The sequence below is a fragment of the Cinclus cinclus genome, chromosome 1, assembly GCF_963662255.1.
Source record: "Cinclus cinclus chromosome 1, bCinCin1.1, whole genome shotgun sequence".
In the NCBI taxonomy this organism is placed as follows: Eukaryota; Metazoa; Chordata; class Aves; order Passeriformes; family Cinclidae; genus Cinclus; species Cinclus cinclus.
In genome coordinates, this window is record NC_085046.1 from 128744958 (window position 1) to 128815756 (window position 70799).

General features: G+C 40.5%; 3 protein-coding genes across 5 annotated transcripts in view; 2 read left to right on the forward strand and 1 right to left on the reverse strand.

The window, feature by feature from the left end:
• Positions 1-4862: 4862 nt before the first annotated feature.
• On the forward strand, positions 4863-43685 carry LOC134050171 (neural-cadherin-like). The gene is made up of 32 exons (XM_062503063.1): positions 4863-5180; positions 5641-5866; positions 7177-7381; positions 7747-7858; positions 10941-11190; positions 12121-12263; positions 12610-12782; positions 13131-13299; positions 15000-15170; positions 18497-18669; positions 18773-18940; positions 19811-20060; positions 21309-21436; positions 22544-22730; positions 22844-22987; positions 24653-24936; positions 25854-27471; positions 29035-29128; positions 29887-30071; positions 30644-30876; positions 31861-32138; positions 33811-34025; positions 34322-34449; positions 35311-35435; positions 35625-35757; positions 35840-36020; positions 37784-37950; positions 38611-38875; positions 39755-39935; positions 41353-41606; positions 42510-42664; positions 43080-43685. Exons 1-32 carry the CDS (start codon positions 5051-5053, stop codon positions 43479-43481), a joined length of 7527 nt encoding a protein of 2508 aa, XP_062359047.1. The 5' UTR covers positions 4863-5050; the 3' UTR covers positions 43482-43685.
• Positions 43686-48119: 4434 nt separating this feature from the next.
• Positions 48120-69549, forward strand: INTS8 (integrator complex subunit 8). 2 transcript variants are annotated; one of them, XM_062490246.1, is made up of 27 exons: positions 48120-48287; positions 49556-49730; positions 51585-51725; positions 52150-52221; positions 53393-53444; positions 53665-53847; positions 54435-54542; positions 55198-55353; positions 55860-55960; positions 56297-56438; positions 58219-58289; positions 58432-58607; positions 59469-59602; positions 60210-60320; positions 60983-61184; positions 61734-61855; positions 62866-63050; positions 64490-64523; positions 65185-65241; positions 65325-65386; positions 66029-66147; positions 67282-67385; positions 68053-68103; positions 68722-68795; positions 68872-68936; positions 69026-69069; positions 69340-69549. In XM_062490246.1, exons 1-27 carry the CDS (start codon positions 48158-48160, stop codon positions 69454-69456), a joined length of 2988 nt encoding a protein of 995 aa, XP_062346230.1. In that variant the 5' UTR covers positions 48120-48157; the 3' UTR covers positions 69457-69549. The 2 variants fall into 2 exon arrangements, 1 of the variants encoding a protein (XP_062346230.1); XR_009933070.1 differs by lacking the exon at positions 68722-68795 and having other exon boundaries at positions 69340-69355.
• Positions 69550-69681: 132 nt separating this feature from the next.
• The window catches only part of CCNE2 (cyclin E2), a 13380-nt gene continuing 12262 nt past the window's right edge, over positions 69682-70799 (reverse strand). For both annotated transcript variants that reach the window (XM_062490263.1, XM_062490271.1), the window contains one exon: positions 69682-70799. This exon is cut by the window's right edge and continues 69 nt beyond it. In XM_062490263.1, coding sequence (XP_062346247.1) covers positions 70767-70799 — 33 coding nt within the window. In that variant the 3' untranslated portion in view covers positions 69682-70766.

The window sequence follows — 70799 nt, forward strand, 5'->3', positions numbered from 1 at the left end:
TAAGTTTAAATATCCCTAAGTAGATTATGCCTATGGTCCTGAAGATGACAAGAGGGTTTTAGCATGGTAGTAACCATTTCTCAGGTGTAGATTTCCTGGCTGTGGTTCAATAATGAGCTAAAGCTCCAGATGTATTGCTCTACCACTGAGTGGTGCTGGTACTGCTGTGGCCTGACAGCACAGTGAGGGGCTTCCTAGGCATCCCACCTTGGTCTCCTCTTTCAGGCTGGGTACTTCAGAAACTTCTTCACATACCACACTCTCTTTTTTCAATTCAAATGATTCTTTTTTGCTTTAGGGGATAGAAACAAAACATAAACTATCATTTTCAATGCACATTTTTTAGTTCTTAATTTTCCAGTATTAGTCCCACAAACCCACATTAGTCAGTGCAGCTCGAATCGGAATCTTAGGGAAAGAGATTCTCTTCTTTCATGTTTCTTCTTCTGGTAAGGGAGGAAAATAAATGATCAAAGGAGTGAAATTGATACAGGCTTGCAAGAATAGCCACTTGCAATTTCAAAACCCTTTCCAAGTCTTTCTTTGTTTTCATATTCTTGTGCAAGGAAGGTGTGGGTGTATCTGCTCTGATCTGTTGAAGAGTTTTTAGCCCTCCAAGACACAAACTTAGCATCTTTTCATTCCCCTCCCCCCTCCCCCCCCATTCTTGCATTCGCTACATCCTAACATTTTTACTTAGGATGCTCTTTACTGGTAATTGACTGACATCCCTTTTGTTTCTATGTCTTTTCTAGATGTAGGTAAAGCTGAAGCATTGGGGGATACACCAGCATCTCCAGGAAAACCAGCACTCCTTAATAATCTCTTCCAGACTGATCCTACCAAGTCTCTTTCCAATGTGTGGTGCAGAGGGCAGACTATCCTGTTGATGGACTGGTTTCACAGGGTATAGAGCCTGGTTTCCTGATTATTTCCATCCTTGCAGTGGATGATTCATATTGACAAAATGGGTGAACTGCAACATCACTGGGTGATATTGCATTTTGATTTAATAGGATGCTGTGGCTGTGTCAGGAACAAAATAAAGCACTATTGATTTCAGAGGCTTGATCTGTTAATGCCTTTGCAGCTATGACAGTTGAAAACTCAATGTGTTCCTGGGGAAAAACCCCTACTTTGTCAAGGCTGGTTTTGTTTCATTGACTTGTTTCAAGACAGTGTGATAATTTTACACAGCATCTGGTGTCCATGTGTCTGTAACACCTTAAAATCCTTGAGTTTCTCACACCTGGGGTGTATGCAGAAGGGAGTGACCAGAACAAAAATGTCTGCTGTCATAGTGCTGCTTCTGAAGAGCTCTTTTATGGATGATAGGGAAAATCAGTACTGTTTCACTGATCTCCTGTTAGTCTCCAGAACATGTTCAACACTGCTTTTTTAGGGTTTTGGACTTAAATTGATAAAATGTGTTCTTTGTAACTATCTTTTCTTCCATTTATGCCTTGCTAGAGTTAGAGCTCTCATCTATATAGATATAACCTGGACTGTTTTGTCAGCATGCTTACAGGTACATTCAATTTTAATTTTTTTTTTTTTACTTTCATGGAGAAAACAACTTTGAGTGTGAAAATCTGAAATAAATGCTGGGAGCCTGAAGGAGTGAGCCAGGTCTCAGCTGCAGAAAGATATTCCACCCTGTAGCTGAAGTTTATTACCCCTGCTGCTGTACTACAGCCCTGTAGGTTTGGCTTCATGACAGGTTTTTCCTTTCATGTGTGGTGCTGGATTCTAGACTGCCATTCACTACTTTTCTCACTTCTTACCCTTAAGCAAACAGCAAAGATAAAACACAAAGTCCAAAGAATGTTTATGTTAGAAGTTCCTTGAAGCTGCAGGGGTATGAGTGACAAGTGGACATCTATGCCTCAAAAATCAGTGAGATGCAAAAGCTGAAGGGCAGGGAGGTTAATGTGTGATGGAAAGGATTTAATAGTCTTGCTGGTTCCCTGGCCCTGCCTAGAGGCAGGTTTTGTCACAACAAAGCAAGTGCCAGCAGATATTTCTCTACTCAGGTCTTAAAGATCTCGGTGATGGATGCTGTCTCACCTCTCTGGCCACTGTCAAGGGCTCATTGTCTTATAATTAAAAACATACTGAGGGATCCCACACCCAACATCTAATGCCAGTCTCTTCCTTCAGAATGAGAGTTGGTTATTTTTTGCTTTGCAGGTTACAGAACAGCTGGCTGACTTCATAGCTCAGTCCTTCAACCTCTTATATCATTATTTGCACTCCTCTTGCAGTCTCCTGAAAACCTCCAGGTCCCTTCAGCTCTCTTGAAGGGCATTAATTCTGGTTATGCTCTTGGCTTTTCTATGGACACTTGCTGGCTGGTCCATGTCTTTCTTGAAATCCAGCCCCTAGAACTTTAGTTCACTGGATTACCCAAGGGAGGTTTTGGAGTCTCCCTCCTTCGAGATAATCAAAAGCATTTTGGACATTTTTCTGAGCAGCCAGCTCTAGATAGCCTGGCTGGAGCAGAGCAGTTGGACCAGATGATCTCCAGAGGTCCTGCCACGCTCACCCATCCCATGAGTCTGTGATCTGAGGCTTTGCTAAGTGTCACAATTTTGCCAAGGTTCAGTGAGGGCTGAACATGATCCAGTGTGTGGCCAGGTGGCCAAGAAGGCCAGTGGCATCCTGGCCTGTATCAGCAATAGTGTGGGCAGCAGGAGCAGGGCAGGGATTGTCCCCCTGTGCTGGGCACTGGTGAGGTCACCCCTTGAGTGCTGTGTGCAGTTCTGGGCCCCTCAGTCCAAGAAGGACATTGAGGAGCTGGAGCGTGTCCAGAGAAGGGCAGTGGAGCTGGGGAAGGGTCTGGAGCACAAGTCCTGTAGGAGTGGCTGAGGAATCTGGGGGTGTTTAGCCTGGAGAAAAGGAGGCTCAGGGGTCACCTTATTGCTCTCTGCAGTTGCCTGAAAGGAGGTTGTAGCCAGAAGTGGCTCAGTCTCCTCTTCCAAGTAACAAGTGATAGCACAAGAGGAAATGGCCCCAAGTTGTGCCAAGGGAGAGTTAGATTCATTATTAAGGAAAAAAAATTCTTCACAGAAAGGGTTGCCAAGCATTAGAACAGGCTGTCCAGGGAAGTGGTTGTGTCACCATTGAGGTGACTCGAGGTCACTCAGCAGTGGTTGAGTCCCTGGAGGTATATAAAGGACATGTGGACGTGACATTTAGGGACATGGTTTCATGGAATTGTAGAATTCTTAAGGTTTGAAAAGACCTTTAAAATTATCAAGTCCAACTGTTAACCTAACACCAGCACCGTGTTCACCATTAAATCATGTCCTCAAGTTACATGTCCACATGCTTTTTCAACAGTTCCAGGGATGGTGAATCCCAGGTTTAGTTGTGAAGTTTGCAGTACTGGGTTAATGGTTGGACTTTATGATCTTAGAGCCTTTTCCAACTTGAATTCTTCTATGTTTCCATTTAAATACACCTTTCATAGAGAGAGAAGGTGAAGTGTTTGTCAAAGTCCAGAAAATTATGGTTAATTTGAACACAGCACAAACATTCTCCCTGACATGCTGTCCTGAACTCAGTGAAATTTGTTCCCTTGTCTGTCTTTATTAAAATGTAAATCTCTGTTTTACTGCTGACTTTTGGTGGGTTTTGCAATATGTGCAGCAGGATTAGGACCTCATTATTGATTGGTACTTAACAATTGGATCACTTACATGGAGCAATATTAAGAATAATCTGTATAATTATAATTTTTAAAATAATTCTCCAGGTTTCACTGAATGGGAAAAATACTTGACTAGATACTCAATCTCTGCAGGAATTAGAATTGCCTGAATCAGACCAATGAATGAACACAAATATCTTTAAATGCTCATGCCAACAAGTTTTCATCCCTTTACTAGCAAAATAACACTGTCTGTAAATGGCTGAATTAGGACATGTATTTCCCAACCCTCTTTCTTGGCTATAGATAAAATAGTGACTGCTCCAGCTGCTCTTATGAGCTACTACCTCATGCTGTGTGTGGGTTTTGCCTTGTCCTAAACAGCAATACAGAGGGAAAAAAAATAAGTGAACCAATGTTTTCCTGTATGCAGTGCTGGTACATGAGAAGAGAAAACCAGAAACCATGCAATCTAAGGAAAAATAAGGAAACCATGTCTTAAATTTGATTTTGAATACTATAAAATCTCACAAAACTTCAGTTAAGTTTTTTCCTTCCTGGGAATGATTATCTCTGGGAAATTTGTCTAGCACGTATTTTTACTGCAGGGTAAGGCTGCTTGTAAGTGCAGGGCTGGTGTGTCAGGGAATGTCTGTCTGTGGGCAGCCTTTTATTTAGTATCACATGCCTGAGACATACACTTAAAATGGCTTGGGATTTCTGGCTTACTTCTTGCCTTTGGTGATGGCTTTTCCCTACATGCTCCTGTCTTCTTCCACCCTGTGTGAAATGGCCTTTTTGAAGGCAGAGATGAAGATTTTCCTTCATGAGACACACATACAGTTGAGTGGGTGTTTAATTTTGTAATGGTATAGCCCTTAACAGACCTGCAGCCTCAGTACAGTTTGTTGAAATATGTGATCATATTTCAATAGGCAGAAAACATGCATTTCTTCTATGTACATTTCTACATACTCCCCTTTCTACATTTAGTTTTTTGTTTTATTCAACTTGATTCTCTACGTTCAATAATACATTCATTTTAATTTGAAGTCAAATCTTAAGGCCACTTTTAGAACACAAATGTGCTTAGGAAAATTTCTTCAATAAGACAATATATATACTTTTAGCATCTGTTAGTGACTTGCTGTGAATTAAAAAGGCTTAAATATAGGTCTCCCTAGAGGTAAAAATACTGTGATGAAGTCTCTACACATCCTTTACAGTGCAAGCTTCCTTCTCAGTTTGTTTACTGATACTAATGGATAAGATGTTAACATTCCTGACTAAGGTCTGTGACCAAGCTGTCTAGAAATCCGTGTGCCTTTTGCAGATGATGACTGGTACCTCTGCCACGTGACACTCCTTGCCCCAGAAGAGGAACTTCTTTCCTGGGGCATGTACCCATACCCGTACCTGGCACGCGTCGATCCCGATGCGCGCAAGGGCACTCTCATCTACCAGCTCGTCACACGCTCCAGCAGCCATGGAAACACCACCGCTGGCATAACCTACACACTCATTGCAGGTAGGGCTAATCTGAAAAAAAAAAAAAAAAAAGGAGAATTCTGTTTAGCTGCAGCTGTTTCTTAGCAAGTTCCCATTTTATCATTTCATTGGTAGGTTTTTCCCTTGGGGAATCCTTAAAGATACAGCGAGTACAGCAAGTAGAAGCTGGAAGTGCTGTAAGTAAAAGTTATGTGGATGGGAATCTTTTTGTTGCCATTTTCTTTGCTTATTTTGAAATTGATGGCAGCTTTACTGTTACCTTAAGGCTCCATTTCTTACTCATTCTTGTCTCTTTCACACTGCACTGGTCAACAAAACAGTGTGAGTGAAAGATAAGGTGAACTACTGGAAAGGTAAAAAGAAGTGCATAACGAGGATGTAGGTGGATGCGTTGAGGATAGCTTACCTTGAAATGGTGAAGGTGCAAATGTTTCTGCTGTGGGGCTTGTCTCTGACCAGCTTTGTGCATGTATTGGTAGGTGGTGAGGAGCGATTCCGAGTGGATAAGGACACTGGCATTATCATGACGACTGGCTTGCCTTTGACGTGGAACAAGGAGTATGTGGTTACTGTGGAAGCCTCTGATGAGTACGGCAACAAAAGCCCCTACGCCTCTGTTTCCATCCTGGCAGGCTCCCGACCTCCACAGTTCACTAACATGTCCTACAGTGTGTTTGTCCCTGAAAATACTCCAGCAGGAGAAAAGTGAGTTGTGTTTGGTTAGGTGACTCCCTCCCTGCAGTCTGAGAGGAGCTTCACAGAGCACAACAGAATGAAACTTTTGTGGTTTTGCTTCTCAGGGCTATGCACATGCATTTGCCTGTTACATTTAAAAAATAATGTTGTGTTTTCTAAAAGAAATTTACACCTCTACTGATATTTCAGAGCCTCCAGTGTGACATGAGTCTCCATGTATTAGATGTAGTCCGGGCGCTGGAATTATTTTAATGCTTTTGGGGTCTTAGTGCATTGAATCATGAATTAGCACAGCCAAACTACTGGCTATACATCTCCTGGTGATTTAAACAAATGCTTGAAAAATGGTCTTTTAATTAACCAGATCTGGAGTTGTTTGTGTCCCATTTGACTTGTATTTAAATTTCTAGAAAGAAAAGTCATTGCCAGACTCTTGAGATAACAGCACCAGTGTGAAGGATAAATAGATAAAGCTTAATCTCCAAGGGGCTCTGCTGTTGCATGAAGAGTAGCTAAGCCAAGCCACAGTGGGGAGATACTCTCAAGCTGGCTCTGGGTTTATTGACACTGTTCAGCTACTCAAGAGCAGAATGGGCTTTAAGGAGCAGATGGAACAATGCCATAAAGCCTCTAAGGAGCAGGAAACCTCAAAATAAACTGATGACCTAGGAAAAATTGCTGGAGATGTGCCACTAATCCTTAAGAGATACTGAACGAGAAGGAGGGAAATTTCTCTACTTCCCAGGAGCTTTTAGTGAGATGAGCTAAAAGTGTATTATGCTGGTGAAAGACTGGTGTGAGAGGTGGAGCTTCAAAACATAAGTCACAGTAGGGAGTCGAATATTCCTTTGATGTCCTGCCAAGGTGGACAGCAGGATCTGGAAAGCCCTGTGCTCCATGGGTTTCCCATCCATGTCTGATGGAAAAACCCATTTCTTTTCTGAATATATAACTACAAAGAAACTCAGAAGTACAGTAGGTCACTTACTTCTGAAAAACTGAGAAACTAGGGGTAAACCAGTAACTGCTGTCGTGTATTTAAAAGGCTAAAAGGGAAGAAAAAGATGGTTTAGTGTTAGTAGGGGTTGAAATGGGTTGTTATTTAAGCACGGCTATGTCAGTGAGTTAGTTTGGTGAGAGAAGGTAGATGGGCTCCCTTTAGCAAAAGGGGTTTCTAGTCTGAATATAAAGCTGAGCCAAGCATTGACAGAGAATGAGCAAGACACCTTTCCTCATCCTATCCTCTTCCTCTAGCTGCTGAGGATACAGCTTTTGTTGTTATTGTTTTGAAGCAAAGGTTGTTCTCTCGTTCTTTGCAGAGTAGCAGTTGTTGAGGCTGTTTCTTTCCAGAGCCAGCCTCTTTCCTACACTCTCCTGACAAACCCCTCCGGGCTCTTTCGGCTGAGGCAAGAGAGTGGAGAGCTCAGCCTGACCCACCCCGTGGACTACGAGAGCGAGCACCACCTCTACCACCTCTTACTGAAAGCCATGGAAGTTGAGAGCACTCTCAGCAGTGTGACTGAGGTACTTGAATCTCCTCACATCCTACCCATGGGCTGCAATCCTTGGTAGGATTGCTCTGGGTTACACAGATGGATAGCCCAGGACACTGGTGAGGAGGCCTTGTAGTACAGGCAGAAATCTGGGCTCTGATCTGGGTTCATATCTAGGCTCTGAAAATACCTCTTGTTATTACTTTTTGGCTTTGCCTCCCATCTTGGGAGTGGAGGAGAAAATACTTCTCTGTGTTATGGGAGTAGTGTGAGAAGAATAGCATCAGAGGTGGGACAGCAGCAAAAGCACTGACTGCCACTGCAGTGTCCCAAGAAAGGTGCTCTTTTAGCAGTGTAGAAACTAAAATCCATTCTCAATGTGTCCTTTTTCTTCAGGTCATGGTCCATATCACTGATGAAAATGACTGTTCTCCTGAATTTCAGCGCTCCATTTACAGCAGAGACAATGTTCCTGAAACCATTCCTGTTGGCACCTCTCTTCTGCAAGGTGGGGACCATGCTTTCATTTCAGTCCTGCCACAGACCTGATAGTTTGTTACCTTTCCATGTTCTGCCCATGAGGAAGTGCTCTCTTCCACAGGCGCTCCTTTTGTAAGATGTGGATGGCAGTTTTCCTGGCGGTCTGTGGATGACTTTTAGGTTTCCTGGAAGTAGAGTTGTGAATGTCTTCAGGTGAGGATCACTGTATTGTGCCCAAGGAGAGATCCTGTGGTATCCAAGGACAGTTAAAGCAGCTGATAGGAAGTGGCTTTGAATGTTGTAGCTGTCTTTTAACTCATCTTGGTAATCTTTTTGTGTCCCAGAAGCAGCTGAAATTAGTTTTTCTCTTCTTAAGAAAAAGCAAGGGCTTTTCTAAATGGCCAGCTAGTTTTGTCAATTAGGCATTAATGCTGTATAACTGACTTGCAAAGTGTTAAAGGAAAAATGCTTTGAAAGCCTGTGAATTTATATTTATGGTTGTGGCTTGCCACTTATCATCCAAAGTTTGTTGTTTTTAACATGACCCTGTGGCACTTGCATATAAGCCCTGACTGCACAGATGACATTTTTAGAGGCTAAAATAGTATCCTGTTAAAAGACTTCAGGGGGTATGAACCCTGAGAAGTGAGTATGTGCCAAGGCAAGACTTAGCAAAAAGACAAAAATGTAAATTTCCCAAAGCTAGAGCTGAACTCTGCAGGTTGCAGAGGTGATAAGAGGCTTAGCTTCCCTTGTGTAAGGGGGCTGCAGGACCTGCTTTCTCTATACATTTGCTAACAGAGTTCAGAGCTTGTCATACTTAATTTTTAGATTTAATTGCTTTTGGGAAGAAAGAAATTGGTCAGAATAGCCAAATCCTAAAATTCCTAAGCATGTGATTTTCCTTAAAGAGATGAATGTTCTTCTGTCCAGAGGATTTGTGAAGCTCATCAAAATTCCACTTGTGGGGGAAAAAATCTAATGGCCAAAGCAAGCAGAATGTTGAAGCTGTGCAATTGCATCCCATGTCATTGTCTTGCCACATAGGGTACATTTCAAGAGAAAAAGCCAGCTTAGAAAAGAAAGTGTGAGATGGAAGTACAGTGGAAGTCTGTGGAAATGTGTGTGTGAAGACTAACCTGCTGTAGAAGGGCTGAGCAGGGTTGTTTGTGGCTGCAAGGAAGCTGTACCTTGTGCAGGATGAGACCTATGCCTCTAACTCTGACTGCCAAAGCAAGTATCTCTGGGAAATAAAAAAAGCCAAATAGCTCTTACCCTCATTGTAGTTCCTTGAGGGGTGGGATGTTGCAGCCTCAGAATGAGCCACAAAAATAAATGCAAATATAAGACAGCTTTTGCCATTCTGGGTACACCTGTAGCTGTTGGTGGCAGTGAAAAAGGTAGTGTGATATATGCTTTTGTTGAAACTCTGGATGATGTGAATGTAGGTTTCAGTTATCATCTGCTTTAATTTTCGCACACTCGAAATGTGAAGCACGGAGGGTGCTCTCAGAAGGGTCCTCAGCCTTCAGCTGTGCCAGCAGAGCGAGGCTTGGAGCTGTGGCTGGCAACTCAGTCAGCTTTTGAACCAGAGTTAGCTTGAGCTAAGCTACTTCAGAACACGTGCAAAGCCAGCACAGAGCTGCTTGTGGCTGGCATATGATCCTTAAAATATCTTTTACAATGCACACCGGTTCCCAGAATGAAGTGAAATGGAGGGGAATAGAATTCCCTGTTGCTATTGGGAAGTAAGGCATGTTTCTGTCATGTACAAGTAAGTGCCACATTCTTTATTTGCTAGAAAACATCTGGGGGAAAAGAAGCATATCATTAAGCACACAGAATGTGTTTTTGTGAGTGATTACAATGGCTCACTGATTGTAGATTAAATCAGAATTTTTCAAATCAAATAAGTTTTTGACGTTCTGCATGCCTTTCTAAAAACAATACTTAACTACCATATTTGATAGATTTAAATCACTGTCATTTTAGTCTTTCTTGAGTTTTTAATATATTTTGTCTGTTAGTGCAGCAAGAGAGTGATTAACTCTAAAGCCTTTGATTTTGTGGTCTGTAATACACACAAACATTTATTCACAGCAGGATTTGGAGAGATTTTAAGCAAAATGTTTAACCAGTCTAAATATCCTTGTAAACAAAGATGAGTAACTTTCCACAGGCAGATGTAGTTGAAATTTTTTGCAACTAAGTCGAACATTTCTTCAGTGTGCTTTTGAAATAATTCTCTGCTCCTTTCCTGTTTTGTGTTAATATTCTGATAGAGATGGGTTGTTTCTTCCACCCCTCTGTGGATGATACTGCAGCAGTTTGCTGGGGTGTCCACACACTGCAATCATTGTTCTGCTTCCAGAAAGCTGTGTGCTACCACGGTGGCTGCATCTGGATCCCATTGGTAGAATAAGGAGTTTGTTTATTACCAGTGTGGGTATGATGTGGAGCCTCATTGTTAGACTAGAAAAATTGCAAGGTAATTGGAGAGGTGAGCTTCTGCTCTTAAAAATCACTTTTGATGCTATGCTGTGAGCTCCAGGTCTTTGTTGTGTCAGTTTGCTGCTTCTGAGCAGATGGGACACTCAGCATACTGAATGAACACTTGCTGGGGAGGAATGTTTAATCACTCTTCATACCTTGAAACACCAGGTATTTAGAGAGTATATAACTAGCTGAGAGCTAATAAAATTTGAACGTGGCATTCCTGGAAAGAGTGAGGAACCAGTTTATGACTGATAAAGTTCAACTAACGTGCATACTGATTGTGTGCTATTTACCAGTGTTGACTGCTATTTGTACAAAGCATTTTGTGCAGTGCTGGGATCACAGCTCTCTTGCAAATTCACCTGGCTGTGATCACTCTGGCTGGGTAGGACCAGAGGGAAGAGTTGTTTTGGTTTTTCATTCCCAGCCTCATGCTAAGTCCCAAACTTTAACCACAAAAAAAAAACAAAACCACAAAACTTTTATGGATTAAACAGATTTAGGTGATGCCTGTTCTCAAAAACTAACAGAAAAACAGAGTTGTCTCAGTGGAAAACAGCATAACCAAGCCTCCTTTGCTATATGACTGTTCTGTTAAATGTGTTCTCTAATAGTGCTTGCAACAGACTGTGACTCTGGCTCCAACTCTGAGATCTCTTACTTCATCCAGAGCACTGATTTTTCCATCACACATCACGGGGTCATCAATTCTAACCAGAGGCTGAACTTTGAGCGAGCAAACCACATGTACGAGTTTGTGGTGATAGCTGTCGATAAAGGACATCCGCCTCGGACGGGGACGGCGTCGGTGCGCATTCGAATGGCCAATGTCAACGACGAGGCTCCTGTCTTCTCCCAGTCCATGTAAGGCACCTTCAACACCTGCCTCGGCTTTAAAAGATGCTGCTCATACATGTAACCTTAGTAGCACTTGGCTAAATGGTCACTTGTTGTTCTCTGCATCTGTAAGTACCAGTGAAATTGAAAGGTATTTTCTGTATACAAAGGCTGTAGGAGTTGGACTTTCATTTCTAGGTTGTATATTAAAAAATACATCACTTGTGATACCAGTATATTGACTTTATAGAGAGAGAACAGAATGAATCAAAGACTGACCTATACAGGGAATGATTTTGACTTGTTGACTCCTGGGTCTCACAGTGATTTTCTGTGTATAAATAGGTGACAAATGAATATGGTAGTTAGCAAACACTAAGACTTACTTTTAGCATCAACAGATTGTATTGTAAGCTAATTTCATGAGCCCCTGCTTGTTTAGGACTCCTTTTTCTTTCCTGTCCCTAATTAATGCAATTTCTATTCTTTGCACAATTTTGAAGTAGGAATATGTTTTAAATACAAAACATACATATATTTATTTACAAAATTAAGTAATGTTTTGCTTTTTTTTGAGTACTTTTTTTCATCTCTGCAGTACCTGATGCTCTCCATTAATATGTATAAGAAACACTCCATGACAGATACTAGTCCTTTTTCTCAGCATCAGGAGATTTGTGATCCTGTTTTACAGTACAATGTAGTATGGTGCATATTGTTATCCTCCAAAGGATCCTTCAAAATTATATATACCAGAAGTACAGGATTACAATCCTAAAATAGGTACCCTATGTTGAGGAAAGAAAACCTAAGTCATCTCTTAAACCAATATAAGATCCTATGGTTGGATGCCCAAAGCTTTAAAAAGCCATTCATAATGAATTCATAATCTTGCTGATGGTTAACATAGTTATTCTGATACTTTGTGTGCTGCCATTGCTCCCTTATGTCCATCAGTTACAGGACTTTCCTTTCGGAAGATGCTGGTCCTGGCACCTTGGTGGCTACTGTTCGGGCAGAGGACCCTGATGGAGATGGGCTGCTTTATCTGATTACAGGAGGCAATGAGGAGGGCAACTTTGAGCTGGATAGCCAGAAAGGTAAGGAAAGAGGCTGAAGAACACATTCATTTACTGTCTAATCTCTATTGACTCTGCTCCACCTGTATGTCAAAAACCATAAGAAAGCACCATATTTATATAATCCGCAAATGGGGATGTTTGTATCAGTGAGGATTAGTTCTTTGATGTGATGGTTGTTCTTTAACTGTCAGCTAAAACTTGGGATTCTGGTCCAAGGCTGTGCAGACTAAGATGACAGGTTCCTGTGCTTTGCAACCAAAATACAAACTGAGCCAACAATACAGTGACAGAGAAAGGTGATACTCACTTGATTTTGTGTATTTACACAGTAAATTAACATGACACTTTATGCTTCCAATTTCAGGTATCATTAAACTCCGCAGAAACCCTCCACCCAGTCTGAAAGGGCCACAGTACACCCTGAATGTCACTGCCATAGATGACAATGCCTCAGGAGGACCCACTCCTCTCAGCAGTTTTGCTGAGGTTATTGTAGGAGTTAACGACATTAATAACAACAAGCCTGTCTTTAGAGAGGTAAGATGTCTTTCTGCAGAGATTCTTTTCCCATCTAAGGTATAACTGGGGTAATAGAGTCTCCATAGCCACTGGTGATTGCTGGTGGGCTGAAGGGTCTGTGTGTGCAGAGCAGAATGAACTTGTAAGTGAACAGCAGTCAGCTTTCTTCATAGAGAAAGTGTAAAGTCTTCATTCTCCTTTTTCCTTCCTCTCCCTTAGAGGTTGATTTCTTTGTGTGCATAAGTAATAACAGTGACTTTCTTCCAAGTTTTTCTCAGACCTGATGGAAAAAATATTGACAATTGTGCAGCAAATTCACGTGTCTCTGTGCAATATTTAGGGTCGGATGTTTGGGTGTATTTTTAGTGCGCTTACTACAGTGACAGCACCTGGGTTCTGGAGAATCAGCCTCCAGGCACGCATGTGCTACAGGTAGAAGCCTATGATGCAGACCTCGGCATCAATGGAGAAGTGAAGTATGGGCTCATGCACCGAGATGGAGCTTCCCTAGGCTTCAGCATTGACCCAGACACAGGTCAGTAGCTTCAGGTTACTGAGAAAAAGTGAAAATGACATTGTGCTGTAATGAAAATGCTGCTCTATCAGTGTGTCCATGTGGTCTCATGCTTAACAATGTAACTGCAGGGTTCGCTGTTACAGTTTATAGGATAAACACTGGAAAATGCTCAGAGTATGTAAATAGCCATGCATTTAGATTAGATTAGATTAGATTAGATTAGATTAGATTAGATTAGATTAGATTAGATTAAGGTTGTAGTGATTCAAATCATAGTAGCATAGAATGGTTTGGGTTGGAAGAGACCTGAAAGATCATTTATTTCCAACACCTACATTTGCTGTGAGCAGGGACACCTTCCACTAGACCAGGCTGCCCAGTGCCCCATCCAACCTGGCCTTAAACACTTCCAGGGATGAGGCTTCCACAGCTTCTCTGGGCAACCTGTGTTGGGCAGTGTCTCACCACCCTCACAGTAAAGAATTTCTTCCTGATCTAAACCTGTTCTCCCTCTGTTTAAAGCCATTACCCCTTGTCCTATCACTACATGCAAACAGACCCTCTCCAGTTCTTGTGCAGCCCACTTTTAGTTACTAGAAGGTGATATAAGGTGTCCCTGAAACCTTCTCTTCTCCAGGCTGAAAAAAATTCCAACTCAGTCTCTTTTACAGGAGAGGTGTTCCGACCCTCTGATTAGTTTCATGTCCTTCCTCTGAATTCACTTCAACAGATCCACTTCCTTCTTATATTGGGAGCCCCAGACACAAATTAAATAGGGAAACAAACCCCAGTTCGATAAAAATGTGTTCTGTATCATTTACCTTCCTATTTGGATCATGGGTAGCTATAAAAATGCAGAGCAGAAAGTGTGCTTTTTACATGTTAAGTTTATTCTTCCCTATAATGTGGCCACAATTTATTTCTCATCTCATGCACAAATAGAAGATCCAGTGCACTGCAGGCAAAACTCTCATACCAGAACAGGGCAGCAATGTCTTAATATATGATTTATTTCACATGAAGATGTTATGTAGTTGCTGATGTTTCTATAGTCAAAATAGGAAAATGGGATATTGTTATGTCCAGGACTGTGCAGGAGACTGGAAGGAGAGCTGAAGAACTCTAAGTATAGTAGAGAAATAGGTCTAGAAGTGGCCTCAAGAATGCCAGTTAGAAATCTGCTAACCAGAAGAAAATAGCTGAGGTAGGGAGAGACTTGATTAGTAGGGAGGAAAACCTGAAGATTTTGAGAAAATTGTTTAATTTATCCACTATATGATTTTACTCAATTTTAATCTGTTCAATGAGGCAGCCTCCAATTCCTGTAGCAGAGGTTACTTTGGTCACATCACTTGTGTCTTCTGTGGTGTGACTCTTCCCCAAAGTAATAATGAGCTGATTCAGTTACTTGGACTACCACTGGAGAAGGAGAAAGTCCTGTGCTCCATGAGGCATGAGACAACAAGATACTCAGACTGAGCTACTTACTGGGGCAGCAGTATAAAGGTGACATGTGAGGAGAGGAGTGATGAGAGAACTGGAGTTGGTCTAGTCCAAGACATGTGTTGCAGGGTCAGTGAGGATCAAGCTTCACGGTTGTGTTGCATGCGGTCAGATCTTCCTTTTGCACGGGAGATGTGCAGATTCCTCTCTGCAAATTCATTCCTGAGGCTGTGACAGGAGGTGACACGCAGCACAGGAGGTGTCTGTGTTTGCAGGAGCCATCACCACCACGCAGAGTTTTGACCGGGAGAAGCAGAGGGAGTACACTCTGTCTGTCACTGCCACTGACCAGGCGCAGGAGCCGCTGATCGGCGTGTGCCAGGTCACCGTCCTCATCGCTGATGTCAACGACAACGACCCCAAGTTTGAGAACAGTCGCTATCAGTGTGAGTGTCACTTCACTGCTTGTCCCACTACTGCCACACGAATCTTGTTAGAAGGTTATTCCTCATAACAGCGGTCAGCTTGTTAGGTGACTGATCTTCCTTTGTTGCCCACTAAGCCAGTTACTGTTTAACCCATCATCAGTGGAAATGTGCAGAATTAACCAGTCCTTTTTAGTCATTGCAGTTCTCTTAAAAACATTGACATACTTCACTCCTGCAGATGAGGCAGATCTGATCCCTTCTCTTTGCAGCTTTTCTCTGCCCAGCTCTTTTCCACATGAATTTTTTATTTGATGTCCCAAAACAAAAAATGACATCCTATCTGGGAAATTATCAACCCTGAGTAGAAGTACAATTGGTCATCTGTGTCTCTGTAGCATAGCACCTCTGTTTGAATAGACTGAAGTGGCATTAATGTTATGTCAAACAGCACAAAATTCTTGGTTTCTAGGCTGCCTTTGGCTGGGAGCCAATGCCTGCTGTATCTGTCCTGCTGAGCCAGCTTTTCCCATTTGCCCTGGTGCATTCCCTTTTTCATCCCCACATGATATGCTTTACATCAGTCTTTTGTTTAACTTGACTTGATGCTTCTCCAGTAAAATCCTGCATTTCATTACACTTGGACTCTACATTTAGTGTCATCCACAAGTCATGAGCATAATCTCTAGTTGTTGAACTGGAACAGGTCCTTCCTTGCATAATTGCTTGAAAATTAAAAAAAAAAATGCTGCCGATGCATCTCCCAACAGCTTCATTTTGGAGTTTTTTTGCCACTTATGTGGAAATGTCATGAAGGGCAAAGCAGTGACCAATGCCTTATTAAACTGAGGACGGCTTATAAGAAAATTGTCCTTAGCATCACAGATGCCAGAATTTCAGAACAATAAATTTGATGTTTATATTTTAGGACTTTAGAAGTGACATGCTGGGAAATGAGCTAAATATACATCCACATTTCAGAGTTATGTACAAGGACAAAAGGAAAATTGTGTTGCACCTTTTAAAGTATCTTGTAATGCCTAAATCTATGTGCCAAACTCATTAAAATGTGTAGATCTGGAATAGCCATTTCCACATTCTTGCCAGTGTCTTCTGCAAAGCTGGCCAAAGCAGCAGTGAGGAGTAGCAATGATCTTTCTGGAGAGAAATATTTCTGAGCACAGCAGACAGTTCCCTGAGGTAAAGGTAATGTTTGTGCAAAGATGTACCTTTCTATTCTACCATCACATATGTCCTTCAGGTGAAACTGCCCATGATTTTTCTTTTTCAAAAGATGTGAAGCTGAGAGGTTGCATTTGTAATTATGGTGGCTTCTGCACTTCTGAGGAACAGGCAGATTTTTTTTTCTCTGTTTTTATGAACAGAGGGTACCAGCAAAGGTTCTGAAGCAAAGGCAGCTTTTTGAGATGGCAAACCTGCAGATAACAAGGGCACGTTATGCCTAGCACTTTCCCAGCATCTCTACATAAGTAATCAATGCTTGGACATCACAGAATTAAAAATAGCTTCTTCCCTAGCAAGATCAAATGCCATTAGTCGTAGGTTTGTATTTATCCTGGAAACTGCTGTTTCTTTACTCTCAGCACTAGGATATTGGTCAAATTCCTGATTTAGCCATGCATCTTATCATCTGTCTTCAAAACAGACATTAAAGAAATGCTTAACTGTAGTAGGGATGGTACAGTAAACATTAAAGTTGTGTCAGCAGCAAGCAAAGCACATGAAATGGGAGAGTACCACCCTTCCAAGTAACTTTGTCTATTTTTTTACAATACAATTTAACAGAATTTGACTGTTAAAGACAGCATAAACACACACACACAAAGGCATAAACACAAAAAAAATGAGTATTTTACAGTGATTTATGTCAGTTAATTCAATTTTCATTGATCTATCTTAGTGCTGGCGAATCTCTTGTGAGATTAATTTTATCTATTACTGACATACCGAAGACAAGAATTCCAGGACAATCAAATGACACAGGAACAAGTGAAGCCAATTAAATGACGCAGGGATGAGTGAAACCAAATAAATCTCAAATTTTTGTTCATGGAGCAAGTGGTTGCTGTTGTTTAAAGTTGCACTGCTCCACTACTACAGACTGTAGATATCTAAAGAGAAGACCAAAACAGAAAACAAGACCACTCCATAAGTAGTGTGCAGTTCTGATTATCCCACCTCAAAAATACTAAAAGAGACACATACAAGGGAGAACAAAGGTGTGAAAGTTTCTGAACAAGACACAAATTAACAGACTGACTGGGCTGTCTAAATCCAACTGCAACAGCCTTCCCATTGCCAATTTTAATACGCTGAGCTGATGGAGTCTTAGTACAAGGAAACAGCTCAAAAACACAATCAGGCAAGCACACATAGCTACCTGAAGGAGAAATTTGGACTGGATGGCTGAGGATAAAGGGAAGAGCTGGACCGAAAATCAGTGTAATGCAAAGATGACTGTGGAAGAAAGACAACTGGTAGGGATGTGATTGTTTCATATAAAACTGTGCCTCGCAGAGTGGAGGGGAGCAGGAAATGACTGCTCATGATTTCCCATCATTTTGTTGGTGTCTCTTCCAGAAATCAGGCTTTAGGAAGACAAAATTAATTACTCTTCTGTGCAGTGGACTCTTCAAATGTGTGACTTTGCCACCAGATTTTTAGACAACAATTGTCCGAGCAGGTTCAGAGAAGGATTGGTCTCTAGAACTATGGCAGAAAGACACGACCTCTAACAGGTGGATTTCTGGGAACAGGGAGTGAAACCTAAGGAAAGGGATGTACATAAAATGATCACTGCCCTTGCCCTGGGTAGGTTCTCCAAAACACTGGGGGGTTGGAGGCATCTTCACTGTGACCTGAGTCTTTATGCTTTGTAATTACCTCGTGCCTCCCACTGGCAGTGCTGCCAGCATCACTCATATTCAAGATTAATACAATTCACACAGAATTCCCTTTGTTGCCAACCTGTTTTTATCATCAGCTGAGCCCAGCATGCTGGGCTGTGATCTGAAGCAGTGGGCATGCAAGCCTCTGTGGGGCTTGCCAGAGCTGCTGTGGACAGGCACAAGTGCTGGCAGTAGCAGTGTCAGTAAATCTGCATCACCTGCAGCTCACTTTACACCCCAGTGTGGCAGGGGAAAGGGAAGGGGAAGCTAAGAGGGGACTATAGACACTGTTGGTGACAGTACTTTATAACCTGCCTCAGTACACAAATGTTTAAACTCCCATGAAGGCAACAGTGATGTTTTATAGGGGTGTTTCTTTACAAATACAGCCTGATAAACCAGAGCAGACCTGCTGACAATGCCTTTGTCTTTTCAAAGACTTCCTTAGCGAAGACACTCCAGTGGGGATGAGTTTCCTCCGAGTTGTAGCTCATGACAGTGACCAGGGTGTGAATGCTGCTGTCACATACTCAATGTTAGAGCATCAGCTGGAATACTTCCAGATCAACCCCACCACAGGCTGGGTGTATGTGAATTGCCCGCTACCCCAGGTAATGTGAGACTCCAACCCCTCAAATCCATTGCAGAGGGTTAATTGCAATTTCTTGGTTTGTATGAAATGGTTTTCAAGTATCCTCTGTCTTTGTTTCGCAGACAATGCGCATTAGCCGCTATATCGTAGCGACAGATGGTGGGAACAGGAGCAGCACTGTGGAGCTGACAGTGACTGTCACTAGTGCACTGAGCCAGCCACCCCGGTGGGAGCAGAGCACATACTGGGTAACCATCCCCGAAAACACCCTTCGGGACGCCAGGATTGTGGTATGTTAAAAGCATGATTGCTTCCCTTCCTTTTCATTTCCACTTCTTCCTCTGTTGTGCTCTAAGCGGATGCCCACTCTGCACTGTTCCCTTACGAGCCTTCACTACTGTGTACCCATTAAAGTTTGTCAGGTGTGCCTGCCACAGAATAGGCTGGCATTTCAGCTGGCAGCAGTTTTCACAGTGAATTCTTGCACAAATGGCCCCTAAGGTGTGCTTCGACAGGAGCAAGACTTGTGTGATGCCAGAGAAGGAAATCCTTGAGTGTTCAGCTCCTCGCTCCTCCATCCTCAGTGGGCTGTGCTATCTGCTTGTGTCTTTCCTAAAGCTTTTCTCAGTTTAGCATGAGAGCATGGAGTGACACAGTTTGCTTCAGACTCTTCTAACTCAAACCAATTCATTTTTAACCCATAGAGACTTAGTCTTTAAGGACAGTGCCTTCTATATATTGCAGCATAATTCTTGCTTTCCTCCTCCTGTGTGTAATATCCAAGCACTTGCAAAAAATTTAGGGTTCGGCTTTTTTTTTTTTCTGTAGCTTGCTGGGTAAAATGTACAACTCATTGGAGAAATGGTCTCCTTGCTTTGGAAGGAGGAAAGAGGAGGGATTTCCTTTAGCTGTGCTGGAGTTCTGGCTTAGCACATTTACAGGCAGATAAATTTCCTGTTGATTAAACACCTATAAAACCTAGATATTATAAAATAAGATTCAGCTTTGTAAATGTTTCTATTCTGTCTGTTACCCAAGTCATACAGCATGTGTGTTCTTGGAGAACATGCACATATGTATGCTTCTGCCATCAAACTCAACAACTAACACTGGCAACCCCGTGCTTCATGAATGTATGTGGTGGCTCTTTTCTTCCTCAGACCATCAAAGCCACATCCCCTCTTGGTGATCCCAGGGTTACGTATAATCTGGAGGAGGGTCAAGTTCCAGAGACTAACATGCCAGTTCGTTTCTATCTGAAGCCAAACAGAGCTGATGGATCTGCTTCTCTTCTAGTCGCTGAACAACTTGACTTTGAGACAACTAAGTTTTTCACCCTGACAGTCCGGGCACAAAATGTAGCAATGACTCCTTTAGCTTCCTTTGCCACTGTTTGTGTGAATATAACAGGTAAGCTTTGCTGCTGTTCAGAGCAATATTCTTATTATTTTTAGTATAATACCACTAATTAAGGTAACAGCCAAGCCACCTCAGAATGCTTTGTACATTTCTATACTTGTAAAAAGTTCTGCAGTCATTAAAAAGGTCTGTCTGAGACAATTCCTAGGTACAACTATCAAATGTGGAAATGTGATAGTGCAAAAATGGGCTGTCTGAATGTTTAGGCAGCACTAGTGCCTGGTTCTGTAAAGGTAATTAGAAAGATTTTCTTTCAAAAGGAGGAGAAATCTAGTACTTGTTCCCAAACTATTGAAAGAAGATGAGTATTATTGGAAATAGTCTGTGCTACAGAAAGAGAAACAGCCCACATGGGCTGGGTTTGTGTTGGATATCTGTTCAGGGGGTTTTGTTACATCCAGAATTTTCCATTGCATACTGAGATGACAACTACAGAAACGAAATTGCGAGGATCCTTATGATAAGTGCAATTTTCAAAAATTTGATCCAAACCTCCTTATAGTAGGATCTTTTCATAAGGCTCTGTTCCAGTAGATCCACATAAAGCTATAAATCTGATATTAATCTCTGCTTTTTGCAGGATTAGTGGAGTTTTGTTAGGCAGACATTCAGGTGAAAATACGAATAAATGAAGTCTCCAGCAAAAACATTTGTCCTGCCCACCACCATGGAAATGAGAATGGGGTAGTAATTTGAAAGGGAATCCAACTTTCCTGCTTCACTTTATGTCATTGTCCTGTCTTTCACAATCCACCAATGCAAAACCCCTTCAGTCTATAGAGCATAGTCTGAGCCTCATTGTAGATTATGGACTCGGTCCTAAAAGGTTTTTCCTGTAGTGCAGTTATTGGTACCAGAATTTTGCAAAAACTTCATTCTGCTCACAAGCAAAAAAAATCCCTTTTCAGTAACTTAGCTGTGGATGAAAGCCCTCCTGGTCCTGACATTCATGGACTTAGTATATCTCTGGTCAAATAATTAGCCAGTGTCTCAGATGAGATTAGGCCACTGTCTCCCAGAAACTGCCCAGTATTTATAAAATGTCTCCTGACTGCTACTATGAGAATCAGAAAACACAGAGCAGGATTACTTATTACTATAAACAAGGATTACTTATTACTATAAACAATGTAAATTCTTCCTCCAAGCAAAATACAACTGAGGGGGAAAACAAAAAACAAAAAACAGTAAACAAAAATGTCTTCAAATATTTTCTTACCTCATCACCTCCCTTTTCAGATGTCAATGATAATGTTCCATTCTTCATGTCCTCTAACTACGAGGTGTCTGTGCCAGAAGGAGCTGATGTTGGCACATCCGTGGTTCAGGTGTTAGCTATGGACTTGGATTCTGGCCTACATGGAGAGGTTTGACCTTAGTCCAGTTCTTTTTCTCACAATACTCAAGTGGTAGTATTGTAATTAATGAGAATATGCAGTCAGCAGATGGCAGGGAAATGAGCCACCAGAACTTCTTACAGCACTTGTCAAGCATTTGTCTATCTTACAGCTGATGTTTATCACACGGGACGCAGGCAGAGAAGATGCTGTTCATGATCTCAGGGTCCTGCAGTGTGGCAGCTCATCCTGATCCAGCAATCATGACAAAGCACTGCTGCATGATTCTCCCATGACAAGTGGATGTGGCTGCAAGACATGTTTCCAAACTCTTGCCTCTTTAGCTCATTTTTTAATTGACCATCAGTGATTATTGTCAGTTATTCACAGCCATTTAAATATAGTTGATTAAATGCCATCATTGGTCAAACTGACATTTGACCATCACAGTAATAATGACCCGACCCTAGGAAAAAGCAGAATTCTGAAGGGAATTGCTCATTTTCTTCGCATTTTCCTGAGCGATTTCTAAAAATCCTACTAGCTTCTCTGTGAAGAAACTCTAGCCAGTGGACATCTGCTGTTCTAGAATTGTCATTTTGCAGCTTCTGAAGAGTAACCTGTGTGGTAGAACAGTCTGGTGCTGCTTTGGGCATGACTTGTGGGTGGGGATGGAAATGGTATATTTTCAGAGAACAACCATTATTAAAGGAAAAAATGTGAATATCTTTCATTGGTGGAGGTTTTAATTTATGCAGTCTTGTTGAACAGAAGCACAGTGAATTACTAGAAGCTGAGGAGACACAGGGAAAAATGCCAGTCCATACATTCTCTGTCCTTTTGTCATTCATAATCTTTCTTAACTGCTGCTACTGGCAAGTGTTGGAGATTAGATATTGGGCTTGATGGGCCTTGATATCACTGATAGTGATGTTCTTCTGTTTGAGAATTCTGCACTTTTTATATCCAAATGAACAGAAGACTTAGAAATGTTATGTTCAGATGATCTGTCTTTGCTCAGAGTGTTGCTACTTTGCAGATAGAACCAGGAGGCTACTGAGGAAGGGGGAGGTCACAGCACTTGGATATCCAAATGAAAATTGAAAATGCAACCTCTTTTAACTATTTCCTTTTTAGGTTCACTACTTCATATTAAAAGATGCTAATGAGGATTATCAGTTCTTCACCATTGAACCTGAGACAGGAATTATTTCCACCCAGGCATCTTTTGACAGAGAGAAAAGAGCCTCCTACTTGATTGAAGTTCAATCTCAGGACTTATCAGAATCTGCTAGACCTGGTGTTCATGGGCAGCCCAACACAGGTAAAACTAAGAAGGAATTCTGTATTGGGCTTTTTAACTTTCATAGGCTTGGCAGGTATGTCCACCTCTGCCATTTCTACTCTGTGTGTGTTCCTATTGCATCTCCTTCTTAGACACAGCCTATGTGAGGATTTTTGTCAGCGATGTGAATGACAACGCTCCGTCATTTCCTCGGTCTGTGTACGAGGTCAGCATAGATGAGGACAGGGATGTTGGAACTCCTGTTGTGACAGCAACAGCAAATGATGAAGATGAGGGTGAGTAGACCCTGCATGTCTTTTTAAGTCCTTTTAGTGTTATCATGTGTTTGTGTGTAGGGCTGCTTTCTTAATGGACAAACAGTTATCTGCATTCAGGAGACAATTCCATATTTCAAACATTTGTAAAAGTGGGGAGAGAAGTTCTGGGCACATGTGAGCATTTTCTTTAATTAGGTACTCAGGTTTGTAGTGCAAAGGTTAAGTGAGCTGGCAAGGTCTTTGGGGCAGAGTGAAATCACCTGGAATCACAACACTGCTGTAACTTTATGCTCACTCTTTCCAGAGTACATGCTTGCTTTTTTGCTGACTCCTGTGCTTTCAAGATTTCCCTAGGAGTCAGTTAGTTTTACCACTATTGTAAGAATATCAAATGTGTGCTTTGTGGTGACTTAGTGGGTTAAATATGCTTGTGGAAGAATCTGACAAACAGTGGAAAATGTGGGATGATGTGGCCAGAAATGAAGTCAGGAAGAAAGGGAAAGTCAGACTTCCATTTGGGCTCATCCTGACGCCAGCTCTGATGGTGTGAAGCTGCCCCTACAGTGTGGTGAGACCAGATGGGCAGTGCCAGTCCAACAGCATGTACCACTAGTCAGTCCCTGTCTTTGCGTTTTGGTTACTTGTGAGAGCTGGTCACCTTGCCCAAGAGAACAAATCTATTGATTAAAAGAAGGCCAGCTGGTGACAGAACCCAAATGAGAACCAGAGGGATGTGTTGCTGGGAGCAGGTGAGAGCTGGCAGTTCCTTTCTGTGGCAGTGCTGCAATGCCTCTGCCTCTTCATGCCCATGAGGGAGGTGTAAAGAGGCCATTTGAAACCAGCTGCTGCACTTGGGAGAATTTGACTAAAGCTGATAGCAAGTGATGCTCAAACTCTTACTGCAAAGGTAACCAAGTCCTTCCAAGCACTAATGTTAAGCACAGCCTTTTCACTTGCTAGCCATCCATACTCCTCCAGTCTTCTCATTCACAGCTGACTCACAACTTAAAAAGCCGAATATTATTTTTGCTCCAAGCAGTTCACCTATTTAATTTAGGAAATTACTTTGTATACTGGAATGCAATGTACTTTTTACCTTTCCAAATAAGTGAACAGGAAGCACTAAACTATTTGTTGTTGTTCCTAAAAGTTTTTTGTTGTTCTAAAAGTTTTGCAGCAATCAAACAGCTGCTGTTGCACAGGTGGAATGTTCTAAGATTAATTATTCCTCAAAAAGGAGGACTTCTGTTCTATTTTAGCACCACCCAGTGGTTAAAAAAAAGTTAAGGGATACTGGCATCTGAAATGAGAGGTTTAGGAAATATTGAGGGAAAATGTTTCTTTTCCCTTTTTGTATTTTCATAGTATGTTACTTTATTATTGGCAAATTAATGCACAGTAATTTAGAGGCACACAATTTCTCCATTAGCAATCCACAAGTGCTTGTCTGTGTCTGTAAATTATACTTGTAAACATAAATGCAAACCTAGCCTCCCATCTACCACACACAAAACCTTCAAATTACATACAGAGTTCATTCTGTGTATTTTTTTATGTTTTATCACACACACACACCACAGCAGTCTGGGCAAATAAGGTTTCTCTTGGATACATGTCCATTGTGCATAGGTGGATTGAGCATTCATAGAGTGAACAGGGGGCAATTGTTTCTTTCTTTTATAGGTGCAAATGCCAAACTAAGGTATCAGATCACTTCAGGAAATGTGAAAGGGGTTTTTGATGTGGAACCTGAGACTGGAACTGTCTTTATTGCTCAGCCTCTGGATTATGAACAAGAACAACATTATGAGCTCCGGCTTGTAGCTTCTGATGGAAAATGGGAAAACCACACTCTTATCATCATCAATGTTGTCAATAAGAATGATGAAGCACCAGTCTTCACACAGAATGAATACCAGGGCAGTGTCTTGGAGGAGCTCACAGATCTGCCCGTACTTGTCCTAAAGGTAAAACAGTTTCCACAAAGCAGGGTAAAACCTGGCTTTGTGTTCAGCTCAATCCCACCCATTCACACAAATCCAAAAAGATAGTTTATTTAGGATGGGTGAGGCCTGGTATTAAGAATTAGCTAGCAACTTTTTGTAAAGAATAGAATAAAATAATCCTGGTAATTTTGCGTGGTGGACTTGCTCTCTTGACCAGCATAAAGAACACTTAGTTTTGATCTTAAGGGTAATTTCCAAACTGATTCTAAAATTATGTGATTCTAATTATTGGAAAATGTGATAAATTTTCTTTACAAAGAAGATTTGGCACATTTTTAGTAACTGTAAAAGCACAGAATGGTTGACATGTTTATCTCATGCATGTAATGGTTAAATTTATGCTACCAAATAAACATTACCAGGGATTGCTCTTTGACTCCAGCTCAATCATCTTCATTATTGTGTTGTTAGAGCAGTTCTTGGTAGGCCCAGCTAGCAATCTCCCAAACAACCCCTGGATGCAAATCAGCAGCTGGGAGTACTCTCTGGCCTGTTTTCACAGGAGTCTGTTCACTCAGACAGAATCAGCCTCTGCTTGCCTTTGTATTCCAGCACCAAAGAATTTAATTAGCAGAATAAATAATATTATTTAGCAGAACTGTTATTATTTTCACTCGATTCTTCCTACAGTTTTTCCTCTTTCCAAAATGTACTGGGGAGTAGAATGTATTAGTCTGTCAAAATGTCCTCTTTTTGTTTCTCTAGGCTGTGCATGATGTTTATTGAAAGAGTACTTGAATGACTCAAACCAACAGATGCTTGCTGTTAAAATGCACACTATTCATTTAACCTGCACTGTAGTAGCTGCCATCAATACAAGAACTGTGATTTTCCCTTTTTTTCAAACATAAACACTTGCCTGCTGTGGCTTGTTCCAGGTTTCTGCAACGGATCCCGACCAGGCAGCAGATCAAAATGCCATTAACTATTCCCTGCATGGACAGGGAGCCAGCAGTGAATTCAGCATCAATGAGAACACAGGTGAGATCAGTGCACACAAAAAGTTGGACCGAGAGAAGCGATCAACGTGGCGCTTCCTCGTTCTCGCAACGGATGAGGGCGGAGAGGGACTGACTGGCTTTGCAGATGTGATCATAGAAGTGAGGGACGTGAACGACAACGCACCCCTTTTCCTCTGTGTGTCAGATGGCTGTTTCATGGGCCACATCCCTGAGGACTCTCCGGCTGACACTTCCATCATGGAAATGACAGCAGCGGACCTCGATGACCCCAAGGCTGGTATAAATGCTGTGCTGACATACAGTATCATTCAGAATGTCAAAAACGAAATTAATTTGAACTTGTTCTCAATTGATTCAGTTAGTGGCACCATCTCTACGGTGCTCGGGTCCCTGGACCGCGAGAAGGAAGACAAGTACCTAGTGGTGGTTGAGGCCAGAGATGGAGGAGGGCTCACTGGGACAGGCACTGCCACTATTTTGCTGACTGACATAAATGATCATGCTCCAGTCTTCCTGCAAAGGATTTACACAGCATTTGTCTCCGAGAATGCGAGTATTAACACTGAGGTGGTGGTGGTGTCTGCTGTGGACAGAGATGAGGGAGAAAACGCCATGGTGACATTCAGCATCATTGATGGGGACAATGACCGCAAGTTCTCCATAGAGACAGATGAAGTCAACAACTGTGGGTTTATCCGACTACGCAAACAGATTGACTTTGAGAAGCCTCATGAGAGGGTATTCAATTTGACTGTGAAAGCAGAGGACATGGATTTTTTCAGCATCACTCACTGTGTGATCTATGTGGAGGACTCGAATGATCATGCTCCTGTCTTCTATCCCCAGTTCTATGAAGTGGCTGCACTTGAGGAAGATGTACCAGCTGGTACCAAAGTTATTCAGGTTTCTGCTGTGGACTTGGATTCTGGCCTGAATGGGAGGGTTTTTTTCCATCTGCTAAACAAGTCTGATCCAGGTGGCCAGTTCTCTTTGGATAGTGATGGGTGGCTGATGGTCGCAGGATTGCTGGATCATGAGACAGTGGCTCAGTACCAACTCATTGTGATTGCCACTGATACGGGACAGCCCCCTCTGACTGGCAGTGCTACTGTTTTAGTGACTCTGCAGGATGTAAATGATAATGGGCCAGAGTTTGAGGCACATTATAACCCAGTGGTCTGGGAAAACACAGCTTCTCCACAGGTTGTCCAAATGAATGAGACCTCCACACTGCTGTATGCCAAGGACCGAGACACTGCTGTGAACGGAGCACCTTTCTCCTTTCGCCTTCTCGGTGATTTCGATAGCCTGAGCACCTTCAGCTTGCAGGACTTCCATAACGGCAGTGCCATGCTTACTGCCCTGCGTACCTTTGACAGGGAGGTGCACAAGGCGTTCTACCTGCCCATCCTGATCACAGACAGCGGGATGCCACCCATGAGCTCCACCAACACACTGACTGTGAACATCGGGGACCAAAATGACCACCCGCATTCTGCTGGCTACATGGAATGTCTCATTTACAGCTATGATGGTAAATCACTCCCTGATCTTTGCTTTCAAGTGTGACATCAGGTCAAAAGAGGCAGCTTTTAGTTTTACAGGAGGACTCTGTCCTGTTCCACATAAGCTGATAGTGGAGGTGCCACAAAAGTTTGCTTAAACCCCTACAGAGAGCAGTAGGTATGTGGGGCACAGGACTCTGGGCCACTTGATTTGTGGAAGAAAGTGAGCCAGCCTTGAAGAAAGAGCGTTACTGGCTGCTTTTCTTGGCACCTTTCTGTCAAACTTGAGTAATGGTCTCTTGGTTTCAGACACAGTTTTTCAGCAGCATTAACATGCCGGGGAGGAATAAATTACCAAAGTTCATAATGTTGCTGAGACATTATGAGTCTGAATGCTGAGAACCTTCTGTCTCCTCCTTAAACCTTTTTCCTTCTCCAGACTGAGTTGAATTTTAGTGAATACACCTAAACTGGACTCATATGTAAACTGCTGAAACATTCATCTAAGTCTTCAGCTGAAAAATGCTGTTAGGAGGGAATTTTCTGTGAATGCTGGCTGCATGCAGTGTGAGAGAAGCTGTCTTTCCCTTCTTGCTTTGGAAATTAGGCAGCAGTATTCTTGTGAGCTGGTGCCCCCCATAATAAGCCCATCAGGAAAATAAAGCACACAGGTAAAAATATTTTGGGATGCTTGCATCCATGTTGGCTCCGGGCATTCCTTCCTCTTCTGCTCTGCTCTGTGTCCCACGGTTTGATAGCACATTAAATTGATTGTCTGTTGTGGCACACTAGGAACTACTTCTGAGTAGATTCACGTTTATTTGTATTGAAACATTGTACTGCCTGTTGTATGATTACTCAAGTTCAGCTTATTGTTAAATTGAAACCAATTCCATTTCTACTTGCTGAGAAACTCCACCTGTAGCTTAAATACCAAGCATTTTCATTAAGCCTGAATTCCATTTTAGTTGTTTCTTTAAAATCACTGGTACATCAGTTAATTTCTGGGAGGGGCAATTCAAGACCTCAGATCTTTGATTAATTAAAATATAAAGGAGAGACAGAATCAAAACACTAATTTGTCAGTTTTGTGGAGAGGTTGCAAAACCAGCAGAATACATGCTGCTTTCCATCTCACCCCAGTCTCACCATTTACTCGAAATAAGCCTGGACACTGTATTTTGGACATCCTCCCTATCTTGCTGTAATTTCTATCTTGCTGTAATTGCTATTGTTTTTTGCCCTTTATAACCCAGTCTGCATTTTGGTTTTTCATCCTGCCAAACACCAATCCCTGTCTAAACCACTTTGCAAGTTGGTTGGATAATGCAGATAAAATAGTGAAAGTTCTCAGAGGAGGCTTTTCTTTTTTCCTTTCCATTGCTTTTCATTGCAGTCATCTGTAGAATTAAATCTATGTAGTCATACAGCAAACATGTGATTAGCAGGGCACCATGTGGCATTTGCAAACTGGTGCACATCTCTCAAGAACTACCACAACTATTTTTGTAGAGGTCTTAGGCTTACAACACATGTGCTTAGACCAGTACATGCTTGTCTGACTGTGCCACTTGTGTGCTGTGTTGTTCTAGGTATTCTCCCCATGACTGTACTGGGCCAGGTCAGCGCCCCTGATGCTGATGACTGGGATCGCAAAATCTACCAATTTGAAGGGAAAACGTCAAGGTATTTGGAGAGGAAAATGGGAGTTGTGTAAATTTGATGGGAAAATTGAGCACACACAAAATCATAGCAAGTATTTAGACTGGCTCTTTTTTTTTTGAAAATGTGTACTAAAGGATTTTGTTGGTCAGAAATTTCTGTGTGTAGATCTCCAAAAGCCTTCGGAGGCTTCAGTAAATAACACTGCATGCTGAACCAGTCTGCTGCCCATTGCCTCATGGGCCAGAATTCTAAATTCCTGTTCACAGTCATACCCACAATCTGTATCAGTGAGCCACTACAGGAAACATACCTGCTAACTTCTAAATTCCTTCATCCAAGCTCCTGTGTTTCCACATCACCACTGGTTTTAAGACCTTATTTATACTAGATCTATAGGCTTGGGAGTGTCTGGATTGTGACTGGAGCTGAGATGTACATGTGCCACTCAGAGGTTTTGACAGAGGTGTCACTCTCAGTGAATGTATCTACTCTAGGAGTTTGCACTGTTCCCAAAGTTATGGCTATTGCATCTTCAGTCTTCCTACACAGTTAATACAGCATAGCAGCAGGATACACCTTCATGATACACTGGTGAAGAGTCATTAGGAGCCAACAGGAGACAATGTAAAAAAATTCTGTTCTGCTCTGTCCCTTCATGAGGGAACACATCTGCTTTCTTTGATAATAGGAAGTGGTTCAGAAAAACCATCAGTGATGATAATTAGTACTTAGCTTTTGAACTTCTCATAGCTTGTTCCTTGGCTTAACTCTTATTACAGGTACTTTATCCTTAATGATAACTCAGGTTTGCTGACTATTAAAGAAGGAACCCCACCAGGAACATACAACATAAGAGTTAGAGTCATTGATGGAGTCTGGCCAGATGTTATCTCGACTGTAAAGGTTATAGTGAAGGAAATCAAAGATGATGCCCTCCAAAATGCTGGTTCTGTACGAATAAAAGGTAAGCAATATGCTCACGTACAATCTGTGTCTTTAATGTTACTGCTGTGATACTTAGAATTCTGCTTAGAATGCTCTTAGACATGGAATGAGAATTAATAGTTTTCTAGGTAAGGGTCTGAAAATTCATCTTTGCATGGTCCTCTGATGCTGCATGTGAAGGAACATCTATGGAGAAAAATGACAGCAAGGGAATGTCCTGATTTCTACACCAAGTTTTAAAAACACCAGCAACTTATATTTCAGAAGAAAAACTCTATTTGAACAAATGCCTGCCTGAAATTCACCAAATTCTTTCAACCTTTGTGGAAAAGTAAAATCTTCTTAAATACATTTCTGATAAAATAATAATTTTTAAAATTAGAAATTAATAAAATTCAAAAAAGATTTAGAACACAAAGGTTTAGCAAAAGCAAGCACAAAAGATTTCAGAGCCTAAAAATGAAAATACTCCTGAATTCGCAGTTGAATACATTTTCTGCAACCTTGTGATTTATTCTGTGATGCTCCTCTCTTCTATTGCTACAGCAGTTGCAAGAAACACCTGTGTCAATTTTTTAACTTCTGTTACAGGTGTCACACCAGAGGAGTTCATATCCCAGTCCCCTGAAAAACAAAGTAAATACTACCAGATGAAGAAGCTGCTTTCAGAAATTCTCTCAGTTCAACTGGAAAATGTTCACATTTTCAGTGTACTGAATAGCCCAAGTCCAATCCAAGGGGTTGATGTTTGGTTTGCAGTTTATGGTCCACCTTATTATAAAGCAGAAAAACTTAATGGGAATGTAGCAGCTTCCAGAGCCTGGGTAAGTATCCATCCTGTGTATGAAACCACAGCATCTTCTCATTGTGTCTATTCAGGTAATGCCCATTGCCTAGTCAATGTGAACAATTAGAATGTTGAGGGAGAAATGTGTGAGAAAATTAGATAGTTTTAATCAGTAAAATCAAACAATACTTTTGCACGTATTCTAAAAGTTTCAAATATGAATGTATTGGAAGCCAGACTAAATTCATATTAAGCCACCTAAACACAATGCACTTTTAGGACTGTAAACATGTTTTTCCTATTGAAAGGACTGTAAAACACTGTGTAAAGAACTGTTTGGCTCTTGCCTTTTTACATTGTACCTTAACGTTTCAATTTTCAGTTCTCTAGTTGAAACTCCCAAACCAGTCAAACATTTCTAGTTTCTAGACTTAAGAGAGCAAAATAGTGAAAGAGCCACTCACCAGTACAAAAACAGATCAAAAATGTGTGTTTAAAATTTAGTAAAGTTCCTTTCCCTCTAGCAAAAAGAAAAAAAAAAGCCCAAAACAAAACAAACAACTAAAACATTGAAAGTAATTGAATTATTTGCTCTCTTGGAAACATGTTAGTGCAGAGCTGTACCAACTCATTATTGCCAGAAGAGTATTTCTTCACTGTCCAGGGCCAATTCCCAGTATCTTTAAGTCAGAAGTTCAGATGAAAATATAGGTCAGATGCTGTGTAAATAATGCATCAGAACAATTAGTGATAAAAACATATCCACTCAGTCTCTAATAAATATTGACAGTATTTTTGCCCTCAAAATGCTTATTCATGCTGTAATTGACTTACACCAAGGCTTTGGCCTTAACAGATGCCAGACTGAACTGCCTGGGCTGTATTGGGCAAGGTAGACATTGGAAGGAATTGCCACAGCAACCAGTTTTGAAAATAAATAAGACTTGGGCTTTTCATTGTTGTCATTGGTGAACTTAGTGGAAAAGGCAGATGAATTCAACAAATTGTTCTTCTTCTTCAGCTGGAAAGCATTCTGGGCATAAATATCAGCCAGACTGGCATTGATGAATGTGTGACTGCAGACTGCACTCACAGCAGCGGATGCATCAGTAAGCATGAACAGAACCATGTACCAACCATAACCACAGCTGGAAGCATTTCACTGGTGTCTGTGACAGTCCTGAGTCATGCTGTGTGTGGCTGTGCTGCTCGGGAGAATCCTCATCTTTCCTGCTCCTCATACCTGACAAACCCTTGTCTCAATGGTGGCACATGTGTGGATACTGGTTTGGGCTACAGGTTGGTAAAGCTTCATAAGGTGTGCAAGCAAAATGCATGTAGTGCAGACTGTAAGGAGGATATGTTGAAGCTTCAGGAACCACCACTCTATGCCTTCCCACTGTGTCAGATCTAAGTTTTGTTATACTTCACACACAGGTCTTGCAAAAGAACCTCTGTTTTTAGGTTCGTATATTTTATGTTCAACATAGTCTCCAGGAAAACCTTGGGAATGTTCCAGCTGGCTGCACCAGTTCCATTAATGCCACCCTGCAAAATGCTCTTAGTATGTGCAGCCTACCTTAAACATTTTAATGCTGTTAAATGTTTTAATCACATCTCTTATGTTACTTAATAACCTCTTCCCCACATTTCTCGCCTCACTTGTTTCTCAAAAAATGAGATATCATAGATAATATAGTATAAAGATGAAAAAAATTATAGGACTGTACTAGCTTAGAATCAGCCTGATCCCTTTCTAGAATGTGTCTTCCAGCATGTTTGCTTAAAAATAATCATCTCACTGTAGGAAAGCAGAAACAGTGTCCAGTCTTCATAGAACTCTTGGTAAAGGTGACAGGACCCAGACTGAAGCTGCAGAAGCTCTTGTCATGCTCAAGTTCTCATTGCTGCTCAGGTGTAATCAGACTGGGAAATTTTGCTGCCCAGAAGCTCTAGGTAGGCTCTGTCACCTATCATTTGTTCAGCTCTGAGGTTTCTTTGCTTCTGCTCAATTTTCAGTTGTTTTTTGTGTCATCTTTTCCTGCATCCTACCCCCATCATTCTGCTATCAAAGGTACTAGCAATCTATGGGAAACAGAACTAAGGAAGAGAAGCCCAGCTGATCTTCCTTCCTGTCCTTCTGCCCATTTCTGTTGTTCCTTTGGTTTCCCACTTAGAGGTTCTGTTACTGTCATACTGTAGCTACTTTTTTTCTACAGAGTATTAAGGAAAGAGCCACAAGTATCTCTTGTTTGATAGTGTAAAATAAATAAACTAGCAAGTATCTTGCAATAAGAGTGAAGACACCAAGATCTATGACTCTCACGTCCTACTTTTCCTGGGTGATATTACCTTCCCACAACCTTCCTGTGAAGATTCTGGTTGGACACAAGCAGAATTTTTTTCCCAGTGAAAATAATCAATCACTGTATTAATCTCCTGAGGGAGGTGGTGGTTTTACCCAGCAGTGGACACTTCTGAGATTTGACTACCAGGATGCTAGGCCATCTCATCTACATCATTCTTTTGCCAAGAAAAGTTGGACCAAATTTATGCTTGAGGCCCTTTCAACCTGGCATTCTAAGATTCTGTGGTTCTTTTGCTTTTCCTGTCAGCATTATAAAGTCTTCAGACAAGCTGATAACTAAGCCTAGTGAAAAGCATGTTTTTCTTTTTTTATGCTGAAGAGGTAAGAGGTTTTCATGGTCTTTATATATTACAACAGGTCCATCATTTACTCGCAGAATATCCTTGCATAGACATACTATAATTAAGACTAAATTTATATTGTGCTTGTAGAAACAAGTCAAAACATTTTTTGACAGAAATTTTGCTAGTACTTTACCTGTACTATGGCCTAGGGAACATGGAGTCCTGTGATAAAAGTGGAGAATCCTGTTGCCAGAAGAGACCTTTGCATCTTCTGTTTGAATGATGGATATTTGCTTTTTTTTTTTTTTTAATTAAATAGATGCAAATGTGCTGCAAATTTTCATGGACCAGACTGCCAACAAACAAGACACAGCTTCAGAGGCCATGGTTATGCCTGGTTCCCTCCTCTTCAGCCTTGCTTTGAGAGCCGCATCTCCTTAGAGTTTATCACTGAAGTTGTTGATGGCCTTCTGTTGTACCATGGACCAGCAGCACAAGGGCAGCCTGCAGAACGGGAAAATTTCCTCGCTTTAGGTTAGCACCTTATAAAGCATTTGTGTTTATGTGAAGGTGAGATTCCACTTAGCTCATAGGTTTAGGGTTTTTATTTTTAAAAAGGCTCAGAAAGTTCCTTTCGGAGAATAAGGAGAATGCACAATATTTTGCCAGTATGCCTAATTCATGTCTTTGTGTCACTGTTAGAAGCTGGACTTTTTTCCAGTTGTCTATAAAGATCTTCCCCAACTAAGATCTAGCTGCAACAATCATTTTGACTTCATTTGAATGGGAACATGGTTACTGCATATCCAATAAGATTCTTTCCTTTGCAGAACTCTCTGGTGGTGTCCCATCACTGACCCTGAGCCACAGCTCTGGTGAGCTTTTCCTGCAGCTGTCACAAAAAGTTAATGTTGCAGATCGCCGCTGGCACAATATTAAAATTATAAATGATGGAAAGGCAAGTGTAAATATGGGCAGTCCTATGTCAGCATTAATTCATGTACCTAGTTATTCCTTCCAAATCCTTCCTCCCTTCTGTAGAACTCTTATGAATCAATCAATCAATTTTCCATCATCTCTGAAACAGCAGGGGTAGAAGTTTATTAGTTTGGACATCCTCTTAGTCTTGAAGCAGTGGAGCAGAACAAGGCCTGGAGAAGTCTGATACAGTTATGAAACTGGCCATGCTATTTCCTTTGTTTAGTTATCCTGACGGCTGCTTAGGCAACAGAGTTGTGATAATCCAGGGGCTAAATGCTTCCTGATGTGATTAAGTGAAATATTTGTACTTTATCTGAGTGAGAAGCCCTGCCCCACCAAGAGACTTTAGATGTGTAGCACAGAGGAGGTCGGTACACTTCTGTGTACAGGGAATATCTTGCTGATATAAACACTGCTGAAAGCGTCAGCTCAGCTCCCCCTTCTCTGCCACATAAGACAAGTTGAAGGGCAGGTCAGGATCTGGGATGCAGCCTGATGGACCTTCTGCTCTGCTAAGTTATCTCTGTATTCTGATCTTGCAGAACTCCAAGAATGTCCTATGCTCCCTCTACTATGTCAATGACTTGGCATGGTCATGGCAGAGTCAGATCTTTCTTTTGTGTGGCTCTTTATTTATATGACATGTGCAATAACTTTCCAGATTAGTATGTGGAGTATTTTATCATTTTAACAAAGTTTCCTGCACTAGTTCCTTGCTAGTTACTGTTCTGCCTTCTGCTAAGTGAAAGAAAATATTTAATTTAAATATATGCATGTCTCTGGATATAATTGTTTTAAGTTTAATAATATAATATAATAATATAATGCCTTTTTCTAGGAAGTGAAGTTGATTCTTGACAACTGCATGAATGTCTCAGCTAGGAACAATGGCAGTATCACTAAGATTTCCCAAATGGATCTGTCTGCCTGTGAAGCCTCTGGAGAGATTGTGGGATCTCAAAGGTAAAAAAATAAAACCTAAACAAAAAAGCAAACAAAAAACCCAACAAGCAAACAACAAAAAATACAAACAAAAAATGGAAACACAACTACTCAAAAGCACTACCAAAAAAGACGGGTGGAGTGGTGAAATCAGCCAAGCTGCTGTATTTTGTGTACCACTGATTCTTTCTTTCCCTCCCTCCTGTTCAGCATGGGTAAGCTCTTCAGTGGCCATCAGCCCCTGCAGCTGGGTGGAGTTAAGAAGACCTTGCCTTACCACAACTCACAAAGGCATTTCAGAGGATTTGTGGGCTGCATACGCAATGTCATCGTTGATAGTAAGGTAGGGCCACAAAGATCAATTTTGGGTTTACTGATGATAATTGTAGGCACCTACTGTGATGGTTTTCTGTGACCTTTTCCAGGTCTATGATTTAGAGCACCCTGCAGAGTCCCTGAACAGTGCTCCTGGCTGTGTCCTTACGGATGAAATGTGTCAGAGTGACGGGGTGGCCTCTTGTGGCACCCATGGCAAGTGTGTTGGTGGCTGGAATTTCTTTCGCTGTGACTGCTCCCCAGGATATGCTGGATTAGCATGTGAAAAAGGTACTGCAAGTTCTAGGGAGAAATTTGTAGTGAGGATCTGTGGGAACAGCATCAGACACACTGTTCCAATGTTCAAAGTCATACTGCCATGCCTTTGAACTGAGTAGATTAATAACACTATACTGTACTCTGGGAATGATTAAGATCTTCAAAGATGTCAAGACCCTACTGACTCTTGTTAAATAAACAGATGAGAGTTATGTTAAAAGCTGCTTTATTTTACAGGGTAGGGAAGTGGTCAGACAGGCTGTTTTGTCCTTTTTATCACCGTCTTATTTCTCAGTGGTGAAAGGGGAAATATTCTGCATTGTGCCTTTTTCCTCTGCTCATGCTGATCACAAAATGAAGGTTAATGAACATTTGAAACTTGTAGGCATAATCCTCTTGTTATCTTCAGGCCACATTTCCCATTTATAAAATGGTGATAGTTGTATTTGCGTCTGTCATTAGAATGAATTGCAAGTTGAGCAATGCCCCTAGACCACAGCAGTGGGTGTACGTGGGGGCATAATGTCAGGCTGGCTGCAACAGACGTGTTATCCTGTACAAAGTCAGCATGAAATACATATCAGAGAACAAAAGCTTCCCATGGTGGATAATGAAAACCTTAGAGATGTTGTAAGAAAGTGGAAAACTTCAGCACAATTTAAAAACTTAGGAAATAAATTATTTAACTCCTAGTAGCCCACACCTATGTTTAGGGTACAGAGGATAAACACTTGAAGTTGGCTCTGTCCCCTCTATCTTAAAACCTTCATCAACCAAGAAGGAATCAGAAGTGAGTGACAGGTGTTTACTGGGACTTTACCTGCCTTTATGTACCACGAACGATGTGGTTGATCATAACAATCTGTAAAGAGCACCCGTGCCCCATAACTCTGGAGGCTTTTGTTGGAAGAGAATAATCCCCTCAGTCCTGTAGTTTGAGTGAGCTACAAGTGAGGATGAGCAGCAGGAAGGAGTGCTTGCAAGCTAGCGTTGGATCAGTTTGTTGGAATTAATGAACAGGACAATGGTGCATTGCATCCTTTCAGCTCAATTCACTTAATTTTCCTTCTTGTATACAGAACAATAATACCCTATGCAGGCAGCCAGACCCTCTCTTCTTTCTCCATCTGCCACACAAGACTTAAAATGTCTGACAGTAAATTACTCAGTGGAAGCTCTGTCTGTCCAGTGAGGGGGAGGACTGGAACTGCAACTGGCATGGTCCAGACCTGGAGCATTCACTGTTTAAGGTGTTCATAATGACCACAGAATTGGTTAATATAGTTATTTGTATTACTGACAGATGATACTGGTTTATAAACATCTGCCTGGATTCAAATCCTACTGGTTTGCATTATTTTGCTTCACAAGCCCAGCTGCTATATTGGTTCTACCCTTCATTACTGTGGGACAAGCCAAGGGCTCAGAAAGTAATTGTTCAAAATCCATACATTATATCCTGGTTAAAAAAAAAGTTATCTGGGCACAGTGTAGGAGTGATTGGGTAAAACATACAGCTTGTAACAGGCAGACTGCAAGAGACAGTATCTAATTGTCCTTTTCCTGCCTAAATTCTGAATCCTGGATTTGTTTATTTTCTCTTAATTCCCTTTGAAGAGGGACAGAGGTTGCTTTCCATGATGCTTCATTGTATTGCCAAAATTCCTTAAGAACTAAAACACTGACATTTGAAGCTAGTACATTCTCAAAGAACAGAAATCAGAGGGAGCAGCCATTTCTGAGGTTTTCACTTTGATTTTGTGTGCTGTGCTCAGTTCTTCCAGAATGGGCTTTTGGAAGGGACAGCTGGATCCATTATGAGCCAAGGAGCATCCTCAGCACTCGAAGCACTCGGATCCAGCTGATGGTGCGCACCCGGATCTCCCACAGCACCCTTCTCAGCTTGGCCTCTGCAGATGGGAGCAGATACATCCGACTGGAGGTGAGCAGAGCTGCTCTGCTTGAGTGCTCCTAATTTGTCATGGAGTACCACAGTGAGAGAAAAACATGCAGTTTCTGATTAAAGACACCTGTTCTGTAATGTAATAAAGAGCAAGAATTTTCCATATGAGGGTAACTACTCTCATTTGTGTTGTCCTTCTCAGTATTACTCTTTCATGGCATAAATTCTAGTTTGCACTGCCTGTAAAATGTCCATGTGATGCATGTGAATGAAGGAGATTGTTCTGCTTGTCCTACTTGCTTTTTCCTTTGGCTTCTATCTCTCCCTGTCTGTAAAACTTGCCTCCACATTTTTGTTGCTGTTGAAAAAAGCTGTCTGGACCATACTAGCTAGAGAGAGGACAATTACTCTAATTGAAACAGGAGTGTCAGCTGGGAAGACTTAAAGGTAGATATTAGTAGGGAGAAGACTGATTAAAGAGTTCATGTGAGTTAGAAGAGTGGCATGTTAAAAAAAGAGTTGATAATTCCTGCACTTGCAGTTTTCTTGTGTAACTTTTGTCTGGGAATAAAGTACTTAAAAACAAGAGTGTCATTTCCATTTTAAAAACTCACATCTGGTTTTTTTTTGAGGCAGGACTGTATAATAACATTTAGAAGTGCATTTCTGTTATTAAAGGTCTTTATCATCTTCTTCTAGGTGGCTGAGGGTTTCTTTAGTGTTAACTTCAGTTTGGGGGACAAAAATCACTCTTTGAGAATGAGAACATTACGTATAAACAATGGCCAGTGGGTTCTTCTGACCATGGAGCGCTACAACAATGAATTTACCCTGCGTGTTAACAATGGTGGAGGTGATCAAGAAGTCACCTCTGTCTTGGGTATGAATAGATGGTTTGAAATGGATTGGGCAAGCATTGTGCTAGGAAACCACCTTCCCAGTCATCCAGAGAGTGATTTCCAAGGTAAGTGATATGATGGATTCCTAATAGGGGGGAATTAAAGCCTGCAAGTAGCATCTTTGAGTGTACTGGATAGTCTAAAACCCAGGTAACAATTCCCATATGGACTACTTTCCCCTTCCTTTACTCGGGAATTCAATGTTCAACCCTATGTGCCATTGTATCTGGTTCTAGTGAAGATGTGATACTTCCTGTAAATATTGAAAAATAGCACTTTTGAAAATAGCACTATTGAAAAATAGTGTTTTATTTCATAGAAGCATAGAATGGATTGGAAGAGGTCTTAAAGATCATCTTGTTCCAAATCCTCTGTCAGGGGCAGGGACACTTCCACTAGATCAGGGTTTCCCATGCCTCAAGCAGTGTACTCATGGTTCTTCACTCCTGTTTTTGCCTCAGAAGGATTTAAAAAACAGGCAAAACAGCTCTTGGCAGGAGGAGAAAGAATTGCAAGGAAATTTGTGGTGCTCTCTCCATTCCCTGGGGTTGAGTGCTGAGACTTTGAGATTGTGGTTCAACAAGAAGACAGCTTTTTCCATTCTGTTGCTTTTCATTCAGCCCCACTTTTAAGATTATATCTTAAATCTAGAGTAATTTAGTGGAGCTGTTCTGATTCATAGCAGACTTCTGCTGACTGTGGTATTGGTACAGTGCAGCTCTCCTGGAGAAATATTGTTGATCTGCAGATCGACCAGAGCAAAATAGACACATGTTCTGTAGCTCTCCTAAGATAAAACTGAGGAGTAGAAGGATGTTTTTAAACAATGTTTTGAAGTTTTCTGCACAGCTCTTAGTTCTCCTGCTTATGTGCTGGAGGCAAGGCTTGAGGTGCAGAAGTAGCTAACAATGTACTTCTGTGCATACTGCTCTGCTTTGTTGCAGGCTGTATGCGTGATGTCCAGCTGGATGGCTATCCACTCCTCGTGGAAGGCAGAAGCACAGAGTTTGGATTAATTTTGAGGCGGCAAGGGATCACCATGGGATGCCATTCCAGTGCCTGCAGCAGCCAGCCCTGTTACAGCCCCTTCCTTTGTGTAGACCTTTGGAGAAAATATGAATGCCGGTACATTAAACTTCCGTTTTCATCCAGGGATGGCTGGGAAGCTTTCTTTCCACCTTTGACCAGGAAACTTGCTTCTAACAGTAAAGTTCCCTGTGTCTGCTGGCCAGAGAGCCATTCTGAGGACAAATCCTTCTCTCCATCTCATCTCCTGTCATGGACTAGACTTGCCTTTTTCTGCAAGTCTGGTATGGAGCCTATTTACTCCACCTTTTTTTTTTCCATGGTGAGAACATCACCAGAAGGCCAGCGAGAAAATGAAGTATCTTTTGATAAAAGGTGGATTGCAAAAGCTTTGGTCTGTCCTCTGTATGAAAATACTAATATAGTGTACATATACACTTATTGTGTATATAGACAGTGTGTGTGTGTGTGTGTGTGTGTGTGTGTGTGTGTGTGTGTGTGTGTATACACATTGAAATATATGTATATTACAAATGCAATACATATTTACATATATTTCCTGTAAAGAAGTTGAAATTAATCATAATTTGTATGAAACAATGAGACTTTAAAAATTAGATTGTCACAAAAAACTTGATTCTAAAATCAGCTTCCCAGGGCCAGAGCCAGAGCCCAACAGCTGTTATTCTACACTGTTAGTTTTGTGGAGAAGATCCACTATTTAAAGAAAAATTTCAAAATATTTTTCTAAAATACGCAAATCAAAATACAGGCATTTCTGTTTAAAAAACCCAAACATAAATAAATACACGCAGGACTGAGAGGAGGAGTCACTTGAATTCCTGGAATTCCAACAAAATTTGGCATTTGTGAAGTCTGGTGTTTCTTTGCTAGAAGAGGCTGTGAGATGGTTTTAAGTGTGCCTGGGGACACTTCATTCTTGAGAGTGCTCCTGAAAGAACAATATTAAGTTTCTGCCTTTTTTTCAGTATAATTTCTTCTTTGGATTGCAGAAAGAAAGTCTGTGACCTCAGACTATACCTCCAGGGCCTTTCCAATTACACATAAGAGGAAATCAATCATAAAAGACAAGATGAGTAATTTTCAGGAGGTCAATGACATTTCTTCCCAGGGTCCAAAGGAACATTTTTAAACTTATACCACATGCTTGCTAACTCTTTTCCTATTCATATCAGCTGTCCATTTTCTTTTAGAGGCTTTGATTAGAACATGGATGTAAAAAATGGGTTAGCCAGAAGGTGATGGCTCCCTCTTGAAGCTCTTCTGCATATCTTCTGGATCAGGAAACCAGAACATGTGTTCATGTTTTCATAAGTCTGCTAGCTCAACTAAGTTAGATTTTTCCATGTATTTCAAACTGTCAGTGTGTATTTGCGGTTTGCTTTAAATTAATTGAACTTTACTTTAAAGAAACAGTAACAAACTTTGCACAAAACAACATACTGCTCCAGATTCTTTGCTTGACTATAAGATATCATCTGCTTTGGTTGTTCAGGTGCCCAGCTGGGAAAGTAGAAGTGACTGACACCCTTACAGGGCTCAGACACTGTACTTCATCCCCTTGTGGACACTGGACCTGTAGGAATGGGGGTACTTGTGTGGCTCAATCCCAAGACAAGACTATCTGCCAGTGCCCTGAAGGTTACAAGGGAAGATGGTGTGAAATTAGCCAGGTGAAGGCTGGAAGACCTGTTGGACTAAGCTCTGGCTCTATTCTGGCAATCAGCATGTGCCTCCTTGTCTTCCTAGGTAGGAGATCATGTAACCTTTTTCTTTATTTTTAATCTTGTGCCTTGTTCCACTGAATTAAGTCTGCTTTACCTTTGAGAGTTGTGATCAGTTTTCACCTTTTCTGGAAATTGCTATTTGAGGATGCTAAGACACAGCAGACAGCAAATAGTTACAGTTTACTTGCTTTGAAGACAGTTCAATCAAAGTTAGGACTTCTCCCTTCCAGAGTCATTTACTTTCAATCCTTCTTAAGTAAGAGCTTTCCATCTTTGTGTGCAACTCTGTGTGCAGCCACATCCATTTGAAACTCCCACCTTCCCTGAGCCTTTACATTTGTAGTAGGTAGGTCCTACACCTACATATGCTCTTCACATATTAGGAAGGAAGAGTTCTTCTAGAAAGTTCATGGTCTTAAAAGACAAGCCTCATTAAAAGTGTGGGCACAGAGAGGTGTTCACAGTGCATCCTTTTTCAGCTGCTCTTTCCTGAAAAATTAGTAACACAATAAAACTGTGTTCATGTTGATAAACTGCATACACATCTCATAATAGCAAAACCACCATTATTATATTACACTTCTAATCTTCATTAAAACAGTGGTTTACTTACTTTGGGTATCTTATTTACTCAGGATTGGTGAAAGGCCAGAGATTGGCCAAAATGCCTTCTATTTAAATGGATTCCTTTAGGTAAGTAAAATACCCTTTTAATGAAGTTTATGATGTAATATACATAGATTATTCTTTACATTCATGAATTTAAGTTGTTTATATATTAACAATATTCTTTTCTTACCTGCAAATGTAGTTGTCAAATTAAGAGTTGATTTAGTATCTCAGGAATTATATATAACTACCTGTTTATCATGCAACATGCTTTGTTATACATCATATAACAAATATGTGTCTTTACTTCTTCCAGCACTCTTGGTTTCCTACACAGTGTGGAGTCAGTGGGGAAGTTCTGGTTTTCGAAAAGGAGGAATTTACCACATTCCTGAAGAGCGTGAAAGCTGGGAGGATGTTAGAGAAAATGTCTTCAATTATAATGAAGAAGGAGGTGGAGAGCGTGACCAGGTATGATGCAGCTTCAATCCAGCTTTGCAAATCCAACCTCTTCTCACTTTCCTTTCCCAGACCTTTTAGTTATCTTATTATCAAATTGGCTTTTTTCTTCTATTTTTAACCTGAAGTCCTCTTAAGTGAGGGGTTTCTATTTCAACCCAGTCTGTACCTTTAACAATTCTGGTCATGTGTTCCCACTTTCAAGGGAGCTGCTCTGGACACATCATTGTTGCTTTAGCTGAAAACTATCATTTTGGAAGGATTTGGTATGATCTGAACTTACTCCTCCAAACTAGGTACTCTCTTCTTCAGCTTATAGAAAACTCACAGAATTCAGTCTTGTGTTGCCTTGCGTTGCAAAACATTTTTTGAACCAGTTTGCTTTAGAGTTGTTTCTCTCTGATATTTGCATTCTCTTTGCTTCCAGAATGCTTATGATATAGATGAACTGAAGAAACCTCTCCATAAAACTCCTCGCTCCACCTTACCAGCAGCTGCTTCACACTCCAGGACACCAACTGGCCCAAAAAGAGACTCAGTCCCAAAACATGCACATCAAAAGCAATCAATATCAGCTGTTACCAGCATCCCAGACTTCAAGGAATATGTTTCTCAAATCATACGGGATGCAGACAATGATCTAAAGAGTCTGCCAGCTGACACTATTCATTTTTACTGCTTGGAAGGGCAATGCTCTCTAGCAGGGAGCCTTAGCTCATTAGATTCCATCAGTGGGGATGAAGATCTAAATTACGATTGCCTCCAAGAGTGGGGGTCAAAGTTTGAGAAGCTTAAAGAACTCTATGTGGTCTCAAATGAAAATCTGTAATCTGAGTTAAAGGAACTTGACACATTGTCATGACATATGGACACTACTTATAAAAATGCCCTTTTTTATACATAAATTACATCAAGTAACTTAGATGATGCAAGTTTTTAGTTACTGTAGCATGATATACTCACTTTTCCCAGGAGTGATAATCTTAATTATCTTTTTCTATGCACTGTACAAAGTTACTTCATTATATAAGTGCAAAGACTTTTAAAGCATGAATTTTCGTGAAAACTTTGGAATGTAGGATATCTATAGAATAGTATTATAATATCCTTTTTTATTTTTGTAGACTACAGTGACTTACTAGAATTATCCTGGATGCAAGAACTTGAATTATTTTCTCCCTAGTGTTAATATGAAACCTATCAGGCGGGTAACAATGCATAGAGCATTCTTTTTTAAAACTGAATTAATTTTAGACTGTGAAATAATTATTACCAATGTTAAATATAAAACATTTACAATTTCTGGTTTCTTGTCAGCTTTTGTTGTATCCTCCTAAACTCTGCTCTTTCATGACATGACACAAACCACCTCACTCACCGGCTGCCCAACTCTGTGGGACTTTTTCTGTCTGACCATTTTTCTAAAGGGAAAAGACTAGCAAGATCCCATCTGTGAACATGACTTTGTGACAATTTTACAAGTCTTAAAGATACTCGTGGGACCTGGAAAAAGTTTCTGTTTGGTAAACTTTTATGTCTAACTTTGCTTTTCACATGAAACCCTTCCTGAAAGTGTGCAGCTGGAAAACAGAAGAGCTGATAGCAGGTGTGAAGACAAACTAGAAGGGCATCCAGGCAAAAGTTGGAACTGAATTCTTTCAGTCAGGACAGTCACTGGAAAAACTGGGATCTTCAAAACAGGAAGCATGGGAAACCTAGCCTCTACTCCTTTGCCTCCTCCTGCTCTCCAACAAATGACTGGTTTTAGTATGGAAGAAAGGGAATCAGAAGCTTCTGAAATCTGACATTGACTTGTACTCTCACCTCTCTGACCATGGGTGAAACACCTTGTTCTTTCCCTTTCTCTCTTAACCTCTGTGAAGTGGGCAGCTCCCAATGCATGAGGTGATGTGTGACTCTTAATAGGCACTTACGGAGTGCTTGTAAACTCTGAAGTGCCCAGGGTTTTTTAACTGTTTTCAACTCAGTGGGATTTTTTTAATTACCGTGATATTTCAACGTTTGTTTTTTATCAAAGTCTTGATACTTGCTTTGATTTATAATTAATGTTTTAAAATTAGATCTTTCATCACACTTCATCATTTTACTTGGCATAAAGAATGCAAATGTAAATTAGTTTTGTACCTAGAAGGAAGATTTTAATACTGTTGGAACAAATAGTTTACATCAAAAATTGATTGACAAGAAGTACCATGTGAACTAAAACCATGTGAATAAAACAACTTCCATTCATTTCATAAAATGATTTGTATTAATGATACTAAATTAGTAATATTATTAGAAAGATTTGGAGAACGAGTCACCATGAGCCACTCCTTCATGCCAAAACCTCACATGGCTGGGCACTGATTGTTCTTATGAAGTCATAAAAAATAAATATGGTGGATATATTAACATATGGCCACATCTTGTTTAATGCAAATTTTTCCTCCTTTCTAAAGGTACATGTGTAGTGTGGTAAGAAACTAGAACATTTCTTACATCAAGGGATATTACATATCCCTTATTGTTGCTGAAAATGAACACTGCTGAGTCACAGAACTTCAGTAAGATGACTCTTTCAGGTGTTGAATTCTTACAACATTTTCATGAAGTGTATATACATTTTTATTGCTCTTTATTAAATTGCCTCTTCTGAACTTGGTGTCAAGTAAAACTTAGCATAATTATTGGTAAACTGTCTCTTCCAAAAGAGACTAATTTGAACAATGTGCTACAAATCATACTAACAGACTATGATCTCCTTGAGGGTTATTTTGTAATTCATATTCTGAAACTGAACATTTACATATGGCTGCATTAAACAATAACTTGGGAAAGCTGAAGCGGTAGTTAATTTTTCCCTCAAATAACTGAACACACAAAGTAATATGAATGACAGAAGATAAATTGTATTGAATTCAGGACATGTAATGGACTTCTGTCCTCACAGAAGATGAGAAAGAAGAACTTTGTCTGCTTGGGTTACTTACAGAAAAATGCAGAATGCTTGTAGCTGAGAGCTGCATGTGACAGCCCCAGGAGTCACACCAATTGCCTGGAAGCATGGTCTGAACACTTCTTGAACTGTCAGGCTTGGTGCTGCAACCACTTCCCTGGGTAGCCCATTCCACTGTCCAACCACCGTCTGGGTGAAAAACTTTTCTAGTACTGTAATACTATTGTACTTAATCATAAATCTATGTTGCAAACTTCCTGTGCAGACTTTGTGAACTCTTCTCATGGTAAAATATTAGAGAAACTCAGCCAAATTACTGAAACAGATAAAAGCTTCTGCTAGTCATCCTGATTCTCTCCAGAACATATATATGTTTTAAGAACAGGGATACATGAAAAGCTTCAGGAAAAAAAAAAAAAAGCTTCAGAACCAGATCCTGGCTAGTTGTAGTTGAGAGAGTGGTGCAGTCAGACATAAACTATGAAAATACTGATACCTTAGTAACATTGGAAGTTGTTACTGCTGAAAGAGTAGCTCTTTGGCCATTTCATTCATAAGACGGACATGGAGCTTTTAGAGCAAGTCCAGAGGAGAGCCATGAAGTTGACAAGAGGACAGGAGCATCGCCACTATGAGGAGAGGAGGAGAAAGTTGGAGGTGTTTAGCCTGGAGAAGGCTGTGTGGAAACCTCATAGCAGCCTTTCGGTATCTAAAGCGATAGGGCCTACAGGAAAGCTGGAGAGGGATTCTTTGTCAGGAACTGTAGTGATAGTGATGCCTTGGGTTTTAGCTTTTATATTTTTCAGAATCTCTGCTGCTTAGTGTGTAACTCTGAAATGTTATGTTGGGTGTTGGTAAGTTCTTTTTGCAGGGTATTTAGACAAAACAGTCCCTTTCTAGCTAGAGAGTCAAGGACAACCAGTACCCAAAAAGCACAAACAATGGCAAGGGAAAGGGAGCAAGCCAGGGGGCTGAGACTTCGTAGCCTGGGGCTGTGGTTGGATAATTGACCCTAATATGTAGATGAACCAAAACTTACCAAAGTGTAAAGACTCGGACCAGGATCCATCTTGGATTTGATTTGGGTGTATCCTTGGCGGGGCTCTTGCAAAGTGTATCCTTTCAATAAATACCTATTTTATCTCTTTTGCTCTGTCTAATCTCTGTTCCAGGTCAGCCTTTCCAGGCAACAGTTCTGGCCCCCCAGAAGGGACCTAAAGGCATCTGGAAAACCCCTGGACTGAAGGAACACCCATCTCCTGAACCACCCCCCTCCCCCCCGACCCTGGCACAAAGGAGTGGGTACAAATAGAAAGAGGGGAAATTTAGGTTAATTATTAGGGGAAAAATCTTAACTGTGTACATAAAAGCCGCACTATGAAAAGCCAATGTCCATAAAGGAGGCAGAGGAGTCCTGCAATTTTATTCTAATAAAGGGAGTGAGCCCATTAGGTCATTCCCCCATGCAGTCTCTCTTGAAGTTTTGGAGGACACAGCCTCCTTTTATCCTGAACTCCTGACCACATGTTGCCCTCTTCGTTTCCACATTGGCTGAGGTACTGGGAATTTACAGCCTTCCCAAACCGCCTACCACGTATTTCCCCATAAACATGTATCATCATTTTCCCCTAAAGTTTGGAAGTTCAGACTGTCTGGCTTCTGCGGATCCACCAAATGTTCAGACCATTTCGGCTCTGCAAGACTTTGCACAGACCCATTTCTCCTAATACCCTAAAGTTCAGGAATTCAAAATTCCTGGTCAAAATGCCTGGATTCTGTAACAAACCTGTGCAGCTTGTTCCTAGAGACCCATTTCAAAGACAGTAACTTCTATTTCTCCCAAACCTCCTAAATAATCTCCTCATGGAATAATTAGTACATTTAGCACCCATCTTTCCTATAAGGAAAGGTGTTGAAACACTGGAACAGGTTGCCCGGGGAGGTTGTGGATGTCCCAGCCCGGGAACTGTCCATCCTGGAAGGCTGGATGGGGCACTGAGCATCCCGGTCTGGTGGGAGGTGTCAGGCCACGGCAGGAGTGCTTGGGTCTAGATGATCCTTAAGGTCCGCTCCAGCCCCTTAACATTCTATGACTCCATGATTTAAATCTGCCTCCATGGATCAAGGTACTCATTTTTTTACCCTTTCATGAGGCATTATAGGGGTGTGCACGGGCAGGAGCACGGCGGGTGAGCTTGAGCGCTCACAGGAGACGCCCTGCAGGGACAGGACCGCGGTGGACGCAGAGGCAGAGGGGCGGCTGCGGGGCATACGCGTCGAACTAGTGACTTCGGAAAGAAAACCACCGATTCCACAGGGGAGCCGTCAGGGCCTTTCCGCCGTCAGGGCCTTTCAGCCGCCAGGCCCGCCCAGCCGCGCTGGCAGCGCCCGGCCGCGAACCCGCGGCCGCTCCGCAGGGCGGCGCTGCTGGCGGGCGGGGCCCCGCGCGGGCCGCCTCCCAGGGGCCGGGCCCGGCGGCCATCTTGTGCAGCGCCGGTGGCCGCGGTGCCGGGCGGGCCGCGCGGGGTCCCTGCCGAGCGGCCGGCATGAGCGCGGAGGCGGCGGACCGGGAAGCCGCCACTTCCAGCCGGCCATGCACGCCGCCGCAGACGTCGTGGTTCGAGTTCGTGCTGGAGGAGGCGCTGCTGGAGCAGCACCTGCAGAAGCCTTCTCCCGGTGCGTGCCCTGCTGGCCGTCGCCTCCCCGCGGCCTCGGGTTCGGCCCGGCCCCGCTGCCCGGCCCCTGCTGGGGCGGGGTCGTTCCGGGGGCTCTGAGGTGTCGGTGCAGGGGCTCTGCTGCGGTGCTGGGAGCGGGGGCAGAGGGAGCCGGGCATTGCCCGCGGCCGTGCGGCTGCATTTACCCCCGGCAATAATGCGGATATTCTCAATTCGCATTATCTTTCCTGTTTAATAACTTCATTTCTCTGTTTTCTTGTGTGGTAGATCGCTTTTCCTTTCGCATATGTGAATGTTGTGTGCGGAAGTGTTGTTTGTTCGGTGGGAAGCGCTGCTCGTGAGCATCATTGCTGTTCGCTGCTGGTTTGGTTTTCTCCCTTTGGAGGCTTGTTAGTGGCAGGAGCTGAAGTCCTCCGAAAGGTTCAGTGCCGAAATTGCTCTCTGGACCCGGAATAAATAGAAATCTCGTCTGATGTATTATAAGAAAGTGACCATATTTAAAAGTAGCTGATCTTTAGACAGTCGTAAGTGGTACTCATCTGTTTCAGTACCTGAATTCTGCGATGAGGTGGAGGAAACAGGAAAACCTGGGCCACTGTTGCCTCTACAAAAAGTCAAATTAAGCATAATCTATTTTAGATCTTATGCTTAGATCTACACTTAGATTTTATACTCTCTTTTGTAATTGATTAAGTAAATTGTTAATACTCATTTTGTGTTTCACGAAGTTCAGTGAGAGTATAAGAGATACGGTTTGGCCTCTTTTCAAAACCACTCAAAGGTGTTGGCTGCCTTATTGGAAAGGAGACACTGGGATGCTTTTTTGATGCTGTTTTTTTAACAAATCTCGAAGTATTTTCTAAATGTGTTCAGAAGTAGTAGCGATTGCTTGTAAGTATACTTTATGTGCAGAGAAGAATTATAAGTAGATATATAGTTTTTACAACAGTTCACTTGTGATTTCATTAGGCAGCATTTATTTTCAGTAGATTCAAAAGTATTGAAGCATAATTAATGCAAAATAGTGAAAACAAATAAAAGGGTGAGAATATAGTTACCATGGCCAAGTGAACTTTAATGTTAAACAAAGATATGTTAATAGTCTGATTTGAGTCAGCCCATGCAGGACACCATTTGGGATTAAAATCTACCAGGTAGCAATGACAGCACTATAAACACCATGGATAAAAGAACCGTGTTCATAGCTGGGGGGAAAAAAAAAATCTCTGGGCTTACAAAGAATTTGAGGAGCAGCTGTGTTTTTTGCAGACCCGCCACCTGTGCAGCTGATTGTTCAGTTCTTGGAACAAGCTTCAAAACCATCAGTGAACGAACAGAACCAAGTCCAGCCACCACCTGACAACAAAAGAAACCGCATTCTGAAACTTCTTGCTCTCAAAGTTGCTGCTCATCTGAAGTGGGATTTGGATGTATTAGAAAAAAGGTATAGTCTGTACATCTTCATGCTAAGTTTACTAAATTGAAGTGGCTTGAGATACTTATTTTGAAAAATGGATATCTGTCTTGCTCCCTTTTGGTTGTGCCAGTTGAAGTCAAGTTTTATTGTAGCTGTAATTTAGGAAACAGTTTTGATATAGGCAGTGTGTCTGAACAAATCGACAGTAAAAATAAACAGAGGAAAAATAGCATGTCTTAGACATTAAGGTATGTACATGTAAGCTTCATAAAGATGAATTGGGGGTTATGTTTTCTTCAGTGACAAAGCTAGTGTAAGTTTCATCATTCTGGCATGCTTGAAATTGGAGGTCTTGCTCCAATTTTGTTGATGTGAAGAACTCCATATATCTGTGAACTAGATCACTGAAGTGATTGTGGTTGAAATAGACAAATCCCAGCTTTGCATCTTTCCTTTAGAAATTTCAGCTGAAGAATGGTCTGATGAGCTAGAACAGTACTTCCCTTTGGCAGTGCACATTAGGGAGCTGCACTTCACAGAATCACAGGATGGGTACAGTTGGAAAGAACCACAGTGGTCATCTGGTCCAACCTCCCTGCTCAAGCAGGATCACGCAGAACACATGGCACAGGATTGTGTCCTGGCAATTCTTGCTTACACTTAAGTATGGCAGGAGTTCTGTATTCACACAGGTCTCTTTCCTCCTTTATCTGTAATTTAATGTAGAATCTTAAGGGGCAATAATTGCCCTGTTTCTAACTTGCATGGAGTTGTAGAATCATTTAGGCTGGAAAGGTGCTTTAAGATCATTGAGGCCAACTGTTAATCTGACACTGCCAAGTCTGCCACTAAACCATGTCCCTAATTGCCATATCTGCATATAATTTAAATACCTTCAGGGTATGGTGGTGATTCAACCACTTCCCTGGGCTGTCTGTTTCAATGCCTGACCACCCATTTGGTGAAAACTTTTCCTGAAATTCAGTCTAAACTTCCCCTGGCACAACTTGAGGCCATTTCCTCTCATCCTGTCACTTTCCTGGGAGAAGAGACTGACCACTCACTTGCTACAACCTCCTTTTGGAGAGCTGTAGAGAATGATAAGCCTTCTTTTCTTCTGGCTACATACCCCCAACTCTCTCACCTGTTCCTTGTAGAATGCTTCTGATAGAACACAAGACCTAAAGTTTATTAAATGGAAATCCTGGTTTTAGCTGCCAGAAGTGTAGTTTTGCTGCTTGTTTTCAATATTGCTTGCAAAGAATGCACATTTTTCACAAGATCAAAGGTACTTTGGCAGTAGCTGGTCTAATTTCAAATAATGTCTAAATTAGTAATAGTATTTTAGTTGTGTTAAATTATACCACAAAAGCTTGGAGCAGTGCAGTCCAGCCTGCATGTTTTATTTTATTAAAGAGTTCTGTCCCAGCTAAGGTATATTTTACTTATCTCTATTAATAAAGTTCCTGGCCTTAGCTTCACTGTTTACTTCATGTGAGTGAAATTTCATTTGTGATGGAAATGGGATTGTTTGCCTTCAGGGAGTATGATCTGGAGCTGCTTTGAAAGAACTTATTATTAGCTGGGTCATGCTGTTACAGGTGACTGATTATTCTGGTAAGGTGCCTGTGTGGGCTAATGCAGTGGTTCACAGTAGAAGTTCAGCTGTTAGGGCAGCTGAACTACTGCTTGGGCCTATCCACTTAATTTATGCAGCTAATACTGGTAACTGCTTTACATACCTGATCTCAAATGCTGAATAAACATCCATGTGATGTTAAGTAATAATCCAGTATTGAATAGTAGTGTATATTGTTTAACATTCCATAGGTAGATGTACTCTATGAAGTGTCTGATGCTCTCTCTCTTATTTTTTCGTAGCTTGTCTGTTCCTGTATTGAACATGCTACTGAATGAACTACTGTGTATCAGTAAAGTTCCCCCAGGAACTAAACATGTGGATGTAGATCTGTCCAGCTTACCCCCAACCACTGCAATGGCAATACTACTCTACAACAGATGGTAAACTACTACAAGGCAATAATATAAAATCATCATAGAACAAAGCGGTGTTTTCTTTTATCTGTATAATTGTACATAGAAGGAGAAAGAATCCTAAAGTACTAATAAATATTGTGATCTGTTGCTTGGTTATAGTGAAGGAACTGAGTCTGAAAAGCTGTTCTAGAGCTGGTTTTCTTCCCTAGAAAATAGTCAATATAGTGATTTGAAATCTCTCCTTACAAATATAAAAATCTTTGTCTTTCAGCTTTCTTATAGACATAAGAGCATTTCTTAACTGCTAAACGTGCTCTTGAGTAAAGGACGTATTCTAATGGTGTAACGTTTCTGAAATGGCAAACTGCAATTATCAAGAAGCCTGTAATCTGCTTACTGCACTTGTGAGGCTAATACCATTCTTTGCTTATTTTTTTCCCCTATGTAGGGCCATAAGGACCATCGTTCAAAGTAGTTTTCCTGTAAAGCAAGTGAAACCTGGTCCACCACAGTTAAATGTGTAAGTTACAGAAATAATTCATTTGGATGTCATGGGTATTTTATAGTCAGGAATGTAATTTCTAAGTGGATTAAATCATGTTAATAACATACAGTTGCTTCCAATGTCTAGTTGTAACATGGGAAACTTGGATTTATTTCAAGTATATTCTCGCTTTCCTGTCAGACACACTTGATACATATACTTGTCTCTTGTTCCACTCTGTCCATGTTATAGTCTCTGTGACTTTGTCATGGCAGGGAAAATCATGGGAGGAAGGGAGATGACAATTTGCCTTGGCAGAATGTTTATGTTCAAGTTTAGATAAGGTACATTTCTTGCATTCTTTTGCATCCCTAACTTAGAGTATCTTGTGTATTATGGTTGTTTTTATTACACCAGTTTGAGGTATTTTGTATGATAACCTAAGAAATAATAAAGTATTTTCATTTGCTTTATTAGGCAATAATTTGTAATTGAAAATCAGTTTTGCATTTTGCCTTCTAGAAACTGTAAGGCTTTAGTAACAACATGTCCCTGACTTTTATGTTACAGATTTCTGCAAAAGTATCTGTCTACTTCTATTGGAAGTATCTATATCTAAGTGATGCTTTTCATATGTTTTATATTAATTTTATACTTAAGCATTAGACCATACTTGTTTGAGAGAGTCTGTTAAATGTGTTGATTAAACATACTTATCTTCCTTATTTTACTATAAATATTATCTTGTCCTATATGTATCAGAGTCTGAATTCTAAAAAAAAAATCTGTGTGGGAAAAGAATTTTTAAATACTTCTAATTTTTTATGTAAACATGTGAACACACTTCTGCCCCTGACATGTATGAGAAGATTTATATGTTGAAGCTTCATGAGACTTGAGGCTGTGGAAGCTTCCTTTATTGTTTTCCTATTGAATTGGCATTAGCAATCTGATCTTAAAAAAAGGCAATGATAACTTTGCAGCTTTTTGTTTTATTGAACCACATTCTCATACAAAACTAGCTTTTCATTATATAGTTCTGTATTTCAAATACAGATAGATAAGAGCAGTCAGTGGTCCTGCATAATGATATTCAAAATGTAGTGAAGCAAAATCAAGCTATTGAAAGAATAAAATAACATTAAATAAAATAAGGTACAGATCTGCCTAATAATTGAACTCTTTACTTCTTGTGTTTAACTTGCAGTATGAATCACATTCAGCAAGAAAAGGAACTAACTGAAAATATTTTGAAAGTGGTGAGCCTCTTTTCCCTTATTTTTGTTCAAATTTATATATAAATATGAATTTCTTTATTGTACAAGAAATACAAAAGCCAATTCTACATGGCATAGAACAATTGTTTAAGGACTTTTTAAAAGTACTTTACTGGACTGTTAAAATTGTAGCATTAACTTAAACCCAGAATTAAACTGAAAACCAAGAAGTTAATTATTTTAATTATTTAAATTATTACAGTTGAAGGAGCAGGCTGCTGATTCCATCCTGGTTCTAGAAGGAGCACTTAAACTGAACAAAGATCTTTATGTCCATACTATAAGAACTCTGGATTTATTGGCCATGGAACCTGGTATGGTGAATGGAGAAACAGAGAGTTCCACAGCTGGACTGAAAATCAGTGCAGAGGAGATACAATGCCAGGTAGCTCACATTTTGTACTAAAGCTTCGAGTTTATATCTGTTTCTTTAGAAAAAGTGTTAAGTAATAATATCGAGGTAAATTGCAGTATTTTTCTACAGATGTTCTCTGTGTTGTTTTGGGGGTTTTCTTGTTCGTTTGTTTGTGAGTTTTTGGTTGGTTGGTTTGGTTTGGGTTTTTTTTTTTGTGTAAAGCAATGAAATAATGCTGGCTTCATTTTTACATTAATAGAACTTTTTTAAATCATTGTAAATATTGTGGCTTCCCACCAACCTCACTTTCTCCCCCTCAATCCCCTGAAATAACTGATTATTATATGGTGAGAACAGTTTGCTGCATTGTACTCAATGATTATGGGAAAATCGTTCTTTAATTTTGTAATGCTTATGCAGAATTACTCAGACTGAGATTGCAGTTAAAGAGGAAGCAGTTGAAGTATGAAGAGTAAGGTGTGCAGTGTATGTTGGTAAACTAGATAAAAATAGGAATAGTCTAAAGTACATGCAACATTTGAGCTGATGCTGATACTTAATCTTGACTTGAAACTTGATGTCCAAGACTGTGTGTGTGATACCAGTGCTGTTTGCAGGTTTGCTATGATTTGGGTGCCATCTATTTCCAACAAGGATCTACAAATGCAGCTGTTCATGAAAAGGCAAAGGAAAAGTTTTTCAAAACAAAGGAGTTGATTGCAAAGGTAACAAGTGTTCTTTTAACATGTGCATTCAACTCTTCTGTAAAAAAAACTTGTCTAAATTATTGCGTCCTTCTTTAGCAGTTTAATAACTCTTAACGGTACACAGAGATTTTAATGAAACTTCCTGAAGTTTTGACAGTAATTTTTTTTTTCACATTGTGTCTGGTTTGAAATTATATTAATAGATTGCAGTATATTGCTCCTTTGTTCTACATTTTGTAATGAATAGTCTTTTACACAAATTGTATTGGTGCAAAAAATGCAGAAACATCTCCAGTGCTAATAGTAACACGACTGAGCAGTACATCCTGTGTCCATGGTGGTGATATGTTTTTGAGGAAGGTAACCATACAGCACTTCCTATTTTTTTTTTTTTTAATCTAACTTTCCTGTGGAAATCAGATTGCCTATGGTCTGACCTTTTGAAAAAATACATCTTAATTTATAAGTAAGGTATGCTTCCTTTTTTCTTTTGCTTCATATTTATATTTCCAAAACCTCAGAACTCCAGTTTTTATTTGAATGAAATGTGTACATGCGCATTCTTTTGTTCTTTGGCTGTTACTTGGGGAAATTGTGAGTCTCTGTTTCTGAATCGAACACATGTTTCATAATACTTCAACTGCTAAGATCTCATGTAACTCTTACTTTTTAGAATGGCTCATCATCACTTCATTTTACCATAGATGAAGAACGGTTAGCTGGGTATTGTCAAGCTTGTGAAGTTCTTACCTCATCTTCTGATGATGCGTCTCAACAGGCAACTCCTTATAGTCAAATCCACAGCTGTATGAAATCTGGCAAATATCAGGTAGGATGTCTAAATAAACCCATGTATGTTTGAGGGGTTTTCTTACTGTTCTGTGTGGATGATTCTATTTGAACTGGTATGGATTTTAAGAAATTTTAAGTGGTAATTTAACCATTAACATACTGGTTTAAATCATATGTGTTTAGGAATATAACATAATCTGGTACACATTAGATTAAAATAGCTTGGATTCCGCACAATGGTAAATAATTCCTGCTATCTGAGATAAGGGATTTTCAGGTAGATTCTAATTATTTGGGTTTCAGGGAGTGCTGATACTTAAATGTGCAAATTTGTTCTGGTTTTTTGTGGGTTTTTCTTTGTTTTTTTCTGATGATAGAGAAATTTTTTTGTTACTTGATTCCTTTTTAGTTGTTCAGTGAATTTTAGTATTAAATATGGATGTGAGCTGCTTCTTAGTTTGATCATTTTTACCAGATAAAATAATTTTCTGTCTGTTTCTTTTGGATTATGCATTGACTGTTCCAACTGTGGTTTTGTTACAGGACTTAGTGAAGATATTCCTTGAAGATAACCTAACCCTCAGTTTACCTGAACAGTTCAGACTATCAGTGCTCAGAGAACTCTTCCAAAAAGCTCAGCAAGGGTGAGACATTCAATAATCATCAATGTTCAGTGATTATGAAGGGCAGTTTTCATTAGTTATGTCTTTTGTGGAAAGTATGTAAAATCTTTTAACAACAAAATACTTACATCCAAGAAACTTCAGCCTTCATTTCTATTAGCAATGGTGTAAATGAAATTTTACATCATACCACAGCTCCTTAGTTGGATCTCACTGTGGCCATATGTAGGAAAAACATAATGAGTATTAACAGTTAATCACTTTACTGATTCTTAAATTTTTTTTTTTCCACCTGCTGTGATACCACTCTTTGTTTGTCAGAGCTATCCTGTGATCTTCAGTTTTGTGTTCATGCAGGAATGATGCTCTGGATGAAGTTTGTTTCAAAGTCTGTGTGTGCAACACGGTCTGCGATGTATTACAAGGTCGAATAATTGATATTCAGTTCTGTCAACTGTTCCTGAAACCCAGCAAAGAGAAAATAGACTTCCTTCTGGAGGTAAAACATTAATCTAAAATTAGAAGTGAAAATGGTATTTAGTGAGAGATTTCTTTCCCAGCATAACTGTTATTATTGCAAGTGATGCTCAGATTTCTGAGGCAGAGAAGGGTAACTTCTCAAACATTATTCAACTTGTTTGCAGTTATAGTTCCACTCAGTGATCAGTTCTGTATCTATTGTTGATAGCTCTGTTTCCATCTGTTGGGGAGGATCCAGTGGTGAGCTGTTACTTCAGCTTGTATTTGAAATCGCTGCTATTCCTGACATTGTTAAATTATATGGAGATATTGCTGAGTATTTGTTTTTGTGGAACAAAGAATCAAATTCTCCAAGACAGAGAGAATGAGTACAAGAAGTACCCATGAAAGAGGGTTTTCCGTTTCCAGCTTTGTTGTAGAAGTTAGCATATGATAAAGTGATCCTGAGTTACTGTTATGTGTGAGACCTACACTGTTACTCTTAGTGAAGCTTTTTAGGAAACTGTTACTGCTTAAACTAAACTTAATCCTTTTATTGCTTTGCTGTTATTTTAATGTCTCTTATTAATTAGAGCCTAGTTCTTTTCCTTGTCTCTTCAAGTATGTGGCAAAAATTAACTGACAGTACTCTCTACTGCATATCAAGTAAAAGCTTGCATCAAATGCTCATATTAGGACTGAAACATACATCTAAAAAATTCTTGCAAGCTGACAAATTCAACTATCTAGTTATTTTTCAACTGCTGGCTTAAAAAAACACCCAAGTCCTAGTGAATCTTACTATTTTGCAATTAGAAATACTTAATTTTTAAACTCATGTGCTGAATTACCTTGTGAGGCTGACTGATAGTTGGCACTCAGCATCAGTGCTTCTGTATACCAGAGGTATACAGAGGAAAAAGGAATGTGGATTATCTTTGAGGGAAGATCACAGTTGTCTGAAACATCCTGTCTTGTATACAGGTTGAAGGAAACTGATCCATATGTGATGGCAATAGCTTTTATCAGGTTTATTTCAGTGACACTCTTATTTCACCCAGTTGCACTGAGATTTCTTTACCAAGCTTTGTCAGTCAAATCTTACCTTACTTTCTTTGGCTTACAAGAAACCCTTGAGAGCTGGTCTCATCTCTACAATTAGAGTAACAGAGTAACAGAATGACAGAGTTACACAGAGCACTACAAATACTGGTTTGATTCCAGGTGAATTAGGGGAACCACCCAGCAATGCTGCTCTTAGTTCCCATGCAACAGCACTTGAGCAGATTCAAAAATTGCTCTACAAAGTAAAAACAACAGACAGGCCAGAAGAGTTGGGGTTGTTGAGCCTGGAGAAGTAAAGGCTCCAAGGGGATTTTGGGGCACCTTCAGGTACCTAGAGGGGACTGGAAGAAAACTGGAGAGGGATTTTTGCATTTTGCTGTGGAATAGGACAAAGGTAATAGGTTCAAACTGAAAGTGTCAGGTTTAGATTAAATATTAGGAAGAAATCTTTTACAGTGAGGGTGGTGAGGCACTGGAACAGGTTACCCAGAGTAGCTGTGGATGCCCCATCCCTGGTAGTGTTCAAGACCAGACTGCATGGGGCTTTAAGCAATCTGGTCTAGTGAAAGGTGGCCCTGCCCATGGCAGGGCTTTTAGAACTGGATGATCTTTAAGGTCTCTTCCAACCCAAACCATCCCATGATTCTGTAAATTTGTTGCCTCACTTGAGATAGAGGTTTACTGGCTATTACTACTAGTGAGACAGAGAGCTGTTCAGTAACACTGGCTGTAACTAAATATTATAAATGTTCCAGGTTTGTTCAGGGTCAATAAAGTTGGAAAATGCTTCTGAAGAATTGAAGAGAAGAATGGCAGCATTTCTCAAGTATGTACCCATACTAAGACAATAGGAATTTGCACTTTGTAAGCAATGTAATACAGCACAATAAATATTTCAAGAACTTGTAACTGGAAAAATAAGCACTTTTTTTTTCTGCTTTTATGTACTGACATTTTTATTTGTTTAGAAACTTGTGTTTGGGCATGGAAGATCTTCAGTTTGTCTTCATGATTTCATCTCATGAGCTTTTCATAAAACTGCTGAAAGATGATGAGCGGAAGCTGCTCATTGACCAAATGCGGAAGAGATCTCCTCGAGTCAATCTGTGCACAAAACCTGTGACTTCTTTTTATGATATCCCAGGTAATTTTCAGTGTTTTCATTTACTTTTGACCAGACAGTGCCCTGTTTCCATGATGAAAACCTTGAGCTTGCAAAGTGCAGGTCTGTTCTCAAAAAAGTTTAGAATGTTTTTAGAGAGAATACTTCCTGTTGTTAGTTGGTGCATGCCCAGCTTGTTCAAGAAGGTGGCTGTTACTTGCTTGTATCTCAAGTGAGTGTAATTGGCTCAGATGAATGTATCCTAGGTGGCAGAGTGGGAGAGTATGGCATTGGTTTGAGCAAAATGTGGCTGACAGCTGTTCTCAGGAAGGGAACCCTGCCTCTGGACTTACATACACTAATAATGTATGGTAAGCTGGAGTGGCATCAGGAGTGTCACCAGGAGCACCATCTGAATGAAATTTTAAGCCTACCAAAGTAAAACACAGGTCTTTTCAACCAGTAATTTTCCTGATACAGCTGGTTGTCTGTGCAGCTGCACAAGTCAAGACTAACAGGAGGTGCCACATGGATCTAGAAAGGACTTATCTTTTCAGCTCTAATGCACTCTTGCAGTAACTTATAGACAGTTAAGACAATGTGTATTTTCACTAGGGCAGTATAGGAACACACTTTTAATGCAGATCTTGAATCTGTTGCTTTGCAATAGCAAGAGTACTTAGGGCTGCTGGAGTGAGGAAGGGGGCTTGCAAGCAGCCCTTTAGGTCAGGGTGAAGGTAGCACAGGGTGTTTGTGGAAGGACACAAAAGGATGGCTGGACCTATGGAAGCATGATGTATCTGCTGTTCTTGCTATGTTCCGATTGAAGTGTTATATATTGAAGAATTGTAAGTATTTACATTGAGAAGAAATGTGCTGGAGACCTGGTTGCTTTTCTTCTAGCTTCAGCAAGTGTCAATATTGGCCAGCTTGAGCATCAGCTCATACTGTCTGTGGATCCTTGGAGGATTCGTCAGATCCTAATTGAGTTGCATGGTATGACCTCAGAACGCCAATTCTGGACAATTTCTAATAAGGTAACTTTGTTCTTGTGGTCAGGAGAGACTATAATTCAAGTATATGGTTAGGTATCATATTGCATGCAATAAACATTTTCTCATAGATCCTCAGGGTGACTTATCTTTTTCCTCTCTGCATAATGATGATTTAATAAGAATGATGATACATATCGAAACTCATGTTCTATGTGAAGGGTATTACAACAAAACCTATAACCTTTGCTTTAAGGAGTTACTGGCTGTATCACAAACTTTCCTTATGAGAAAAGATGTTTTCATAGCTTTTGGTGTTAGTATTCTGACTAAAACTAGTGTTTTATCTTAAATTTCTGTCATTAGAAGGTGAGAGCAGGAGAGAAGGAAGACTTTTTGTTTTAAGTAAAGATTTATTGTCTCTTTTTTTTTTTGTTTCTCCTTTTAATTCTTGCATATTCAGAGTGTGAACAAAGGGTAGTTGGGTGTTTTTATTGTATTTCTAAATGAGCCATACATTACTTGTGATTAGATGTAAAGACAGGAGTTGGCAGTCATTTTCAGTATTTGGGGTTTGTTTATGGTGTTTTGAACAGTGATGTGAATTCTAAAACTTGTTTCTGTGCAAATGTCCTATGCGTTTCTCTCCCAGTGGGAAGTACCAAATGTTTACGGCAATGTTATTTTAGGAATCAAAGACAGTCTGACTAGGGATTTGGTCTACATCCTGATGGCAAAGGGATTACACTGCTGTGCCATAAAGGTGAGCAAGCCATCCGAGCTTACTGGTTGATTTGAACAATTGAATCTTAATGAAATGGAAAATTTGGAAGGCCCCTTTTTAGAAAAAAAACTGAAAATTTGGGAGGTGAGGGAGGTGTTGTAACAAGATCCATGTGTTGTATAATGGTTAAGTATTTCTGTCTCTCAAAGTTCCATCAGCGGAGCAAAGATAATGGCTTTCCAGTGAGTTGGGCCTGGAGATAATTTCCTTAATATAAAGTTTTGATTTTGTTGTTCTAAATCATGTGGCATTTAAATCCAGTGGTGATTTGATTTACTGATATGAAGTGCTGTTCTTTTGAATAAGTGTTTTACATAAGGAATTTATTGGAATGCTGTTCTGTTTTCCTTGTAGTTAACAAATTTGCTGAACTGCAACTAAAACAAAATTGTACCAAATATACCAGTAGTTGCATGTTTTTGCTTAAACTCCTTATTTTGTTTCCAAAAGATTTGGAACTCTTAAGCTTAATAGCAAGTCCAAAGGAGTCTTAAATAGGCACTGTGAGATGCTTGAGCAATTATGATGCTAATGGATGCCAAGGCTGGTTCAGCCAGGATAGAGCTGATTGCACTTTAGCTTGTACTGTTTCCCCTTAAGAAATCATTAGGGATCATTAATGCGTATAATTTTTATTGCAGGATTTTGTCCATGCAAAACAGCTTTTTGCTGCTTGCTTGGAGCTTGTGACAGAGTTTTCTCCAAAGCTCCGTCAGGTCATGCTGAATGAAATGCTGCTTTTGGACATTTACACTCACGAAGCTGGAGCTGGTGTTTCTGGAGAACGTCCTCCTTCTGATCTTGTAAGCAGAGTCCGAGGATATTTGGAAATGAGAGTACCTGGTAGGTCTTTCCTTTTTACTGTGTTTCCTAGGATAGAGTGTTGCACAAACCTTGAGACAAGGGGTAAAAAAAACCACAGCAAAATGAAACAACTTTGCAGATTAACCACTTAGGTATGTAAGTGGGAAAACAACACTGACATAGTTGCTGTTTTTAATAAGTCTTTAGAAGTTTCACTAGTTTTTGGAAGCTGGAAATAAGCATGATGCCTAGCAGTGCTAAACATGGACTGTTCAGTGCCACTTAAGGGACTTGAATATGATAAACATGTCTGCACTTCTACCTGAAAGGTTTTGCTAGTTGTTAAAGCTTTATCCTGGTTTCACAATGAGAGAAGTAACATCATCTGATTAGATGAAACCCTTGTTGCTTCTGATTTCCAGAGGTGAGGTTTCTTGTAGGGCTAAGCATCATATTTTCCTGTGTGAGCTGTGGAACAAAAACAGCTGGTTAGAGGGCATGAGATTTGCTTGTTTTCATAAACCACCATTTTACAACACTGTTTTCTCAAAAATAAAAAAGTTAAACAAAGAATCCCTTTCCTTTCAGATATTCCTCTTCGACAAGTTATAGCTGAAGAATGTGTTGCCTTCCTGTTAAACTGGTGTGAGAATGAGTATTTGACCATGCAAGTTCCATTACCTCTGGTTCAAACTAATCCTTATGTGAAGGTAACAAGTCTTCAGTCTCGAAGCTTTCTCAAAATGTAATTGACTTTTTTCTGTTGAAGTATTTTGTACTTTTCAAAGCAAGTACCCTTCTGCTGAAGAGTGTGAGGTTTTGTAGCTGTAATGAATTAAGTATGGAGTAGAACATAGTAGGGGTAAGCAACAAGCATGTTTAGCACTTGATAAAAAACATGGAAGCTGTGCTCCAGGAGCACATGAAATCTTGGCTGCCTGCTAAAGTTGGTTCCATAGGTGTGTGTGGTTATGATCCATGATTGAAATGCTGTAGCACTTCCCTGAAATACTCTCCTCAGCTGGAATTCAGCCTAGATTTGTGCAGGAGGTATGAGAGGTGTGCAGATTTCTGGTTTAATGTCTGAGTTCTTTTCTGTTCCTAAGATACTTGTGTTCCAAATGCACTGTAGGAGTTCCATTCTTTTACCCAACAACGATGCTGAATTTTTGGAGACATTCGATCCCTTCGTTATTTGAAACTATGTTTTCAAAATTGTTTCACAGCAATGTTTCAACTTCTCAGTTAGGCCCTGGAATAGAAGGCAGGTCATATTACAGAACTGGTTCATTTTTACCCTACTCTGCTTACCTGTGATACTTCCTAATTTCTGCTTTGGGGTTCAGCTTTTTTGTATAACATTGTGCCAGTCTCAGTTAAGATTAATTACTATATGGAACTTAAGTGATGTCTAAAGAACTAGTCTTTGTAAAATGGTATTTTATGGGGTTTAGGTTTTATGCAGTATGTAAGTTTGTTCTCTGGAGCTTGTAATAATGAAATACACACCAAGGAAGCTAATAAATGGAAAAATGCTCTGTTTAATTCCTACTTTTCAGCTTCTTCATCACTGTTCTTTGCTGCAAAATTTAGTCACATTGCTTAGTAGCTCGTAATTTAAAATCACTTGCTTAGCTGTTTTAAGTGCCAGTAATTCCTTTACTGTAGATGATATGCAGAGAAGCCTTAGTTCCTTTATTTCTTCTGTTGCATTGCATAGCTGGGCCAGTTGCTGGCTGCTACATGCAAGGAACTGCCAGGTCCTAAAGAAAGTCGACGCACAGCTAAAGATCTCTGGGAAGTGGTTGTACAAATCTGCAGTGTATCCAACCAGCACAAACGTGGCAATGATGGAAGAGTGAGTTTGATTAAACACAGGGAGTCTACACTGGGTATTATGTACAGGTATGTTTTCTAAAATTATTTTTGAAGATGGCTTGTTTGATCCCATGTTCTCATCAAAAATTGTCTGGATTCCACTGTCAGAGTGATGGCAGCAGCTAAAGATCTAAGTGAAAATCCTGTCTGCTGTAGGAGTTGGGTATTAGCAGGGATGTGTTGACCTTCATTTTCAGAGGCAGAAAAGGAGTGTGTGAGAGGCAGCTGTCTGAGCAGAAACTGAATAGCTGGGCTCCCATTATAACCAGTGCAGATCTTCCAGTGAAGTCAATGGCATCTAGAGGGCAGTTCAGCTGGTGGGCTGGAAGTGCCTGCTTTAGAATTATATATTATTTATTTTTATATTATATAAATAGAATTATTCTGTATCAGTTTTATACTTTTATAGCTGTATCAAGAACATAGCTCACAGCATGGGTATCTATACTTAGCTTTGTTTCTGAGTCTAAAGCTAAATGCTTAGTCTTGGAATGAAATTCTAGCTCAGCTAAGCTCTGCAAGGAGTAAGAAAATCAAATTATTCAGGTCAAGAGTTTTCTCTGTCAGACACCTTGGCAGTCTTAGCCTCAAATGACTGATTCAGGACTCTGAGTTGTCCAGTGTCCAGTGATTTGGCCTGTTGCAAAGTCTGAACCTAAATACAAGTTGTCTGATGTGGTACAGTTTGGCATGTGTGATTGTGTTGTCATTTGGCATGTGTGAACAACTTTTCACATAGGAACCTTGGGAAGGGTGTCTCTGTCAAACCTTGTGTCTGTGTCTTTGCCTTCCCTGAGCTAATGAGGTTAACGTGTGCTAAAGGCCATCTGAGTTTGCTTACGCTGCTGTGGGGCAGGTGTGGGAGGGTAGAACGTGCTGTAGCTTCTACTTGTGTACTCTGGCAAGGAAAAAGAGTACAGGTGTACTCCAGATTACTGAACCTTTCATGACCCCTCTGATTCAAATAGTAAAGGGCAATGACCCTGTTGTTGTTATGGAAAAGAAGTAGTGAAACCTTTTCCAAAGGCTGTCCTTGTCTTCACTGTCACATGGTGACAATTTCTGATGTTCATAAGAAAATCAAAGTACATTATAAATTATCACTGTGTACCTTCTTCTGCAAGTGTGCAGGTCATTGTTTCAAACCTACCTTGGGGAATTGCAGAACAGTTCAATTGGTTTCCTTTTTAGAATCAGTGGTTGACTTCTGTGATTTTCATGCCTTTTATAGCTTGATAGAAGAACATACCTCTCATTTAACCTGTTTTTAGTGTAAACTATGCTACTTATTGTATTAAAAGTAAATGGGCTGCTTGAGCATTTTCATTTACATGCCCTGTAATTGTAAACTTAAGAGGTGAAGGGTTAGCAGGTGAAGAATTTGCTCTATTGGTTCTTGTTTTAAGTGTGCATATATTCTTTATTGTGAATGATTACTTACATGGGTATTTGTGTTCCGAATTTAGGAGTGAACTGTTGTCCTTCATCAAAAAGCTTCGGGTAAGTCACAGTGATGTTGAAAATGTTTGCAACCAAGACTTCCTTTTGGTGTAGTATTTTTCTGGACTTTTTGTGTTAAATTCCAGAAAATCTAACAGTGATGTGGGTGTTTTGTATGGCTGAAAAACATCTGAATTTGCTACCTGGCATACAGCAGTATGGAATAGCTTGTAAAAAAATTACCCTGAATTCTGATGGAGATCTTTACATTGGGAGTGTATTTTAGTGCAGCTGTCACGAAGCAAAGCATTCCTTTTGGAGGGAGACAGAAGCTTCTCCATGCATCATACTAAGCAGCAGAAGAAGGAGTGAAGTTGTTTATAGCTTCTCGGTTTGTAAATGCATAGAAAGTTGTAGTAAACCTAGCTTAAGTTTGAGGTTAAGTAGTAATCACAGAAACAACATAAAGATGTGTCAAACCAAATGTAAAGTTTATATCCAAGGAGTTATTCAGGAAAATCTGAATTAATTAAAAACTTTCTACAGAAACATAATTGCAGTATCTTTGTGTTGCAGGTCTCTTAACAAAATATTGTCCTATTTCAATAGGAAACTGTAGTGATGGTGGAACTTCTTACATAGTTTTAAAGCTTGGAGAAGAAAGTGGAGTTTCATCAGTTCATGGGAGTACTGTTTTTTTTTTTTTTTTCCTCCCCTACAGGAGCCATTGGTTCTAACTACAATATTGTCCCTGTTTGTCAAGCTTCATAATGTTCGGGTTAGTATATGTCTTCAAAGTCTTTCTTGGTTTTCTTGAAATGTTTCTTGTTGTGATTTCTTGTAACATCTTTTTCTTCTTAGGAAGACATTGTGAATGATATTGCAGCAGAACACATTTCTATCTGGCCCTCATCCATCCCCAAGTAAGATGATGATGAAAAACGCTTTTTTCAAAATACTGTATGTGATGGGTTTGGTCCCAGTTACTGTTAGTGTTATTTTTCCATGTAAAGGCATCACTGCCCCCATTCTGTCTCTAGGAAGGTTGGTTTGAGGGCATGGAGAGTTTTGTTCATGAGAGTTTGATGGTCCTGATGGAAATATGGGAAAGAAGAAAGAGGAGAAGAAAAAAAAATTTTTTTAAACTGTGTGCTTTACTGAACTATATGTAACTATGTGAACTATGTAATGCTTTAATATGAAATCAGTAATATTTTTGAGCTGTGTGTGAATAATAGTCAAAATAGGAAGTGGCAAATGGTATGTATAGATTTATTCTGGCTGAGTTGAACTGTATTTCTCCACTGAAATTTAGAGGCTCTGTGGGGTGGGGTCTCAGAATCTGGTTTAATTCTGGCTTTTTGTTCAAGCCTGTGAAGGCAGTATTTGTTCAGTCAGATTTACTGTATTGTAACAACAGTAATCTTAGTCAACATAAGGTCTTTTCTGGAGGTATTCGTGCTTCATACTTAATGCAAGGTGCTTTGGACTTGATGGGTGATCAAATTAGTGGTTAAAAAAACAGCACTAAGTTGGGAATTACTCTTCTTTCTTTTTTCCTTTAGTCTTCAGTCAGTGGACTTTGAAGCTGTAGCTATTACAGTGAAAGAGCTGGTCAGCTATGCCTTGACTATCAATGCAAACAACCACTTCTGGTTAATTATTCAGGCAGATATTTATTTTGGTAAGTGAAACCAATGTCTGTGTTTAACATGTGTGTACCTTGCTGCTCTGAGATTCGTTTGACATAGCCCTCCTTTTATTTCCTTTTATGAAGAGAAGTTGAAGTGATACATGAGGTTAAAATCTTCAGAGGCAGTGGTGTAGGTGGATTTGTCTGGGAAGGTGTCTAAGCCCACAGATAGACTGAGCTTCTGATAGATCATGCAGACTTGCTTTTAGGGTAAGGGAAACTTTAACAGTTACCCTTAACTTCACTTTTCTAGTGCAGTTGGTCCTTGAGTGGTGTAATTGTACAAACCCATGGCATTTGAGTGTTTTATAAGTGAATGGAAAGTTGTGAGTAGTGGTTGCTTTTAAATGTATAGATCAGCTTCTGTGGACCACAAGATGAGCAGAGGGGAGAGGATCTGTGTTTTATATAGGGAAGTATCAAGGGTTTGTAAATGAGGAAGCATGAGGAAGTTTGTAAATGAGGAATAGCTACAGCTTTATAACCTTTAGGGTGAGAGTTAATCCAGTGTTCAGTGCTGTCATGTTATATGTGGGAGAGTGATTCAGCGTTATAAACCTGTTTTTCAGTGTTTATTGACTGTACAAAGTGCAGCAGCATCCCAGCAGGAGGGCATTTATGTAGAGAGCCTCAAAGCTGGTACCTGAAAGAGCAGTGGTTGGAGCAGTGGCAGTGGTCTGTATTTCAGCAGCTGTGGGCAAGCCCCGGGAGGCTGCTGCCTTCTCCCCAGATCAGGAAGGGCTTACTGGGAGTAGAGGAAGTGCTGAGCCACCAGTGCTGTTCCTCTCACTCATACCAACTAAACTCCTTCACTGCCCTGTGTGTGCTTAGCTCCATTCTGAGGTTGATGGATTCTAGATCAACTACCTGAAAACATAAAAAGTAATCCCTGAAAGGCAGAAATTTGCTGTGGTGCTAGTTTTCCTGATTGTGTAGTTTTTGCATATACCACTGTGTAACCACTTTGTGTGTCCATACTTTTTAAACAATGAAAGACAAGTAATTTTCTCAGTGGAATTCAGCTGTGAGATAAACATCTGAATAATTCTATAAACAATTGATCTGAGTACTAAATAACTGCTGTATTTACTTTTGAGACCTTACTTTGCTTTTTTCCCTTGGCAGCAACTAATCAGTATTCAGCAGCCCTTCACTATTACCTACAGGCTGGAGCTGTGTGCTCAGACTTCTTTAATAAGATGGTGCCACCAGATGTGTACACAGACCAGGTGAGATAAAGTGAGATTTACAAAAATCTCTCTTTAGATTCAGTCAGTATCCTGATTCTCTGTAGAGACAAAACTGTCCAGCCCACACACGTTGCTGTAGCATGTGAGGCGTTGTATCTCGATACATTTAGGAATCCTGGTCATTGGTCCTTTTTCAGCTTCTTTCTTGAAAGCTGTAGAAAATCTGAGACTTGTCCTTTTCTGAATCACAGAAGGCTTTTCTGTTAGTTTATAGAGCCTGCAGAGCTATGTGCTGAGAAAGCACTGTGGGACACTAGTGGAGTAGAGAGCAAATGGAAAAACCCAGAGCAGTCACTGTGGGGTGTGCCCATCCCCAGCTCCTCCCTGCAGAGCCACACGGTGCTGGGCAGGGCTGGGGGCCAGACCCACTCAGGACCAGCAGCCCTGCCTCACCAGCAGTGCTCACCTGAGCTCCAGCTGCTGAAAACATCTGTCTCCTACTGAGCTAGAAATCTCTATAGTGATGAAGGCTCAGTTCACCAGTGTATGTGCTAAAGCCTGGGTTTTTTTAGGGGGTGGTAGAATGTAGATAGCTATTTAACTATAACTGGTCCCTTGAATTTAAAAGAAAACTCTAATAAAAATTGCAGTTTGTTTTCCAAAACAAGCATTTTAGAATGTGTTTTGTTTTTTAACCTTTCTGTAGGTGATAAAAAGAATGATCAAGTGTTGCTCTTTACTCAATTGTCACACCCAGGTAAGAGGTGAAACATGGCACTAACTAAAACATTTGTGTAGAAATATTTATATAGGGGATAACTTTAAAAAAGACTGAATTCACCTTGCTTTCAATCTGCAGTAGAGTAGGTTTTGTTACCTTTGCTTCTAGGCAGTTGCAGGAGCAAAACTAATAGGTAAATAAGCACAAAATTGGAAATGTAAAAAGTAGTATGGGTGTTTTGTCCTACTTTTCTCTGATAATGTAGATTTAAATTTTTTTTCAAGAGAGAAGGTAGCTGTAGGGTCCTGGTGGGAATCTGGTCTTGTTTTTCATAACTGCAGGTGCATTTGCTGTTCTGTGGGGTCAGTCATTCTCCAAGACGTAAGCACGCTTGTACTGGGCTCTGTTTTAAAAGCTCTTAAATGCATTTGGAAACCTGGGAACTGTGTCAATCCCTTCTGATCTAAGTCCCTTTTTCTTTTAGCTGTTGTTACTGTCAATGTCAGAATGATCTGTGTTCAGCTGCTCAGAACTTGCCCTTGGAAGCAGGGTCTAGATTAGGTCTAGAAAAGGAGTGGAATGAACAAGGCAATGGGTGGAAAGTTTGTTTGTGGGGAATTTATGCTGTCAGAATCACTGTGAGTTTCCTTACAGGTAGCTATTTTGTGCCAGTTCCTCAGAGAAGTAGACTATAAAACTGCTTTTAAGGCACTGCAGGAACAGAACAGGTAAATGTTTCAACAGAGATTATAGATGCTTAAACACAGTATGTGACTGCATCAGTTAACCTACTGTGTCTTTCAGTCATGATGCCATGGATTCTTACTATGAATACATCTGGGATGTCACCATCTTGGAGTACTTGACATGTATCCTTTTGCTGGAATACCCCACATGCTGGATGTTCACAGCTGGAAAAAGACCATTACTTAAGTGACTTTTCTTGACTTGTCCTCAGATCTCCACCACAAAAGAGGCGAGACAGACAAGCGGCAGATAGCAGTAAGTTAAACCAGGGTGCTGGGATTCCTTTAGAGTCTTTTTTTTTCCCCTGAAATTACCTCTGAAAAGGTGGTTTCAATTCCAGTTTTAATTTTGTCACACAATTGTTTTAGAATCTGGGTGCTTATATAAAGTTGCAGCTGTAGGGGTGGGGTAGTAGGGCAAGTTATAGAAATAAATCACCCCTGGAACTAGTGCTGAAAATGCCTTGAAATGAAACAGCTCTACTGGAAGGCCTCATGCTGGTTGTGTCTCCTCTTTTGTTTCAAGATAAAAGCCATTGGCCAGACAGAGCTGAATGCCAGCAATCCTGAGGAAGTCCTACAGCTTGCTGCACAGAGAAGAAAAAAGAAGTTTCTTCAAGCAATGGCAAAACTTTACTTTTAGGCTAATGCTGGAAGACTATTACAAAAATGTGCAAAAGTGAAAAAATCTTTCACAACTTTATTTTTAAAAATTCATTTAAATTTTTGTACAACATTTACAGTCTCGTATCTTTCTTCTTAGAAATAGATGAAATCTTATAATAAAACCCCTTATTTTTACAAGCTGTACAGAAGACTGGAAGCAACTGCAGCTAGCTCCACAATGGCTTGTTTGAAGAAGACATGAATTCAAGTTTGCCAAGTTGTTGTGAGTGTAATGTGGATGTGGGTGGCACTTGATGCTCTCGTGCAGCGTTGGGGGCTGCTCCGTGTCGTGGAACACTTGTCCCTGGATGTGTGGCACACTTAGGAGCATCATGAAAGAGGGAGGAGGACTGATGCCCTTCTTTCCCAGTACTGCCCTTCATCACAGAAGTGACTCAGAGGTAGTGAATATTCCCAAGGAAAACACAGTAGTTAATGCTGTTTATAAACAACACTGATAACATACAGCTCCACAGTTCAAAATACTGTTCCTATGATGTGAGTGGTTGTAGAGTACGTGTGGCTCCCTTTATTCCGTTCCATACCTTCTCCAGTTCTCATGCTGTTCTTCCCTGTTGCAAGTGGGGGGGGCTGGGGACTGTACTTCTTCCAGTTAGGATTACTGCAGCAGCAGGTTTTTTTTGCTGGTACTCTTACCTGAGGTCAGTGATACACTAAAACTGACTTTTGTGGCAGGCCTACAGGGCTTTGAATTAATCAGCCTCCTGTGGAACTGGCATTTGATGTAAGGCTGGCTGCACTGTCCTGCACACATGGAGTGGTTTCAGAGATGTGAACTACTTTACCACAGGCCTCTGTAATACTGCACCTGAGCTGGGGGAACTAACTGACACGAGTGAGCTCTGACATTACCAAGAAAAGAAAAAGGGTCAAGAAGAGGTAATACATACAAGTTGTCAATATTCTCCTGCTCATCTAACCCACATCAAAGCAAGTCTGCCATGTAAGTTGAGTAGACAAATCTTGCCCCCCCCAGCCCTATTAAGAATGTTCTTGAAAGTCATAAGTTAAGAATTCATTTCTCACCATTAAGTCACATAAGAATGGACCAAAGGGGTCCAGGCTCTTGTGAGAGCAGGGTGCAGTGCTCAGCTGAGCTCTTTTTGTCAAGTCTGTAGGAGGATGCCAGTCTCAAGTTTCCCTCTGCGGTGTCTTTTACTGCCCAAATCTTGAATAGTAGTAAGGAGCATGGATCACCTTTAGTGTGGTCTTGTTCTGAAGCACCAAGTCTTGTTTCTGAATCTGTTAATGACCATTAATTGTATTTCATTTCTTCTCTGTACTTTTGGGAGGGGTTAT

What these genes read in the sequence shown, in the direction of transcription:
- LOC134050171 (XM_062503063.1), top strand. Translation starts at nt 5,051, where the DNA reads ATGTACCCATACCCGTACCTGGCACGCGTCGATCCCGATGCGCGCAAG. An exon ending in CTCTCAGCAGTGTGACTGAG is followed by an intron (nt 7,382 to 7,746) that starts GTACTTGAATCT and finishes CTTTTTCTTCAG; the next exon opens with GTCATGGTCCATATCACTGA. An exon ending in TGAGAACAGTCGCTATCAGT is followed by an intron (nt 15,171 to 18,496) that starts GTGAGTGTCACT and finishes GTCTTTTCAAAG; the next exon opens with ACTTCCTTAGCGAAGACACT.
- INTS8 (XM_062490246.1), top strand. Translation starts at nt 48,158, where the DNA reads ATGAGCGCGGAGGCGGCGGACCGGGAAGCCGCCACTTCCAGCCGGCCA. An exon ending in TTTGGAAATGAGAGTACCTG is followed by an intron (nt 61,185 to 61,733) that starts GTAGGTCTTTCC and finishes CTTTCCTTTCAG; the next exon opens with ATATTCCTCTTCGACAAGTT. An exon ending in GCACTGCAGGAACAGAACAG is followed by an intron (nt 68,796 to 68,871) that starts GTAAATGTTTCA and finishes TGTGTCTTTCAG; the next exon opens with TCATGATGCCATGGATTCTT.